The sequence below is a fragment of the Amphiprion ocellaris genome, chromosome 20, assembly GCF_022539595.1.
Source record: "Amphiprion ocellaris isolate individual 3 ecotype Okinawa chromosome 20, ASM2253959v1, whole genome shotgun sequence".
Lineage (NCBI taxonomy): Eukaryota > Metazoa > Chordata > Actinopteri > Pomacentridae > Amphiprion > Amphiprion ocellaris.
In genome coordinates, this window is record NC_072785.1 from 3,966,618 (window position 1) to 4,038,706 (window position 72,089).

The 72,089-nt window shown below is 40.2% G+C and overlaps 3 protein-coding genes and 1 pseudogene across 7 annotated transcripts in view; 3 read left to right on the forward strand and 1 right to left on the reverse strand.

The window, feature by feature from the left end:
• Positions 1–928, forward strand: part of kcnk5a (potassium channel, subfamily K, member 5a) — a 12,092-nt gene extending 11,164 nt beyond the window's left edge. The window contains exon 5 of the mRNA XM_023282921.3: positions 1–928. This exon is cut by the window's left edge and continues 2,202 nt beyond it. The gene's annotated coding sequence lies outside the window, so the exon portion shown is untranslated.
• A 14,039-nt stretch (positions 929–14,967) lies between these two features.
• rab3gap2 (RAB3 GTPase activating protein subunit 2 (non-catalytic)) lies at positions 14,968–37,649 on the forward strand. Of its 4 annotated transcripts, none has more exons than XM_035954083.2 (35): positions 14,968–15,351; positions 18,707–18,822; positions 19,100–19,217; positions 19,293–19,374; positions 20,638–20,685; positions 20,773–20,848; positions 21,003–21,104; positions 21,328–21,427; positions 21,994–22,092; positions 22,333–22,481; positions 22,712–22,791; positions 23,262–23,354; positions 23,461–23,600; positions 23,890–24,085; positions 24,234–24,377; positions 25,208–25,290; positions 26,442–26,506; positions 26,601–26,691; positions 27,346–27,467; positions 27,607–27,820; positions 28,428–28,525; positions 28,723–28,831; positions 29,826–29,986; positions 30,107–30,281; positions 30,546–30,716; positions 31,920–32,026; positions 32,630–32,696; positions 32,902–32,972; positions 33,054–33,089; positions 33,197–33,325; positions 33,883–34,098; positions 35,161–35,250; positions 35,339–35,557; positions 35,737–35,901; positions 36,929–37,649. In XM_035954083.2, exons 1-35 carry the CDS (start codon positions 15,243–15,245, stop codon positions 37,079–37,081), a joined length of 4,194 nt encoding a protein of 1,397 aa, XP_035809976.2. In that variant the 5' UTR covers positions 14,968–15,242; the 3' UTR covers positions 37,082–37,649. The 4 variants fall into 4 exon arrangements, with proteins under 4 accessions (XP_035809976.2, XP_035809978.2, XP_035809977.2 ...); XM_035954085.2 differs by having other exon boundaries at positions 33,197–33,271; XM_035954084.2 differs by having other exon boundaries at positions 27,610–27,820.
• A 54-nt stretch (positions 37,650–37,703) lies between these two features.
• Positions 37,704–56,680, reverse strand: iars2 (isoleucyl-tRNA synthetase 2, mitochondrial). Of its 2 annotated transcripts, XM_023282906.3 has the most exons (24): positions 56,276–56,680; positions 55,835–55,957; positions 55,132–55,285; positions 54,906–55,054; positions 54,657–54,706; positions 54,458–54,567; positions 54,264–54,351; positions 53,405–53,520; positions 53,103–53,272; positions 52,217–52,307; positions 51,962–52,113; positions 51,701–51,861; positions 49,966–50,068; positions 48,079–48,172; positions 45,755–45,835; positions 44,908–45,016; positions 44,657–44,759; positions 43,290–43,412; positions 43,066–43,197; positions 42,022–42,128; positions 40,643–40,788; positions 40,314–40,504; positions 39,295–39,439; positions 37,704–38,411 (listed from the first exon to the last, which is right to left on the reverse strand). In XM_023282906.3, the coding sequence occupies exons 1-24, from the start codon at positions 56,540–56,542 to the stop codon at positions 38,266–38,268; spliced, it is 3,111 nt and encodes a 1,036-aa protein (XP_023138674.2). In that variant the 5' UTR covers positions 56,543–56,680; the 3' UTR covers positions 37,704–38,265. The 2 variants fall into 2 exon arrangements, with proteins under 2 accessions (XP_023138674.2, XP_023138675.2); XM_023282907.3 differs by lacking the exon at positions 45,755–45,835.
• On the forward strand, positions 41,239–42,213 carry LOC111576931 (activated RNA polymerase II transcriptional coactivator p15-like; annotated as a pseudogene).
• Positions 56,681–72,089: the final 15,409 nt, after the last annotated feature.

Below are 72,089 nucleotides of genomic sequence, written 5' to 3' on the forward strand. Positions count from 1 at the left end.
TGCACCAGGCTTGAATGACTGAAGTACCGCTTATGACAGGCAGCCGAGGTTAACTGGTAACAAATCAATTCTCTCTTGACGTATGTTTCGGTCATGAGACCCAATCGGCAGTTTTGTGTAGTTTCCCTTTTTGCTCCATGTCCAACCAGAACCTCATTGTCCAGTGCTTTTCAATCCCACCTTTTAAAGGGCCTTCAATTACATTGCTAACCCACTGCCTTTTGCACGTTAACTTGCACACAAAAACTTGAAACTGTGTTACTTTGAGTAGTAAAATGACAGTGATGCAGCGTCATCAAGGGCTGCTTGGAATTTAAAACCAGTCTTTTTGATAAAGCCAAATTCTTAAACAGTTTGTTGTAAATAGTCCGATACTTGCAGGGTTGTTTGTGAACAGACAAATCTTACAAGCATGTTCCTTTTTCTGCCTTACAGATGACAGCTATTAAGTAATAGGCTTAAGAAGACAAAGACAATACAGTGTAACATCTACTGTGATTGAAAAGCTGTAATCCTTCACACTGGGTGGTATTTTTTCTTCTCCTTCCTCCTTTTATTTCCTGTCCTTTTCTTACGTCGTCACAGAATTGTTAACAGACACTGTTGTGTCTGTTAACAATTCTCTCACTGTCACTGGTTTTCTTGGATGTATTGGTGCATTGTTATGCAGCCATGGTACTTGACTGAATTTCAAGCACGTCTCTAGATAATTAACTAAGAACAGGTTAGACAGGTTTAAGCCATAGTCTGAAGTTTCCTACTGGTGTTGCTCCATTGTTTAAAAAAACAAAACAAAACTCCAGCATAGTTCTCTGAATAGTTTTAGTTGTCTTTTTTATGAATAAATTATTCATGTTTGTAAAGGTTTGTTTATGAATTCCAAACAAAACTGTATATTTCCTGTAAAATAAAAATTTAATAAAACATTGCTTCTGGTGATCATTGTATTAAATGCATACGCCCATGATGTGATTTTACACATCAAGTTTTCGTACCAATTCTGTGATTTCTTCTGTGGTTCTGAATCTCTCTGCAGAGATACAAACGGGATGCAAAAATGAAGGAATTGTATTCACCAAACATGAATGCTCCCTTCATTGTGTTTTTACAGCTTTAACGACTAGAATGCATTGCATTTCCTGTTGCATGTGGACTGCTAATGTAACACTAAATATGGACAGATCAAGTGTTAGAATGTGACTGATAAGATAAGGAATAATATACTTTAGGTGTTTAAAAGCATAGCACACACTGGAGAACATTTAGTATCTATCTATCTATCTATCTATCTATCTATCTATCTATTTGTCTATCTGTCTATCTGTCTATCTATCTATCTATCTGTCTATCTATCTATCTGTCTATCTGTCTATCTGTGTGTCAATATACAATTGAGGGACTTTTGAAGTCCATGGGATGTATTTCGCATATATTTTCATTAAAAATGTTATGTTTTATTTATTTATGTTTTATGTTCATTATGATCATGTCTTTACAAATTCCATAATTATTTTTTATGGAAATAATCACTTATTAATAAAAAATGATTGACTATCACTAAAATGTCAACGAAATAACCGTCCCCATTTAATAACAACCACCTTCTTATTAGCTAAGCAATAATAAAATGAGCTGAATCAGAAATAGTTTTGATTGTTCTTTTTATTAAGTTGAGATAATCATGACAGATATTTCTTTTTTGGCAATATATCAACATTTATATGGAAAATAACAAATTGTATCCGTGTCGGAGAAATCACTTTCCACTAAGTTACCCATTAACTTTAATTAAGAAACACATGATGTCATTTCCTCCTGAAGAAAAGACTGGCCAGACTCCAAGACTTTCCGAGTTATTTAATATAAAGTAGTCAACAGGTTTACTACAATATCTTTAGAAATAACTTTCAATTTCAATTTTGCACAGTTATATATATAGTATTTAGAAGAATCTTTCTCTAAAATGCCATGTGGTGTTTGGTTATAGGCGGCCATGTTGATTTTAGGCCTGAAAACAGCAAAAATGTCAACTAGGATACCTGTTAACTATGTTAGAAAAAGTCCCACAGTTATATTTTGACCCACATGCTTAATCCTCACTAGGGTTGTGGGGAGCTGGAGTCTATCCCAGCTGACTGAGGGTGAAGGAAGGGGACACCTGGACAGGTAACAGTCTATCACAGGGCTACACATACAAACAAACAACAAACAGTTTAGAGTAAGCAATTAACTCGTTTTTGGACTGTGGGAGGAAGCCAGAGTTTCTGGAGAAAACCCACAACTGCACAGAGAGAACATGCAAACTCCATGCAGAAGGATCCAGGAAGGCCGGGACGTGAAATGGGGATCTTCTAGCTGCAAGGTGAAAGTGCTAACCTCCAAGTCACTGTGCAGCCCGCATATAAAACATGCTATATAACCTAGACAAATGAGATAAAAACATTACATATAACCCTTTACTCACTGAGGAAAATGATCTAGTATTAAACATCTGTGAGTTGCAAAAGTATGAAACTCTCTGGGATTAGCAGCTAAACTGAAGGTGAAATCTGAGTTGAGTTCATCAACAGGATGACAATAGTGTGAGTGTTTGCCCTGGTTTACTTAAACAACAGGCATCTGTCAAAGTCTGTTTTTGACAACATATTTGTGGAAGTAAACCATGGCATAAACAGCAGAGATATCTGAGTACTTCAGAAAAAGAGTTATTGACGCTCACTCTGCTGGAAAATGTCACAAAATCATCTGTAAGGAGTTTGGACATCATTAGTCCACAGTTAGACTGTAGAAATGGAGGGAACTCAATGCTACTGCTACTCTCTCCAGGAGTAGTTGACCAACAAAGATCTCTCTCAGAACAATATGAATAGGCTGCAGTGTCACAGAGAAGCCCAGGGTAACTTTCAAGCAGCTGAAGGCCCCTCTCAGATTGACTAATATTCATTAGTTCACCCTCAGGACAGCAACAGTGGTGTGCACGGCTGGGCTGCTCTCCTGAAGAGAATATTGCTGCCTTTCTGCAGTTTACCAAAGACCACACGGAAGGTTACTAGAAAATGTTTTGTAGATGGATGAGACCAAAATAGAACGTTGTGATTTCTATGAGAAGCATTTTGTTTGAAGGAGGAAAACACACACTCCTTTGTAAGAATGGTGGTAGCAGTATGTGTGATGGGACAGTCTAATAAACTTAGCAAACTCTAAAGAACATCTGTCCATGACTCGAATCTTAAGAGAAAATGGGTCATGTAGTAAGACGCACACAAGTGGTTCTCCCAAAGAAGAATAATGTGAATGTTTAGAATTGGCCAAGTCAAAATCCTGACTTTTACCCTGAAGTGAGCTGTTCATATATAAAAACACATCAGAAGTTATTGCTGCACAAGGATGTCGCATTAGGAACTGAAAGGTTCACACACTTTTGCCACTCACAGATATTTAATGTTGGATAATTTTCTTTAGCAAATAAGTATGATTTTTTTTATCTCACTTTTTTAATTGGGTTCTGTTTATCTACTTCTAGGACGAGGAAAATCAGATGATGTTTTAGGTTATATTAATGCAGAAATATAGAAAATTCTAAAGAGCTCACCGCTAGTTGGTAGCTAGTATTACAGAAGTAAACAAGAAAAGCCCTCAGAGGGCGCAGCACTCCACCTAGGCTGCTCAGCTGTATCACTTCCGACACATGAAATCTTGAAAAAATTTGAGGCAGAAATCACAGCGCTATAGCGCTGAGCACAGGCGTGTTATGACGTGTACGTTATGTACGGATACCAAATTGTGTGACCTACGTATGGTAAATTACTCTTATAAAGGTCTGTTGATCAGTTCATCACTTTTTGCAAGGCTTTGTTTTGCTAATGTTAAAATAACCGTTCCCTCCATGCTTTTATTTTGAAGGCATTTTTTTTATGTTACAGGCTTTTATTTTTGGCACCATTCCAGCAACACAGGAAGTATTTATCGAAGAAATGGTTTCTTGACATGAGGAAGACTGCTGAAAAGTCCAAAAATTCACCTAAGGATGGAAGGAAAACGGCTAGACTCAGAAACACCCCCACAATTTAATCAGTTGTTCCTTGTATCATTTCTGACGGATAAGTCCTGATAAGTCCTCAGCAGTGGATTTGTAGTAGGATCACAATCATGTGATCGTCAGCAGGCAGCTGACGTAGTGTTCGCTTGTTGTCATGGTTACAGTTACAGCTTGTTGATATCTTGCTATGATATAGAAATCCTTAACAAATCCGTGGATCCAGACTATAAGCTGCATAACTGCCAAAATCTAATCACTTGGTCCTTGTGTCATTTCTGACCTTCCCTGGAAATTTCATCCAAATATGAATATTATAAAAGGCTGTTCCCACAGCAGCTCCTTTAACTGTCTCACCGGATCAGCTGGCCAAGCAGTAAACAGATTCTGTAGCACCATGGTGATGTTGCTGTCTGGAAAAAAATAACTTCTGTGTAGGTTACACCTGTGAATTCTCTTTCTGAGACGCACATGTCCTCATTCCTCATCTCTGAGAAAATGTGGAATGAAATGTTTCATTCATACAAAGAACTAAATGCCAGAATATTTTAGCATCTGCTGACTGGTTTTACAAAAGCAGGGAGAAATGCAAAAATGCTAAAAAAAAAAAAAATGCAATAAAAATTATAACAGTTCAAGACTTATGAACACAATAAAGAAAAGTCGTTTTAAAAAGTTATTCCTCTCCCACATTGAATCATTCTTGGAGGCCATCATAGTTTTGTGGTATTTCTTCATTCAGTCCAACATTTGAAAGTTCAAGGAGTTAAGAAATAACCTCCCATTTATTAAAAACTGAAAGTGCAAAAAGCAATGTGTTCTTAGATCTTGTTGCACAAGCAAACCTGTAGTACTGAATTTTATTTCCAAGGACATTCAAACTCCCAGTTGAATTAAGGATGCAAGATTACAAAAGTAAACCCTTTTCCACATTGATGTAAATGAACCCGTAGAAGCCTGCTGTTTTCCTGCAGATCTTCTAAAGAGACTCCAGTAGTCACTCAGTGTCAGCAAGTTCATGTGTAAAATCTGCATGGTGTGTTACCCAGTCATAGTGTCACCTGGCTCTGCTGCTTATGCACACAAAATTCAAGGTCACGCTGTCAAACGAATGAAGCACACTTCAAAAGGAGCAAAAAGCAAATATGAAATTGCCATAATAATATGACACTCAGACCCCAGTGAGAGAGAGAGAGAACACGAAGTCGGTGAGTTTGAAAGTTCTGACTGCCCTTTATTATCGACTATCAAGAAAAAACTGGAACACAAACAAATTTTTAATAAGTCACCGGTGCCAAGCTGCTGATCTGCCAAAAGATGTGAACTCAGCGTCTGCATAAAAGTCAGTCATTGTTAGCACAAGCTAAAAAATGAACCCCACTGCCTGAAGGGATTCAGTTGAACATCATGCTCTCATTCCACCCTGAGTGAACAATTCACCTCAGAGATCTGTCACTGTTAGATTTATAGAAAGGTGGAGCTGCTGATAAAAACACAGATATAATTATTAACTCTAAAACAGCTATGTGATGGTGCTGCTTCTTAGTTTGTAGATATGTTAAGAAGATTGACAATTTAAACATTTATCTTTGGATTTCTGCCATCAATGTTTGACTATGGGCGGTGCTGGAGAACCTTCACCCCTATAAATGTTAACTCCTGATGACTGCTTCTGACGGTTACTGAACCAGACTAAAGACAGGACACAGTGAGAAAATGTGCTGAGGCTGGTGGAAAGCAGAATGTCTCCTGTTGCTGTGGGATTCCAGGCACAACGTAAATCAGCCAAGTTCCTCACTCCAGCGTGCCACCCAGTAGATGCAGAGAAATGACTGTGGGCACCGAAAGCATTGTCGTTTAAAGGTCATTTTGTGCTTTTTATTACAGTAGACAGTAGAGAGATGACCATAAATGAAGGAGAGAAATGCTGCAAAGGTTCTTGCCACAGTTCCAGCCAGCTGCTCCAATTTAGTGCAGCTGTATTCAGATTATGCACATATTTAAAAGAATTCATTGCTTTATATTTCTATTTTTGTAATAACAGTGTATCCAATGACAGCGTGAATACAATGAGGCAATGTGAAACGGATCGCTCATCGTGATGAGCCTCCGGAGAATTACAACTCCCCTCAGCATAATGGAGGTCTGTAGTGAGTGTTAGGTCATGAATTATTTGTCCTGCTACAACTTTCCTGTTTTGGTTGGGGGTTTTGGTGGAAAGCAGGCTGCATGGAGGCTTGGTGGTTAGTGCTTTCGCCTTGCAGCTAGAAGATCCTGGCTTTCCTGGGCTCTTTATGCATGGAGTTTGTAGAATGCTGCAAAGGTTCTTGCCACAATTCCAACCGGTTACTGCAATTCCAGCACATCTATATTCAAATTACGCACATTTTTAAAAGAATTCACTGCTTTGTTTCTATTTTTATAATAACAGAGTATCAAATGACAGCGTGAATACAAAGCAGCAGTGTGAAACGGATCGCTCATTGTGATGAACCTCCAGAGAATTACTAGAGGAATATGCAGCTCAGCATAAAGGAGCTTTATGTTAGGAGTGAGTGTTAGGTCGTGAGTTATGTGATGATCGTTGGTTTGTCTGTCTGTCTGTTTGCTTGTCTGTTAGCAGCATTACTTTCAGTGATAATATTTGCAACCCTGAGCATAAAAAAATGCCTGTGGTGCCGTGATTTCTGATCATCAGTTACTAATAAATAAATTCTGCATTTCTGACTATGCCATTCGGGGGAATGAACAGCCTTGGAGGAGTGCTGTGCTCTCTGGGTGCTTTTCTAGTGTGTCCTGCTACAACTTTACTGTTTTGTTTGGGGATTTTGGTGAAAAGCTCTAAAAGCCCTCAGTACACTACCTGCACAACACCAAACAGTAGTCAGACAGAGATAAGGCCTAGTAAGTGAACATTTAGCAAAACCAGAACTAAGACATGAATTAATATTGAGCTTACACTCATCATGTAGATAAATATAACAGAATGACAACTTTACTCCTTCGCAACTTGTTTCACCAAACAATTCAGTTATTCCCAACAAAACAAGCAGCGGGCCAAGTTAAAATATACTCCCTGGGACTAATCATTGATATATGAGCGGTTTGATCTGATTAGACTAACAGTAGCCTGGCAGCACAAGCAAAGAACTCGCCATCACGTTCTCATTTAATTAATCCTGATGCGATTTCAGCTTTTCCAACAAAAGCCTGTGCTTCAAACCAGTAAGAAGAGCACAGACAAAAGCCTACTGCTAAACGTCTGCCACCGCTGCTTTCATGGCAGCTCATAGACACAGGCTGACACAAACAGCAACATTTCCTGAACCTCGTTGGGATTTTATAGCAGCTTTAATAACTTCACCATTATACTCCTATAAAGCTTGAATGCTCTGAAAAATGTGTCTGAAATAAAATTTAGTCTAGCTGTGCAGCCACAAAACCGTGATCAAATTAAATGTCATATTAGAACACACTGAACTTTGAAAACATCTTAGCGAGCCAGCTAGCTAAGAAACATTTTAATATATGCTCATATCATGCTTATTAGTTCAATAAGAGAAGGTGCTAGTCATGCAGCTGGTCAGATTGCAAATGTAGGCAAGGGGGCATGTACATACCCTCTTCATCATCAAAATAACTACAATTTAGAAGATGCCTCGAGACAGGAAAGTTGGCATTTGTTCTTAGACTGGTCTGTGGTGGGACTGAAAGAGACAATTCAGAGTCACTGCAGTCTTCTGGTCAGCTCATAAAGGGAGCTACAGTATACATACTTGTTTTGTGGCTTTTTTATGCCCTCATGCTCATTTTGCAGTAACCACAGGTAAAGAAGGATCAGAGAGTCTCGTGCCTTTAGTTTCACAGCATTTATTCTTCGCACATTTCACCACGTCAGCAGTGATGATGGTGCACAGTCGGGGGATTTTTAGGACCAAGATAAGATCAGGATCAGAAATCAGAAGACATTTGTTTTTCAGAGATAATATGCTTCCTTCTAGTTTGTTGACTTCTATCCCACTGATAGCATCTGGAAATGTGCAGCAAGTCCACACTAAATACAATCAATTCAACTGTATAATTTAGCAGAAACTGACTGTGTCTATAAAAAGCATTCACCCTTTTGGAAGTTTTTCTCTTTAACTCTTTTCAGCATTGAATCCAGGTCAACATAATTTGACTATATTGACCTGGATTTACAAAAAAATATTCTTTTGTGTCAAAGTGAAGACTGATTTTAACAAAATAATGTCATTAATTAACATTTAACATGTAGAATAAGTAATTTCAGAAGTATTCACCCACTTCAAGTATTTATTTAGTAGAAGCACCTTTGGCTACTCTCATAGCATTGAGCCTGTGTGGATCTGGTCTACATTTTTAACCAATAATTCTTCATTAAACTACTATATGAAGAGTCCCTTTCAAGTCCAAATAAATACTTTTTACAGGCACTGTAAATAGGTTGGCTATTGTCATTTAATGCAAGAAAACTTCCATTGCAGAGGTCAGAGAACAGATAGTTTTTATCATAAAAGAGTACAGTTTGACCTTTGGAACTGTATTACTGTTGTCACTGCATCTGTCCCTGAGATCAGTAGAACAACACATGGATATCAAACGTTCACATATAAAGAAAAATAAAAATAACATCTTTGAGACATGTTCATGCAGTGTTTTCACTTTCAAAACGTTGTAATGTTCAGTTAGAAGAAGTTTACACTGGACCTAAATATACACAACCGTTCAAAAGTTTGGGGTCACCCAGACAATTTCCCACTTTTATCCATGTGCTAACATAACTGCACAAGGGTTTTCTAATCATCAATGAGTCTTTCAACACCATTAGCTAACACAATGTAGCATTAGAACACAGGAGTGATGGTTGCTGGAAATGTTCCTCTGTACCTCTATGGAGATATTCCATTAAAAATCAGCTGTTTCCAGCTACAATAGTCATTTACCACATTTCATTTCATTTCTTTATTTATTAGGACGGGACAGTGCATATTAATGAACAAACAATCTCATAAGTTTACACAAGGTTGCAGTAAATAAGCTGGATTAAGCACAAGGCTAATTTCCATCTGTTGTATCAAACATAAAAGAAAAACATACAGGGATACAGATGTACAAAAAAAATACAGTAAAACAAAGACAATGATGAATTAATTCTGACTGGGTTAAACCTACCATAAAGTACTATTATTTTAGTGAAATGCTTGCTAGGCAGAGCCTGTCATAAAGTGCTTACAGTTAAAGTGCCTGATTCTCTCACTGCTCACAAGTTTGATTGCTAATCAACCATGCCTTATACTGTCTCTGAAAACTGACAAAGGTGGATCTTTCTCTGATAGCTGTAGGTGAAATTTTCCATTGTGTACAACCTTTAATAGAGAAGACATTCTGTGCAAAGAAGGACTTTCTAAATTTCACTTCACAGCCACCTCTTGTATTGGTAATACCATTTCTCTTTTTGATAAAATCCCCCAGCGGCTCTAGGCCATCCCATTCATAGGCTTATACATTAAACAAGCACTTGTAAATGATTTGAAATTCTCAAGGCTTAGGAATCGATATTTCTTTTGCACAATGATGGAATGGCTTTGGCTTTTTGTCAAACACCTTGATGGCTTGTTATAAAGCTGTTCAATAGCTTTTAGAGCAGTGATACTAGCAAACGACCAGGTTATGAAGCAGTATTGGATGTGAGAAAGGATCATGCAGTGGAGGTTAGGTTTAGGTTATGTAGATTTAGCGACTTCTGTCTAGACGGCATTTCTGATTATTTTAATGGCATCTTCATTTAAAAAAAACTGTTTTTCTTTCGAAAATGAGGACATTTCTAAGGGACTCCAAACTTTTGAACGGTAGTTGTGCAGTTATGGACATATAATATATCCTTCTCCACAGAACTAAGAAAGTACTCACTTTTTATGTAACAGCAATGTTTACATGTAATAATGTTAAAGGGCTTTGGTGTCCACTAGATGTAAAACACATTGTGGAAAATTAGCTCCTTGGTGTGATGAGCTGCTGAAATTTTACACTGAAGTGTTGAATGACTGGATACAGCCAGCACCCAAGAACCACAGCCAACACATTATCTGGCTATTTTATGTGAGAACTTTTTGCTTGTATGATTTTAATTACATCAAACTTTTTATCGTTTTTTTTCTCTTCCAGTATGCATAAGAAATAAGTCCTAATATTGCACTCCCAGTGGTCTGCAGAGTTTTCAGGCTGCTGCTATTCATTTGGAGAGTTGGATTATGCAAGGAGTCCTCCAACCAGCCACATGACAACCTTCATCTTTCACACTGAGCTACTTCCTTCAGAGTTTGTGTTTCCTGGACATAGTGTGTGCTTGTGAAGAAATTACAGCAGGGCAGCATTCAAGACCGGCTGGCAAACCTACAGTCAGAATATACAGTCATCAAATATTAGTAATGCAACTTATCACTGTGTTTTACATGGTAAAATAAATGTTTCTTCTTAATTTGTGTTGTTTTACCTCCACAATCCTTGTCTTAAAACCTTCAAAGCAAAGCCCGATGTCTTCTAAAGGTGACTAACTCTCAGTGTGTGTGGAATAGTCAATGCCGTCTGTCTTTGTATATCAACAACCATCTCATCCTGAGACAGAATGATGCCAGCTCACTTTCTTGTCAACAAAGGAAGAGTGGGAACCAGATGGAGGGTTGTTTCTGTTGCCTGCACTATAGCTAAGGCAACAACAGTTCAAAAAGCACCGGTCCAGGATGGAGAAATGTGACGAGCCCAAGGACCTCTCTGACATTCAATTGTTTCCTGAGTTTCTGTGTCCAGCCTTCCGGACCGGAAACTTTTGGGCACCCCCCAGAGGTGAGTTTGTGTTTGTTTGTTTATGTGTACTTGTGGGATTGTTAATGGAAAAGTCCACTGGCAGGTTGCCCAGTGCTTTTTAAAGAATACATTGAAAAGGATGGGAAAAAAGACACTGAGCAGCGTTCAACAATGCCGCTTAACAGCTGCTCACGTTGACGACGAGAATCTGGTTCTCAGGAAGGAAAGTAGTAACTGTGACCTTTGGCCTAACGAGACCCACCAACACAACGGCCTGAGTCACTTTGAAAGAGCTGATTGTGCTGACATTCACAAAAAAAACATTTTAAAGTAAAACACTCTACTGGTTCACCAATGTAAGGCAACAGGACAGTTTCAGACACACCTGTTGAATGTACCAGCAGGTAGAATCACATTTTTCCTTCATCTTCACAGTTAAGTCCCTTAAAAACACTTTAAATGACCATAAAACAAAGCAATGACAACTCAAAGCACTTAGATTAATAAAATCTAGGAGAAAAAAACAAAAATCAATGCATGGATGTGGACTGATGAGAAGAAAGTGTTACTCCTTGGCATTTCACATTTATTGTTCTTATTATTATGCTATGCTACATTAAAAATAGAATCACAAATAGAAGTGAAAAGACAATATAGTTATTGATAGTTCAGGCAACAATAATTTCACAGGTACTCTTAAAAATACCCCAAAATGAGCAAATGCAACCTTTGTACGCAGCATTTATGGATGAAATGTTATCAGGTCTCGAGTTGATTTGGTTTATCATCTGAGATAATAAAAAAACTTCACAAGGCAGAATTCTGACGTAAGCAGGGAACGACTTCAGGTCTTACTGAGCGTGTCAACGTAACTGAAAGTAACAGTTGAACAATGCTATGTCGTCAGCTATGTGTGTCATCTCATCTGTTGCAGGAAGAATGTTGTATACTTCAGCTAATCAGACAACAGCTACAGTCTTTAGGGGTGATGAACTTTCATTGAACTCCAGTGTGCAACGATGTATGTAAAGTTTTGGACATATTTTGTGTAAACCTCTACATGGAAGTCCGAGCAGCGCTGGCTTTTATAGAGAAATTTCTTCATAAATTCAGTTGCTCTGTTTTTAAAGAAAGAACTTGATTTCTTTCCACTGCAGTAAGTCTGTACTTCCAAGCAATATATCTTGAGTACAGTAGAACAGTATATAAAAAAGATATTTAATCAAGATATGACAACAGAATACTGTCACTTTTTTTCCCAAAAATCTTAACCAGAACTGTTGTATCAATGTAGGATGTGTAGCTTAACCTGCCAGCATAGACAAGCTGTCTGTATATAGTCCTTCTGAAAACCTCAGTAGACAAAAAAATAAATCATGATGTTCTGATGTGATGACACTAGACTTGGATTGAGCATAATAAAGAAGTCAGCCTGGACTGGAAAAAAAAAAAAGCACAAGAACTGCAAAATATCTAAACAAAAAAAAAATAGTCCTCTACTGCCCTCTGGTGGAAAAAACACCCTAATGTACTTTTTAAAACAAATTGTGTAGAATAAAATAGAACAGGATAGAAGAGAAAAGAAGAGAAGAGAAGAGAATAGCCACTTTATTGTCAAACAGAACAATAAAGTGGTCCATTTGTGTCTCTTTGTGGTCGCTGTGCATCTTTTGTGATCGTTATGTGTCTGCTTCTTTTGTAGTCGTTTTGTGTCTCTTGTGGTCATCTCTTGTCTTTGTTACACACACACACGCACACACGCACGCACACACATACACACACACACACACACACACACACACACACACACACACATATATATATATATATATACTGTATATATATGCACGGGAAACACTGAATCAGTTATATTTCATGGGTGCCCATGCCCCGTGCAGTGGCACCCATGGGTACCATGGGTGCCACTGCACAGAAGGATTATTGGGAATTAAAGAGTCTGATGGCTTGGAGGATGAAACTGTTGCAGAACCTCCACCAGAGGGGAGCAGGGAGAGCAGTCCATGGTCGGGGTGTGTGGAGTCTTTGATAATGTTCGGCTCCACTGAGACAGCAATTGTGTGCAACATCCTGGATTGATGATCTTCTCTGTGTAGGTTCAAATGTTAATGAACATACTCTAATAATCTATCCACTCCAAATCCATTTTCTTCTACAGTGCAGCTGCTGTTACACCCCTGTGTACCTCCACGAGTTTTCGTGAGGTATATAGACTTATATCTTCTTAATTTTCCACTGCTGGGAAGGTGTGAATAAAAGGCCTGGAATAGTACATCCTGATCACACTCTTCTGCTGGAACTCACCACCCTCAGGGCTGTCTGTGTGTTTGTCCTTTATGCCCTAGATGTTCACTTAAGGTGTTTATTTCTTGAAATAAAACTATAATTTTAATAAACTCTGGAGGTAGTCATCACTTTATGTTGCAGCCCACAAACTGGGGTCACTGAGCGCATCAACCACTTAAGTGTTCGGTGCTTCAAAATAGCATGGGTTGTCTTCCTGGTGCTATTGTGGTGACCTGAATTTTCAGAAAATGCAACTTGGATCCTTTCTTATTAGCTGCTTCCTCTATTATGGTCAACTATTCATTGGAGGAGTACATTTGAGGGAATATTTTGGAGAGCCATGAACAGAAATTCACAATTTACAATAATTAAATATGCTTTATGCTTTACTGACACGCACATCAGGTTAGCAACTAAAAAAAGAAAAACAAAACAAACAAAACACAACAAGAACAGAATAAGAGAATAGCTAAAATAATGGCAATTAGTATCTCTCTCTCTCTGTCTCTCTCTTCATTTTTTCTTTTTCTTTCTTTCTTTTGTTTTTTGTACGGACATAACTAAAAAACACAAATGAATGTCATCATAATACAAATTTTGGGGGATTGGGCTGTTTTTCTGAGCAGTAAATATTAAAATGTCTCACAAAATCCACAATTTAAATCGAGCTGTTATTATATATTACTAACAGCTTGTGGGCTTGTCAAAACTCGCTGAAATTAGATAAGATAAGATAAGATAAGATAGTGTTTTATTACTCTCCACGTCAGGGGAAATTTCCAGTGTTACAGCAGCAAAATCTTTCAGAGCAGCACTAACTATATGTACAGTAAAGATAATAATTATAATAACAATAATATATACAATATATACAAGAATGAAGGATGAGAAATGAATAAATACAGTATTACTAACTATAAATAATGCAGCAGTGCAAGGAATTGTTGTGCAGATTTTACCATGATTTAAGATGATATGATGTAAGTCCAGTTTATGTTAACATCAGCCAGTGATGCTGATGTTGTTCAGTCTTACAACAGATGGAATGAAGGACCTGTGATCGCGTTCCTTCTTGCAGGGTGGATGTCTCAGTCTGCTGCTGAAGGAGCTGCTTAAAGACACCACAGTATCATGCAGTGGGTGAGAGGGATGGTCCATGATGGATGTGAGCTTTGCCAACATCCTCCTCTCACCCACCTCCTCTATGGAGTCCAGGGAACAGTCCAGGACAGAACCTCCTCCTGACCTTCTGCTTAGTCTCTTTCTGTCCCTTTCAGTGCTCCCTGCTCCCCAGCAGACCACTGCATAGAAGATAGCAGACGCTACCACAGAGTCATAGAATGTCTGGAGCAGAGTCCTGCACACTCCAAAGGACCTCAGTCTCCTCAGCAGGTGGAGACCACTTCTTGTACAGGACGTCTGTGTATTAAATAAAGTTAAAGAATGGTTTATTGTTCTGTTGTATCATTTGTATGGAAAGCAAAACAATCACACCAAATTTTGAAATTTAAAATGTGTAACATGAATTGTTTTTAACTAAAATTGTTAAAATTGTGCACTTAGAGGTTTTTTTGTCTCTGGCTTCACCTGATTACAATTTCAGCAAGTAATTTTTAACTTTTATTTTTCATATTTAGAGTTATTTCGTTACCGTTTGTAAATAAATAAATAAATAAATAAATAAATAAATAAATAAATAAATAAATAAATAAATAAAATAAAAATAAAAATGACCGCTTACTCTGCCTTTATTTTGAAATGCTGGCGGAAGCTCGACCCCGGAAGCACAGCGGTGTTATTATGCTAACGATGTGTCATGAACACATCAGGATCTGGGTGGGAGCTGCACACTTTGAGGAGAAAAGAAGAGTAGCAGATAGTTGTTGTTGTTTATTTCGGGGACCTTTTAAGACGAATAACAAACACTGTCTCCGTGGGTAGGCTGTCATAAAGTTCTCACGATAGCAGGACTGAGAAACAGACTTTAACTGCTAAGCTGCGCTGATCTTCTACTGCTAGCAGGAGGGCTAACTGGCTGATTCCGCGTCTTGTTGGGTCCTGACTGGACGGCAGAGAGATGTCCTGCAGCTTGTTGGAGTTTTGTTGGCTCCAGGAGCTCAAAACGGTCCGGGACTTCTTGTACCAGAGCAAGAAAACCGAGCCAGCTGAGGATAAGAATCAAACAGGTACCGTTAGTAGTGTGTAGCATGAATATAACTGGTAACTAGTCAGCTACCTCTCGAACGAGCTGCTCAAAGCACTGAGGAAAACAAAGCAGCTGCTGACTGAAAGCTGCAGACTATAGGAAAGTTATTTTTGCTCTTAATTTTATTTATATTTTAGGTTATACTTAGACTGATTTTAGTAATCCCGAGGGAAATTCAGTTGTTCCAGCAGCATGGATATTAAAGTAGTCAACAATAAGACAACACAGAATGTTAGAGTAGGGTATAAAGTGAAGGTAAAACAAGATTTTTAAAAAAATAGAAAATATGATATAGAAAAAAAAAATCACCAGAATATACAAGAGTCATACAGAAATCTGCAAATAAGAATGTGCTTAGATGTGCAAATAACGTAAGTAGGTGCAGGTGAGTTTACAGATATAATGAATGACGTTAGGATGTGGCAGTATTTCATCAGCAGGCAAAGTGAAAAAGTCTTTTTGTGATCTGCCAGACACAGGATAGACAGATGCTTGATTAACCCCCAGGGAAGTTTAAGAATGACCTCCTGCACTGTTCCTTGGAGCAGCGGGGTTGCATCAGTCTGTTGCTGAAGCTGCTTCTCAGATCATCCACAGTTTTATGGTGGGGTTATCAATTGAGAAAAGCAAATGTTGTCAGATACAGTAAATCAGCAGCCTCTTAATGCACAGCGTACACCATCCATCCATTATTTATACACTGCTTAATCCTCATTAGGGTCATGGGGGGCTGGAGTCTATCCCAGCTGACTTAGGGTGAAGACAGGGGACACCTGGACAGGTAACAGTTTATCACAGGGATACACATAGAGACAAACAATCACGCATGCATTCACAGACTACAGACAATTTAGAATCACCAATTAACCTCCGCATGTTTGTGGACTGTGGGAGGAAGCCGGAGAACCTTGAGAAAACCCACACATGTACAGGAAGAACATGGAAACTCCATGCAGAAAGATCCCAGGAAGGCTGGGACTCAAACCAGGATCTTCTAGCCGCAAGGCGACAGTGCTAACCACTAAGTCACTGTGCAGCCCACAGCGTACACCCCTGTGCTAAACTATTTTAATATAAATTATTTCAAATTGCTCCAATTCTTAATAATTGCATTTCTAGCTTTAGCAGTGGAATATTTCCTCTTGTGAACAATCAAAAACAAAGTCCTTCCAAAGACTATACTGAAAATACAAACCACAAAGTAGAAACTCAGTAGAACAAACGTGATTCCATCTATGACGGCCGACAACACAAATTAGAAAACTTTAAATGCATTGAAACTAAAGTGTGTTCAGCCTAACTCCATGATGATGGTTATAAAATGAACACCAGAACTTTCTCCATTGTGAACCTTTGGGAGTGCTCTATTAGAACTTTAACAATAAACATTCGATTGTGACACTTTTCAAGGATGAAAGGGGATACAGGAACTTCAGTGACCAACTGAAAATCAGTCAAAGCACAGTTGCAGCAGTAATCAGGAAGTATAGGATGACACATATTACTACTAATCAGAGTGACAGTGGCCATAGACGGTATGCTAGTTTCACTCTACCTATGAAAAACAACCAGGCAATAAATACTAATTGTAATATATTGTATTTGTAACGCACGTTTCACTCGTCTGAGTCTCAAAGGGCTAAAAGCTAAAAACAAAGACAATTTAAACTAGGCTAAAAGCTACAAATTCAGCTGTTAAAAGTCTTTTTAAATGGGTAGGTTTTTAGTCCTGCTTTAAAAGTTTCCAGGCTCTCTGCTGCCCTCAGCTGGATGAGGAGGCTGTTCCACAGGCAGCTGAGCAGGAAGCTCTGTCCCCGATGGTGGGGAGTCTGGTGGTGGGGGTGTGGAGAAGCAGTTTGTCTGTTGTCCTGAGTGTACTGAAAGGAGGATTGGGGGCTCATCATTTCTTGGAGATAGAGAGCTGCGTGGCCGGTGATGTATTTATGGGTCAGTAGCAGGATTTTGAAGTGGATCCGGGATGAGAGGGAGCCAGTGTAGGGAGTGGAGAATGGGGGTTGTGTGGGCATATTTACAGGCTTTCATCAGGATCCAGACAGCACAGCTCTGGATGAACTAAAGCTTCAGGATGTTTTTCCCAGGAATCCCGATGAAGAGCCCATTGCAGTAGTCCAACCTTGAGGAGATAAAGGCACGGACCAGTTTCTCTGCATCTGAGAGAGTTAGGGTTGGACAGATTTTGGAGGTGTTTCTCAGATGATGGAATGAGGTCTTGCACAGTTGGGTTTTGTGATTTGGGAAGGTCAGGCGAGGATCAAACCCGACCCACAGTGGCTGAGGAGGAGAAGGGGATGGTCTGGTCATCCATGCTGAGGTGGGATACGAGAGCTAACAGTGTTTCTCTGTCTGTAAAGGATGGCGTACACCATAAACCCTTAACAGATGACATCCAAGACAAAAATAACCTTGCTTGCTCTTGGTCACAGAATTGAAAGATTGTACTCGGCCAGAACAAAAAGAATCAGTGTAACCAGGGGTGTTCTCATTTCTTTTGGATACTTTATATCAGTGTTTTGCTTCTATTAGTAATTACTTTAGTGTTAGTTTTTATTAGTTTTAGCAGCTAGCCTTTGTAAAGTGCCTGATGAATAGAGATGATCTGTGCTCTGCAACACTAACAGCACAGAGAGAGGGGGAGGAAGAGGAGGAGGAGGAGGAGCAGTCTGTCTGCCCTTTTTGCTATGAGTCATCCCACATGAGACACCTGAACGTCTCACTGCAGAACACCAAACAGGAGAGAAGAATTACACGTGCAGAAATAAATAAAAATAGCGCCTGCACTTGTTGCACTCTGGCTTCACACACTGAACTCCTTATTTCATATTGATACATGCAGACAGAGAATATGTTATCACTTCATTTTTTAGCACAGTGACATTGACTGCCCTCTCACTGCACCAAGGCACGATGCATTATAAATGTCCATGGCAGCGGGATTTCATCCTGGATTTGATACTGGCTCCATCACTCTGTCTCCCACAGACTCTTGAATATTTTTAGGTTATTTCCCCATAGAACAACCTTCTTCAGTTATTTCCCTCTTGTCTTCTCTCATTTAGTGTTTGTGGTTTGCCAGGATGACATTTGCATTTCTGTGTTAATCAGCTGGATGTAGTCCTTCCATTTATCAAACTGATTACAACATTCATCCTATAATTTATCAATTATTTACTTAATGTAGTGATATGATCTGCAGGAACCCAAGACTTAAGCAAAGAGAAATGAAGAGAAATAGTTTGCTTAGTTCCATCCACTGACTTTACTGACTGAAAGCATGTTTACTGGATTTTTGTGCATGGTTTTCTCTTCCCTGATAGATAATGAGCTGTCTTGGGACACTTCTGACTGGGAGTCGGCATGGGATGGTGGTGATAACAAAGAGGGGGAATCCACGGACAACAACAAAACGGGGCAATCCACTTCTGCCACAACGGTCTGTCATTTTTACTATTTAATCTATATAGTAGTGTAGTATAGTCATATTCTTATGTTTCTTCTAGTATATTAAGCAACAGATGTGTTTGGTGTTGAAAATCCAGGGTTAGTCGAAACACAGAATAATAAGATATTTCAAATTTGAAACAAAAAAGAAAAAATATATAGAAAGCCTCAAGCAACTTTCCCAACTGTCTGATATTGACATGAAATTGTGTGACTATTGCTGACATCATTTGCAGATCTATAGATGTCCTTCCTCTTCCTCCTCTTAGGTGGAGGAGGAGACGGCTGGGCAGAAAGACCCCTGGCTGCAGGACTGTGTTGTGTCGCTGTCGCCCTGCTCCGACCTGCTAGTTGTGGCCCGTGAACACAGGGCCGCCTTTCTCTCAGGTGTGATATTCAGACACACTTGTCTATGTGTCAGAGGAGTTGTGTGTTTCTGTTAATGTTTATTGGTTCTTACAGCTAAATGGCGTACAGATGACAGTGGCAGAGAGGAGATGACTCTGGCTGTGTCCTGGTCTGGAACCCTCAGCTCTGAAGAAGGGTGAGAAAATTATGCTAACACGAGAAGAAATGAAAATGATTTTTAAAAAAAAAAAAAAAAAATAGCAGAGTTGATGATGGGGATCATTTTTTTATTGTGTTAACTTTATATCAAGTGCACAGAGCAGAAAAAGCTTAAATCAAATCAAAATTTGGTGTGACCTTTGCTTTCAAAATGGCACCAGTTCAGCCAGATACTGTACAGTTGAGCTAAGTTTGTGAAGGAAACTTTAAAGATGGGTTGTTCTGACCAATATCAGTGTTGTCCATCTTCTCCTGTAATCCCAGAATGATTTCATGGTGTTCATGGAGATGTTGTCTCTTGCAACACACCTTGTTCATATTAAATACAGTGGTCCCTCGTCTGTCTCAGGGGTTACGTTCTAGACCCCCCTGCGATAGACGAAAATCCGCCAAGTAACGACCATATTTATTTTATTATTTATATATATTTTAAGGCTTTATAAACCCTCCCAACACTCTTATAAACACTTCCTATGCTTTTAAACCTACGTAATTTTAACAACATATAAAATTCTATATGGGTACTCACCAGTGAATATACTACAATTTAAATGATGAAGATGATGATGAAGTAGCTCAGCACAGTGAGAATGGACAAGATGCTGAATGCTGCTGTACAGAGACAGAGGAGACTGATGCTGCGGTCGCTGAGCCAATCAGAGCCCAGCGCTGTACGCTACGCATTTTATTTCCATTTAATATTCTTTTTATGTGTTTTAATTATTCTTTTAAATATTGTTTTAGGTTGTTTTAAATTTTTTAACATAGAAACTGCTTAGTTTACTGCAAAAATAATTAAAATAAGAAATATAAATACCTATAATACCACAATCCCGCAATATAGCGAAAAGTCCGCAATTCCAAATACAATGTAAAAATCCATGATACAGCGAGACCACGAAAAGTGAACCATAATATGGTGAGGGACGACTTTACTGGTACTTGATGAGTGCCGATAGCTCTTTATGACTGTGGCTATATTGTTGGTGTTGTTTTCATGCTTCAGAAAGAATTTGGGACTTGTCAGATGCCTTTTTAATACTACTGTGTGATAAATACGAATGTAAACATGTTTTTTGCAGTACTGCGTTTCAAATTCACTTCAAATATGAATTTAAGGGTGACCAAAACTTTGTAGGACAAATAAAGGTCTAGTGAATGCTGTGGAGAAATAAAATGTGACATGACTACTTGAAATTACAGACATTGCGTTCTGCTTTGTGTCTGTTTTTTTTTCCAGAGAGTGTGTGAGCAGCGCCATCTGCATCCCCCTAGCAAGCCAAAAGAGGTAAGAGTTCCGTACGTGTGAAATAAACAAGGAAGAGCAAATTGCGTATGTGTACATGTTACAATATTTTCATTTTTCTGTGTGTAGGAGCTCCACAGGGCGACCTGATTGGACATGTGTAGTAGTGGGATTCACATCTGGCTATGTCCGTTTCTACACAGAGGTATTTCCATATCCTGTATTATCCCTACTTGGTGTGTGCTGTAGTCTTCTGCAACAGATTACTTCTTCACCTCGTCATCAGAAGCTAAAGCATTCAGTACAGTCTGTGAGTAGGCGTGACATTATTTGATGTTATATTTATTTTGTCCCATCAGAGCGGGGTTCTGCTCCTGGCCCAGCTGCTGCATGAAGACCCTGTGTTGAGGCTCAAGTGTCGGACATATGAGATCCCACGTCATCCTGGAGTGACTGAGCAGGTAATGCACACGTGTCAAGACTGCCTATCAGAATTACTGTAATAGTAATAGTTTGCATAAAAACAACACACGTAATGGCTTTCTTGTTCCGAATAAATGTATTATTTGCCAATGAACCAAACAGTTCCTTTGACTGTGTGGTGATTGTTGAAGCTAAACCTGCAGAACACACATCTGTGGAGCAAACAGCAAACATATAATTATTGATTTCCTCTTGCTGCAGCATGAGGAGCTGAGCATCCTCTACCCTGGTGCTATGGTCACTATAGATGGCTTCAGTCTCTTTCAGTCTCTGCGGGCCTGCAGGAACCAGGTGGCCAGAGGTACTGCTCTTCAGCACATGTTTGTGTGTGTTTGCAGTAACCAGCATGAAATCATATCGGTGTGTGTTTGTCGCAGGATGAGCACTGCAGTAATATTTTCTGGTCTTAAATGTTCAAGTGTTGTTGTTTTTCATTTGCTGGCTGTTGGGATAGTGTTTGCCACAAAGCATTCAGGTACTAAGAATATATGATGCACGCACTTATTCTGTACTACAACCACACACACACACACACACACACACACACACACACACACACACACACACACGCACGCACAGACGTTCTGTACTTGGCCTTTAGAGGTTAGTAGCTGAGCTTCAGCAGCATTTGAACATCTAGTAGTGCTCTGTGATTTTGACTGCTCCTGCTGTGCCTATGAATATGCTGTGTGCCCTAAGACAGTCCTTGTTACTATTAAGGTCAGGTACTACAGTTTTAAATGGAGCTACATGCAAGGCTTGTCTACCATGCTAGAGACAAGCAACCAACAGATAATTATCATACATAGTCTGTTACCTTGAAGTGTCTTATCTTACGTTCCATCATCAGCTTCTCTTTCCATTCAGCTGCAGCAGCAGGCAGTGATGTGATCCAGCCTCCTCCCCTGGCCTATAAGAAGTGGGGCTTACAGGACATGGACACCATTGTGGACCACAGCAGCGTAGGTAAGAGGCAGTTTCAGGTTTAATAACTGATTAGGATGGATTGACTGAGGGTTGTGACTTGCCTACCTTTTGACCTTCATTACAGGTGGAACTGACTGACAGTATTTTAGCAGCAAACTCTGCAAACAATCTGATGTAATATAACTTTGTATGAATTGTAATGAAAAAAAGCCCTTCTGACATTTAGCATTTCTATTAGTGAAAGGCTGACTTCATCCCACGTATCTCCCCTGCTGTTAGGCATTATGACACTGTGTGTGTTTGACCAAATGAAGAACGCGTCTATCCTGGGGGGATTCAGTGCTTCAGTCAAGGGCAGCCCCCCTGCCATGAGCCAGTATGTGACTGTGGGAGCTGGGCCATACATGGGCTTTTACTATGCTGTAGAGGTGAGTGTGGACAAGAGAGATGGAGCAAGTCAGGCTGTTTATCTCCTACTTTGAATAACTGTAACACTAGCATGTTAGTGCATTAGAGGATGAATTGGTGTATAGAAAATGGATGGATTACCTACACGAATGACCTACAGGGAATAAGGTAGAGATTGTGTATGAGTTTGCAATAGAATGCCTTTTTCACAGTAAATTCAGCTTTTCATGATGTCTTTGTCTGTCTTCAGGGAAGCTCCCAGCCTCTTCTGTCACATGTGGCTCTGGCTGTGGCCAGCAAACTCACTTCAGCCCTCTTCAGTGCTGCCAGGTGTGTTGTGGTTTGTGTGTGTGCATCTGTATAACCACACCATGTAAAGGCAATAATGAAGCAATTAAGGCAAACCGTGTTGAAAGAAACAAGGTTGGGGAATGAGTAATTGTAGCCATGGAATGTGGCAAAGCTATCCATCATAGCTTAATTTGTGTAGAGCGTTGTTTAAAAGACAGATGGGGCTGTCCACACTGTGCCCACATACACACTAAATGCCTTTTCAGACCGACACACTTGAGGAATGCTCTGTTGACAATCCTCTACTGCTGTAACAGCACAAAGCAGCACAATCAATACTCTAAATGACAGTTTGTTGTTTGTTCAATGACAAGTTTATCCATACTGGGAGACAGTCTGTTTCATCCATCCTTAAGGTGCATTTCACTGTCTTTGAAATGTATCTTTTCTCTTTTCCTTGCTCACTTATTCTCTTTTTTTCCTTGTGTCTGTCCATGTTTTCCTCTCAGTGGGTGGTTAGGATGGAACAAGAACAAGACTGAAGAAGAGGCTGTCCAGAAACAGAAGCCCAAGGTGGAGCCTGCTACTCCTTTAGGGATCAGGTACCAGTCGTGATCTCTCAGCCCCTGACTGTACCCTACTGATACCGGCAACCTAAAACTTGGTTCTGTCCTTCCCTCGTCCTCAAACCTGACCGCTGTCTTCCAGATTCGGTCTCCCAGACTCCCGGCGCCATGGCGAGTCTATATGTCTGTCCCCATGCAACACACTGGCTGGAGTAACGGATGACTTTGGTCGAGTTACACTGCTGGACTTGGCCAGGGGCATTGCCATCCGTATGTGGAAAGGTGGGGGAAAGGACAGAGAGAGGAACTAAGGAATGAATGATGCATAGATACTGTAAAAATAAATCTTTGTCAGGAATTAAATAGATTCCACAGAGCTGTTCTGAAAATGTACAGATCCATTGCTGTGTTCTTCTGTCTCAAAATTTATCTCAAATTTAATTGAAAATTGAAAAATCTCAGAAATATTCATAAGGCCTGAGGGCACAGACCATTGAGCTATCACATGCTAATATTTTGTGAATATATGAAGGCATATAATCTCTATGTCATCAACTTACCTTGACTCCAGGTTACAGGGACGCCCAGCTGGGATGGCTGCAGATTCCAGAAGAGCGTGGGGATCGGGAGTTCTCCCCCTCTGCTTCCCTGCCCAGACGCCATGCTCTGTTCTTAGTCATCTATGCCCCCCGGAGGGGAATCCTGGAGGTGTGGGCGATGCAGCAGGGGCCTCGAGTTGGTGCTTTCACTGTGGGAAAGCACTGCAGGTACACACAAGAAAGCCTGTAACTGTTTCTTGCTGTAACTTGATATCAAAACAGGACATGCAGTCAGTTATGAGAAGGCTGGAAAATAGTATACAAAAATGATATGTAACATAGGAGTTTGTGTGTGCATGTGTGCTTGCTCTTCCAGGTTATTGTATGCTGGCTACCGTCTGATGGGGGTCAACAGTGTGACCAGTCAGGGCTGGCAGCTCCACACCCAGCAGGTTTGTCTCATGGATCCGTCCACAGGAGTGCTGAGGACAGTGAACGTCCCCTTCCACCTGGCCCTCAGGTTGGTGCACAAGCACAAAGACACTGTAGATCTGCTGTCATTTAGGTATTTGTTTTGTACAAATGCCCTTAACGCTTCAGTTCAGGTTTCTTTTAGAGACATGCACTTCATAATCTGATGGCATCTGAACGTGTCGGCTTCATGTCTGAATGAGCATTTGGTCACCTTTCAGTTAAAGTCCCGACAGAAGTCTTATTACTGTTGACCGAGTATCATTCTTGTGTTTTCTTTAACACAGCACAAATCTGACTGATTGAGTTGCATTAACAGATAGGAACAAGATTAGGATACACTTCGATGTGTGTGCAGCGACTTGGGAAAGGCTTTTTCCACATTTCAAAACAAAAACATCACACAAAGCTCAAAAGAGAGTTGGTGTGCCAAAATTGCAAAACTCTTCATATAAGTTGAGTTTTGTTTCCTTCTATTACAAACTGAATTGTCCATAAGAATAAACTTTTGTGATGAAGATGGTCTGTACCATGTCAGAATAAAAGGATTTGGAGCTGTTTATAGAAGTCTAATAAATCATTGCAGCGTTAGACAGCAACAGAATCCATTCATGAGGTCATGCTAATACATGCTAGCAGAAAGAAATATATGGCACCCGAAACTTTTGTTGTTTACTTTAACAGGAAAGGTTCTCAACCCCAACTTCAAAAATCTTCATATTATTATTATATTTCTAAAAATGATTTTAAGCACAAATGTCAGGCTGCAATACTTTATCGATATCATCCTGCATTACAGCATGCAGTTATAACATTACAGCATTATAGCAAAAAGACTGTTAGAAATCCACTTTAACTGCATTTTTCTGTTTATTTCAGTGACAAGAAGAGCGAACAAGCCAAAGATATGCACCTGGTGAAGAGACTGACTACTCTACTAAAGAGCAGAGATGTGGAGCCTGGTAAGGGACACAACAGTAAAAGCTGACTGAACATGTAGAACAGGGGTGACAAACATGCGGCCCGCGGGTCAAAACCGGCCCTGCAGAGGGTCTGATCCGGCCTGTGGGACGACTTTGTAAAGTGTTAAAAATTTCCGAGAAGACATTACCTGCAAACTATAAATTTTAAATAATTTCTAGACTTTGACAAGTTGTTTTGATCATAAAATAAAATACTAGATTGTTCATTTATCATGTTCTTTTGTCGTTTTGTGCCTCATTTTGTAATATTTTGTCTTGTTTTTGTCGTTTTTTGTCTTTTTTTGTTTGATTTTTGTAGTTTGTCTCATGTTTTGTCATTTTGTGTTTCCTTTTTTTCTCACTTCTATTTTGTGTCTTATTTTTGTCATTTTATGTTTCGCTTTATTCATTGTTTTGTGTATTGTTTTTGTTGTTTTGTGTTTTTTTGTCTCGCTTGTGTCGTCACCTTTTTTTGTCATTTTTCTCACTTTTGTCATTTTTTGTGTCTTTTTGTTGTTTGTTAATTTTTTTGGTACTTTGTAACAGTTTTTAACATTTTTTTGTATCTTTTTTGTTTTGTTTTGTGTCTGTCTAATTTTTTGTTGTTTTGTGTCTCGTTTTTGTCATTTTGCATGTCATTTTTGTAATATTTTGTCCTGTTTTTGTTGTTCTTTTGTCTGACTTTTGTCATTTTCATCATAAAGTAAAATACTATATCATACAGTTCCAGATAGCTGTGACTAAATGTTGTGTTCCTCTGTAGACATTCTGTGATCCGAAAGTTGTAATGTAGAAATGATAAACTGAGGCTGAATGTGGCTGAAATTTAATTTATTTTTCTTAACAAATTTTAGGTTGTTAATGATGTTTTGTAAAAAGATTCCTTAAACGTGAACATTTTCAGAATGGACTTTTTTTGCACTATAACACGGGAGAAATTTGGAGTTGTTGTTATTTATAGGTTATTGTGTTACGATTTTACTGGTTCGGCCCACTGGAGATCAAATTGGACTGAATGTGGAACCTGAAGTAAGATGAGTTTGACACCCCTGATGTAGAAGCATGTGGACAAGATGAGTGAGGTTTTCAATCTATGTTCATTTCTTTCTTTACTCATTGTTTTTTTTTTTTTTTTTTTTTTTTTTTTTTAGATATTTTTGAGAGCGAAGCCAGAAGTATTCTGCTGGATATCAAACACCCTGCTATCAAGAAGCAGGTATGACCAAAGATCCGTACAGACACCCCCTCCACATGTGTGCAGTGTGTTATGTAGTCAAGGTTTAAACTCCAGTGTCTGTATTTCCTTTCAGGCTTTGGAGTCTCTGCTATCAAATAAGAATGCTCCTGTCTCTTGTCTTACAAACATCACATGTGCCTTACATGACACTTTAAAGCAAAAAGGTAAAGTATAAGTCTGTTGGTGAGAAGAAACTAATTCTTGAGATTTTTTTTTTTAATATACTGGGGGTCCTCGACTTACACCAGAGTTCCGTTCCTACAGCCCGACGTAATTTGATTTTCGCCATAAGTCAGAACTCCAGCAAAAATGTAAACAAAGCTGTTCCGTACATCACAATATCGATCAGTTCTTTGGAAAAATCATGAATACCAACGACTTTCATGCATGTATGAATCATTTTACAAGAAGATAGCAGAATATGTTACACTGTTTTTACAACTTCATCTACTTTATCACGCTTGGGAGCCATAATGAAGGGCAAAAAGTTTGTGAATGTAGCACAATCCATGGTGGCGTACAACCGGAGAATGGAAACAAAGCCGTCTGATAGCGCCGCATGACGACGTATTCATCCGCTCAGCTCGTCAGCTAGTTCCACATAACCTGTCCCGACTAAACGCCATAGGTCAAGGACGTCGTAAACCGAGGACCCCCTGTTTTGCTAAAACTACAGTGAGCAATTATTTGCTCAATATGAAATGCTTAGAATTAGGTGAATTTAAACTTTGGTTGTAGAGAGAGTTCTTAGTTATCTATCATAAATTCATCAGCAGTTTTTCTCTCCTTATTTCTCTGGGGTTTTTTCTGCCTCACAGACCCTGAGGAGGTGGACATCGCATTACTCCAGCTCTGCTCCTCACAGCTGAAGTTGCTTCAGCTGTACACTGACATCCATCAGCTGCACTCTGCAGCAGATGTTGAGGCCTCCACTGAAAACGTAAGAGAACAGACACACACAAAAATACACTAATACAGACTTTCCTCATATGTGGTCTTTTAAACCTTAACTGTCATTCTTCATGATTTTGCCACATAAAACTACAGTTGTGCTCCAGCTTGTGTTTCTCTCCACCCAGCAGGACTCCCTCGAAGGCATAGAAGATGAATTATCCCGTATTGGGCCAACGTTGCAACACTATGCTCAGCACGTCTCAAGACCCAGCGTTTCCTTTGCCCAGGACTCACCTGACTCCCCCCCACCTGCCCAGACTTTCCTCTCTCAGATGGAGTGCACAGATGATGGGGAGTTAAAGGTGATTCGTGGGTCTGAAGCTGAATGGAACCAGCTAGGTATGAGAACACATTTATCAACATTTCTGCCTTGACTTTCAACTTTTATTCCAACTTTGCCATGACAATCTAAAGTGTATTTCCCCACCAAGGAACGCGGCGGAGTTATGTAACGATCGGCGTCTGTTTGTCTGTCCATCTGTCCCTCTGTCTGCCTGTTCGCAACATTGCTCTAAAACGGACTAACGAATTTGGATAAAATTTTCAGGGCAGATCAGAAATGACACAAGGACAAAGTGATTAGATTTTGGTAGTGATGCGGCTTATAGTCTGGATCCATGGATATGCTTAAGATTTCTGTGTCATTGTGAGATAGCGTCACAGCGTCACTGTAACCATGACAACAAGTGAACACTACATCAGCTGCTTGCTGACGATCACATGATTGCAATCCTACCAGACACATGGTGTAAATGTATTAAACTAAAGGACGGATGTTAAAATAACACAGAAAGTATTTTTGCAAGCCTCTAGGGCAGTTATTTAGGATTAAATAAACACAAATGAACCCTTCATATACAGAAATATCAATGACACTAGACAGAGAGTGGAGTGAGAGCAGGGCACGAATCCAGACTGAGGACTTGCTCTTGTTTGTCCTTTGCAGGAAACTTTTTGTTCTGGGGTTGTCTGTGTGGAAAAAGCCCACGCCATAAAGTCTGTGACACACTCCAACAGGCTGGCATCAGTCCACAGCAGCTACTGGTAAGATGCAGGAAAATACTGGCTGATTGAGTTGAAATTAGGATGATTTTTAGATGCCGGTTGCTGTTAATGGCTGAAAAAATTAGACATCAATGAACTGTGTCCAATTTTTAAAAAAAAAATAAGAAATGATGACATGCAGTTTTTAGAAAAGTGTAAGAATTTCATAATTGTTTTGTGTTTTCTCTTTCTGTCAGTCTTTGTTGCTGAGCGTGTGGCTGCAAAGGGAGAAGGAGGTTCTACAGAAACCAGTGGAGAGTGTTAGAAACCTCCACACACTACTGGTTGCTCTCAGTAACATGAAAGGTATGTAATCTGGTGTAGTGTGTGCTAACCTTTCTGTGTGTGTTTTTAATGATTGTACATCACATTATAGTGTGGTTTGGGTACAAATAATAATATGTTTTATTTTTATACTCAAAAACACTTTACAGTATAAAATCAGCAAACATTGGAACAGAGGAACATCATAAAACAAGTCATAAAACACGTCCTAAAAATAAGTTAGTATTATGTGTTAAAAGCAGTTCTGAACAGGTGGGTCTTGAGGACTGATTTGAAAGTGTTCAGGTCGATGCAGTCTTGGATATGTTGGGGTAGGTAGTTCCAGAGTGTGGGGGCAGATATGGAGAAGGCCCCAGGGTCGGTGAGAAGGTTTGCATCGGAGGAACGGAGGCTGTGGGAGGGAGTGTGGCAGTGGAGCAGGTCTCTGAGGTATGGGGAGCTTATTTATGGAGGGCTTTGTGGGTCAGAAGGAGGACTTTGAACTTCATGCATTGTGGGACAGGGAGCCAGGGGAGGTTTTGGAGGACAGGGGTGATGTGTTCATGGAAGTGATGTGTTCTTTATGTGAGGAGGTGGGCAGCAGAGCTCTGGATATTGAAGTTGAACAATAGAGAATGCTGTTAACGTTGTATAAAACCATTTCAATCAAGGAAAGTTGGTGAAAGACAAACCTTCCTGCCCTCCTCTCTCCTCCCACGACCTGGAATTGGTTCTCACTCCAATATTATGGAGGATCTTCCTAGTACTTAAATACACTTTGAGGAGACATGAGGAGGAGCTTAGGGCAAAGAAACACAGGTGCATCTAATGCTGAAGGCTTTAGTGATGTGGCTGGATATGTAAATGCTGCAACTTTGTGGTCTGACCAGTGATAATGCTGCACATCCTGAACCACTGGTGCTATTTAACACTGACTCTGTAGACCAAAGGAAGAGCTGAGGTGTGAGTGAAGGAAACAGGGGAATATGTTGATGTAAAACCTCCAAGAGCGACCACTGTTTCTTCCTCTGTTCAGGTGCAGTTGAGGAGTCCTGGGACCCCCAGTCTATCTCCCCCTGGTGGCAGCAGGTTCGCTGTACATGTATCCAGTCTCACAATGCAGCCGCTGCTCTGCTAGCTGCCCTAGTCGCTCACCGTGCTGCTAAGGCTAGCATCACAAGTCGGGCTGACAGCAAGGTGAGAAGATTCGTATTCGTAAGTGAGCACAAGTTCTGCCATGAGGAGGAAATAATAGAACCCCCATTTTAATGTCACTCAACCATGATAAACACTTGATCTGCTCTGTGTGTGTGTTAGCTGCAGTCAGAGTGGGAGGCGGTGTCGCTGGAGCTGGAGCAGTGGGTGGTGTGTGTCCGCCAGCTGGAGGATGTTCTGGTGCTGCAGACTCTGCTGTTGGTGCCTCCTCTTCAGGGGGCAGCAGGGGGCGCTACAGTCCAGTGCTCCATCAAAACACTGCTGGAGGGAGGCACAGGTAGGCAGCAAATAAGAGAATGCTCAGGTAGATTTCATGCCGTCTGACTTTGTCTTACTCTCTTGGTTTTTTAAATTTTTTATTTATTTTGTTGTGAATGATTTGTGCGTCTCCACTACCTTCCTGTGTTGCCTTTCTTCTATTTTTCCTTCTTGTTTTATTCCTAAACATCTGTCTGTCTTCCCTAAGGTCACTCCAGGCTACAACCCTACAGCTTCTGTCAGTCTCATATTTTTGTTTTCCTTTCTACGTCTGTCTCTTAAGGTGGAATTGCAGATAGTGTCTCCAAGTGGGTGTTCAGGCAAAGCATGGCCCCTGAGCGGCTGAAGGAAATCCTGCAGAAGAGAGAAAACACAGATGGAGATTACAAACAGCATAAAGAAGAGGAAGAAGGAAATGAGGAGAAGGACCAAAAAGACCCAGACAGGACAGCAGGTGATATATATATATATACACACAACACCCCGTACTATACTATATATATATATACACAACACCCTGTACTATACCATATATATATACACACAACACCCCTGTACTATACTATACTATATATATATATATATATATATATATATATATATATATATATATATATATATATATATATATATATATATATATATATATATATATATATATATATATATATATATATATATATATATATATATATATGGGCTGCACAGTGGTGTAGTGGTTAGCACTTTCGCCTTGCAGCGAGAAGATCCCTGGTTCGCGTCCCGGCTTTCCCGGGATCTTTCTGCATGGAGTTTGCATGTTCTCCCTGTGCATGCGTGGGTTTTCTCCGGGTACTCCGGCTTCCTCCCACAGTCCAAAAATATGCTAAGGTTAATTGATTATTCTAAATTGCCCGTAGGTGTGAATGTGTGAGTGATTGTTTGTCTATATATGTAGCCCTGCGACAGACTGGTGACCTGTCTAGGGTGTCCCCTGCCTTCACCTGAGTCAGCTGGGATAGACTCCAGCCCCCCCATGACCCTAGTGAGGATTAAGCGGTGTATAGATAATGGATGGATGGATATATATATATATATATATATATATATATATATATATATATATATATATATATATATATATATATATATATATATATATATATATATATATATTTATATATATATATACACAACACCCCTGTACTATACTATACTATATATATATATATATATATATATATATATATATATACACACACACAACACCCCTGTACTATACTATATATGTACAGTACGGTGCAGATATCGGCCCGTGTTACTTCAAAACGGTTCTTTCTGTTCCACAGCGCGCTCACTTCCACTTTTGATGCTGTAACACACATGCCAAGCGCAGAATCTGAATACTCGATTAATGGCCAGAATAATCGATAGAATACTCAATTACTAAAATAATCAGTAGCTGCAGCCCTACATTAGGCATTAAGTTTGATTTAACAGATTTACAAATTGACTGTCACAGTAAAGAACTCCACCTGCCAGTCTTGTTAAAACCTTTGTAGATGTTTACAGCATTCGTTGAGCAGTTAAACTTCCGCAGCAGTACTCGTTATTTCACTGAACCTGTTCATACCTTGATGTCCAGACTACATCATTCACTGTCCTCTGTGTTTTCCAGAGCTGTTGGTGGCAGTGTGCCAGCGGTTCCCACACTCCCTCTCACCGGACTTGCTCTTTGCCCACTGCTGCTGGGAATATGTGGTGCAGTGGAACAAAGACCCAGAGGTGCACGGACACACAAGCACACACACATGTATACATAACACTGACACACAGACACACACACATATATATAATACTGACACACAGATATACACTACGGTTCAAAAGTTTGAAGTCACTTAGAAATGTCACTGGCAGTTTTTTCATTGAAGATAACATTAAATGAATGATAAATCCAGTGTAGACATTGTTAATGTGGTAAATGACTATTGTAGCTGGAAACAGCTGATTTTTAATGGAATATCTCCATAGGGGTACAGAGGAACATTTCCAGCAACCATCACTCCTGTGTTCTAATGCTACATTGTGTTAGCTAATGGTGTTGAAAGGCTAGTTGATGATTAGAAAACCCTTGTGCAGTTATGTTAGTACATGAATAAAAGTGGGAGTTTTCATGGAAAACATGGAATTGCCTGGATGACCTCAAACTTTTGGACCATTGTGTAGGTACAAAGTGAAACGGATTTTCTCTCTGGTCATTTCTGTATTTCTCTATGTGTTTTGCTAAAGAGTTAAGGGAAGTTTCATAAGTTCAAGGAACGTGGATGACATAGAACCCAACACTTTTGTTCTTACATCTGAAGTCTCACCTGTTTCTCTTGGTAGGAGGGTCGATACCTGTGCTGGGCTGTGGAACATCTGAAGCTGATCTCCAGTCCTCATATTCAGCTCGGTCAGTGGTTCAAAACCTTCTACATCCTTATATATGTTTAATCTAATCAATGAGAAGTTTCTATAATGTGAAGGAAGTGGTGTAGTTTTCTTCACTAGCTGATGCCCTCTTACCAGTTCTCATGTCAGCGTCTCCATGTTGTAAATCAGTGCCTCCTTACAGTGACAGTTCTAAGAGTGTCATTGGAGTTTCTGAATTGTTCCAGGTATTTCTACAATGATGTGGAGCACATTTATTGTGAAGCGTTTCTCAGCAGCAGCCTTCCTGATGGAGAAGGTAAATCATGCCCACACAGAGTCTCTGGACTTTTTTGAGCCTGTGAGGAATTATATCACATTTTTACAATTAATTCTGTAGGTCGGAAAAGCACCCAAAGATCGCTTATGTCGACGGGTAAGTTTATGTTATACTACTTGTTTGTTATTGTATGGATCTATACAGATACTTCAGATTTAAAGTGTTGGCATGAAAATGTTGAGCTGCATATACTTTGTGTGCAGGATGTCGGGATAGGAGATAAAGCCATGACGTCTTTCCTGGGCTGCTGTGTTCAGTTGCTGCAAGTCCTCATGGAGGTGACTGGAGAGTTGGTTAAGAATCAGTGCCCTTTGTCTTTTATTAGTTACTATGTAAGTAAAGAGACTACAGATGTAAGCATGGAGAATGACCAGTGGCTCGCATAAATCCAGCACAAAGCATGGACAGGGAAACGCAGAGGACATAAACAGGAATAGGTTATTAATAAGCACACTGCAATGAGGTTTTAGGCTTTTTTTTTTTTTTTTTTAAGAATGCATTGAGAAGTGTGTTGGCTTTATTGCCTGCTATAAGGGGAAGTTGTGTAGTAAGGTGATTCTGTATTAGTTTGCTTTGAGAACTGCTGCTAATACTCCGCTATTGTCACTAATATGCTACTAATTAATGTCATACACTACTGTTCAACAAATGGACTCTAACAATGTTTCCACTGGATTTATCATTCATTTAATGTTGTCTTCACTGAAAAAAAATGCTTTTCTTTCAAAAACAAAGACATTTCTAAGTGAACCCAAACTTTTGAACGGTAGTGCATGTGTTGAGAATAATCATAACCTACTGCTACCAATACTAAAACACACCATTACTCGATAAGCATATGGAACACTCAGCTCGTCCTCCTCACCGTCTCCGTTCCTTTGTCTTGCAGGCCGACTCTGCTGTGGAGGAGGTTTCTGCTCCAGAACTGTCTGTGGAGGAGGCCTGGTGTGGAGCTGAGGGTCCTGCCTCCATAGCTGAACTGGCCCTGGATCAGAGAGGCGTCCACTTTCCTCTGGTCCAACACCACTGCCTGCTCGCCTCCCTGCTTCACGCTGCGATGACCTTCAGCCTCAGGGTGAAACCGCTGAGCCTGTTTGACAGCAAGGTCAGTAGACAGACTGCTAACAGACACATGTTGACTGAATGTACAACCTCATATATCCACCAATGCTTAGAAGAAAAGTGCAGATGACTTAACACGCTCTGCCACTAACTTTAAACGCTCTGAACCCTGAGCTGCTTCTGGGTGTATGTTTCTTCCTGGCCTCATTTTTCACTCTGCTGTAGAGTCCTGCACCGTTCTGGAACCAGAACAACCACAGCTGGAAGTACGGCAAACTCAAGAATGTGTTCTTTACAGCATCACACTAGTCTAATCATTATTACATTTTTTTAGATTATTTATTTTTACAACACGGAAAAAAAAAAGTCTCCAAGCACCCACCTGTGTTGCAAATACTGGGAAAGAATGTGACTCCACATATCATGGATATTTCACTATGCACTTTTTTCATTTGTTTCCATGTCTGAGATTTTTACTTTATAATATTCCATTTAAACTGACCAGCAGATTTTAGGGCACACACAATAAATTATATGGAAATGTCAGTCAATAATGTTCTACATTTTCTGCTTAATGTTACTCCAAAACTGCCGTTATGATTTATTTGTGTGTCTCTGTGTGTGTGTCTGTGTGTGTCTGTGTGTGTATCTGTGTCTCTCTCTCTCTGTGTGTGTGTCTGTGTGTGTGTGTGTGTGTGTGTGTGTGTGTGTGTGTGTGTGTGTGTGTGTGTGTGTGTGTGTGTGTGTGTGTGTGTGCGTGTCTCTGTGTGTATGTGTGTCTGTGTGTGTGTCTCTGTGTGTGCGTGTGTGTGTCTGTGTCTGTGTGTGTGTCTCTGTGTCTGTGTGTGTGTGTGTGTGTGTGTGTGTGTGTGTGTGTGTGTGTCTCTGTGTGTCTCTGTGTGTCTCTGTGTGTGTGTGTGTGTGTGTGTGTGTGTGTGTCTCTATGTCTCTGTGTGTGTGTGTGTGTGTGTGTGTGTGTGTGTGTGTGTGTGTCTCTGTGTGTGTGTGTGTGTGTGTGTGTCTCTGTGTGTGTGTGTGTGTGTGTGTGTGTGTGTGTGTGTGTGTGTGTGTGTGTGTGTGTGTGTCTCTGTGTGTGTGTGTGCAGGGTAAGAATGCGTTCTTCAGAGATCTGACCACCATCCAGCTGATGCCCAGTGGAGACATGGACCCCGGCTTGGTGTCGCTGCGGCAGGAGGTGAGAGATAAATGAGGAGCAGAGGACAGAAAGAAGATGTTGAGGTTTCATACCTGCCGTCTCATCTCTTTCTCTGTTTCTGTCTCAGTTCCTCCTTCGGGTGCTGACCGGCTGGGTGGAGGCTATAGATGATTTTTCCAGCTCCGCCTCCGGGTCCCCCACTCTGCCTTCTACTGGACCCAGGGCCGACTGGTGGCCCTCCATGTGTCTGGAGCTGGGCTCCCTGCTGCAGGTCAACCCAGACATACTGCGACGGCATCTCGTCTGTGAGCTCTACAACCAAGGCCTGGACCTCCGAGCTGAGGAGGTAAAGGGATGACGGTGCAGTGTGATGTCACCAACAGCATTGTCTTGTTTCATTTAGCACCAGATTCTAAAGACTCATTTGGTCTCTTCATGTCAAGTTAAAATTTGGATGCTAAGACTTTTGTTAAACCTTCTTTGATCACTTCTCCTTCATGTGGTGCCATCCTCCCCCACCCACAGGTGATGTTAGAAGTGGAAGATAAGGACGTGCTGGGCTCCCAGCTCCTGGTGCTGACTGGTCAAAGGCTGAGCTACTCTCTTCTCCACAGTCAGAGCCAGACCCAGGCTGCCATGGAGCTGCTGGCCCGCCTGCCCCCCACCCTCTGCACATGGCTCAAAGCTATGGTGAGAACTCCAGCTCTGCACTGAGCTCTGCTGTCTGATACCTTTAGTTAGAACAGCTGATGGAGCATTCAGTCTGTTCTCTGTGTAGGATTCTACATGTAACTCTTAAAGACAGAAACAAGAGGGGAGGAAGATACAAGTAGAAGTCTGTGGAAAACATGACCCAAACCTGACTAGATGTAATCTGTTGGAGACCACTGAGTCATCCCCAATCCAGAATCATGAAAATGTTCAAACAAGTTTAATATCTGTCAATCAATTCCAAAAAAATAACCGTTTTTACACAACTGATTTCAATGTAACATAATTAGAGATGGGTTGAGTATAACCAGACCCACTCTGATTGGCTGAGTGCTTCGAGTAAATATGGATTTCCAAAACCAGACCTACCTCCATGGTGCTGAGTACCATATGGCACTTTTCCACTAGCACCTACTCAGCTCTACTCGGTTTGTGAGGTTTTCCAGGTACTGTTTTAGTACCTACTTGGCCAGGGTTCTAAGCGAGCTGAGTTGAGCTGATAATGTGACGTCTACAGAATGCAGGTCACTGATTGGACAGGGAGTGACGACACACGAGAGCGACTCCTTCATGAAAACCAAACCTGCCATTTTTACAAAAAAACTGGCAACAGCGACGGTGTGCATTGCTCTTCTTCTACTTTGAATCTGACAAAAATCCACAGACCGAGCAGCAGGCGTTCCATCGCCTCCATTGTTGTGTTGCATTTGCGTCGCACACAAATGATGTTAAGGGACTTCCAGGCTGCTGTGCTATGACTCCACCCACAATGAGGTGGTACTCAATGTAATGGAAAACCACCTAAACTGAGTCAAGTCGAGCTGAGATGAGCAGAGTAGGTGTTAGTGGAACAGCGCCTATCTTGACATACAGACACCTGGCAGGAACATGGAGACCACAAGTGACCCAGTAGACTGAATAGAATCAGGATTTCTACCAACGTGGTGCTTTGTTGGAAATGAAGCCTGTAGAACAGTACGGAACATGGTTTGTTTGTGTATTGCAGGACCCCAGTGAGCTGAGGTGTCCCCTGGTCCCTCTGCCCCAGACCAGCCGGCTGGTCGGCCGTCTGATTGAGATGCTGCCAGAAAAACACGCCCAGTACAGTCTGGCTCTACACCTGCTGGAAGCCATAGAGGCCCTGACCACTGAGGACTGACCTGCTGCTGCAGACCCATGGAGAAGGCAGGAACATGATGATGATGATGATAGAGAGAGAGAGAGGGGTGATAACAGCCTCCTTACCCCACATTCATTCTGTCATTCAGGAGGTTTTGTTTGTTAACTCATGTTAATACTGATCAGTTCATCCTCAAAGATTTATTGTAGAAGGCGGTGTTAAATAGAGTGGAGATCACAAGCTTTTAACCTTTTTTAATTCATATTTTTGTGCATGTATCATGACTATATTGAATATTTGTGTTGTTGAGGAGTATTGTGAAGGGGGGAGTTATTAAGGAATGGGGCAAATCGTTTCTTTGTCACTTCATCCTCATTTCACTCAGTTTGACTTCAACATGTCCTCTGTGCCATATCAGACTTTAGACACTTCTACTTTTTCCCCCACAGACAACAGATGTATGATAAAGAAATCTGGAGCTTATTTTTATTTATATTTGCAGACTGTACTAGCTGTGCCTGTACACCTACTGTCCTCTAGTTCTATGTCCAGCTGCTCCCACTGGCCTCCAAAGCGGAATAAAGACATTTCTCAAATGAAAAGCTTCCTCTAGATGTTTTTGCTGAAACGATGCTCTGGGTTACTCATTCTCAAACACACCTGAAGAGATAAAGCTCCATTTATTTATAATGCAAAGTCAGTTCTTACAGATACCCTCAATTTTATGGCAAATTTACAGAAGGAACAGAAGTTATTATACAAAGATACAACTTTAGAACTCCTCCACTGTTGTCACACAGTGACACTCTGTAGTGAATTCCTTTTAACACATTAAAATAACATAAGCCCCCTGAATGACGTCCCTTCTAGATTGAAAATCACAACAGCTTCAATTTCCAGCTCTATATTTACAGTAAACAATCTTCATGTATTTGATAACTAATTTGGACATTTTGGTTTTACAGTTTACCCCTGCTGTTAGAGAAAAGTGAATCTTTCTGTGCATATAGAAACCATATGCTCTGTTATCCGTCATTAAGCCCTTCTGCTGTGGATTCATTCTGCATGCAGCGTCTGCTTCACTGAGAGGAGCTACAGCTGGTCTGGAGTCAGTTTTACATCTCAGCTGATGGTGACCGTTTCCAATTCACCCAAAGCAAGGGAACAAAGCAACCAGTGTTTGATGTTGATGGTGTTTGGTGGTCGTCATGGTGACAGGCCTGTCAGTGAGCTTGTGAAACCACAGTCTGGCAGCGTGGGCACAAGCAGTCTGCAGACTCAGAGGTGTAGCGACGACACCGAGGGCATCGGACTCCAGAGGTGGGCACCACCGCGATATCATAGGGGCTGTCCTCACGGATCACACCACCTGACAGAAAACAAACAAACAAACAAACAAACAAACAAAAACACACACACACACACACACACACACACACACACACACACACACACACACACACACACACACACACACACACACACACACACACACACACACACACACACACACACACACACACACACACACACACACACACACACACACACACACACACACACACACACACACACACACACACACACACACACACACACACACACACACACACACACACACACACACACACACACACACACACACACACACACACTGCTGTCAACTAGAAGGTGTCTTGTGTACACTCCCGTTCAAAAATTTGGGGTCACTTAGAAATGTCCTTATTTGTGAAAGAAAAGCAGGTTTTTTTCAATGAAGATCACATTAAATGAATGATAAATCCAGTGTAGACATTGTTAATGTGGTAAATGACTATTCTAGCTGGAAACAGCTGATTTTTAATGGAATATCTCCATAGAGGTACAGAGGAACATTTCCAGCAACCATCACTCCTGTGTTCTAATGCTACATTGTGTTAGCTAATGGTGCTGAAAGGCTCATTGATGATTAGAAAACCCTTGTGCAGTTATGTTAGCACATGGATAAAAGTGGGAGTTTTCATGGAAAACATGAAATTGTCCCAAACTTTTCAACGGTAGTGTACACAAACGTAAAGTCCAACAAATCAAAAGTAACTCATAAAAACTGTTTAAGTATCAATTTAACCAACAATCTTAATCAAAATATTATGTATAGTCCCTTTAAGAGAAGTCTCCTAATGATATCACACAACTGCTAGCGACTTATCGTATCCAGGATGATCAACATTGTAATAAATACATCCCAGTAGTTTAGTGCTGATGTTTCTCACCCTCCAGGTTGATGAGGAAGGTGCCGTGGCCCAGCAGGGCGTCTGGGTGCAGGTCACGGGGCAGCTCACTGGTTAGGGTGACCCGTGCTGCCATCATCAGTTCAGCCAGCTGGGAAGAGGTGGAGGTGGGCTCCTCCTGGAGAGACTGGAAGTCAAGCAGGAAAGGAGTTACTGTATGTATATGATCCCATGTGATCATTTGTGATGTGTACGAGGGACTGTTATTTCCATTTATAGTAAAACATTTAAGATAATCATATCAAAAGGTAATGAAACCTTATGCAAACCAATTTAGTAGTATAGAAAAATTTAGATTTTTAATTTAATTAAAGAGAACTAAATGTATATTTACACTTGATCAACCTCCATTGCTGCAGAGCAGCTTTAGGTTGTTAACCCCTTCCTTGTTCCCTTTTTGTATAATTCTGAAATGTACACTATTTTTCAGTTTTGGGTAATCTTACCTTTTTTAATCTCTGGCAGTTCACCACTTACCTATGGACCATTTCAAGCCATTCATTGGACTTGAACTATTTGAATTTCAATAAAAACTGGAAAAATTGGGGCATTCTAAAACTTTTGACCGGTAGTGTCTCTATGTATATTATTATCTGTATTATCAGTGTTTCACAAAGTATATAAAGCATTCCCCAGTTCAACAAATACATAAATAACGAATTTGACAAAATGCTGGTACATTAGCAATGCAAAATATGTTAAAACCCACATGAAGCTTGTATTCCATTACATGCAGGTCCTTTCAAAAAAACAACACTTGAACTTGGAAGCCCTTTTCACACATTTATATCTATGTGTCTGTTTTACTAGACATGGTAGAAAATTACACAACTCAGGAACTAATCATGCAAGATGTGCCAAAATCAGTTTCCAAAAGGAGTTCCTAAAGCTGAATTCTACTGCTTCAGCACCTATATGTTTCTTTTTCTTACATTTTGTATTCACGTCTGTGTTCCCTTATATCAAATATACTGTGTAGAAAAGTTTCAGACTCAACTTACCTCCATGAGTTCAAACAGAAGACCAGGTTCAATGGCGATAGTCAGGTCGTACTGGGCAGCATTTTTTCCAGGTATAGAAGACAGAAAGGAGTCCCTGATGGCACAAGCCCCTTCCACTGCCTCTTCTAATCCTGGCCGCCGCCACACAGAACTGCTTTTGATCCAGCCACTTTTGAACAGCGTCTCCTCTTCTGTATGAACAATTTCCAAACACAAATACTCTTGTTAGTTTGCAAATATAAAATCTATACATCGACCGTGTGGCTGAAAGCACATACAGTTGACAAGCAACTTGAACAGTGTCACAAAACGAACCAACGGACACGTACTGTCATGTCCTGGTGCATGTAGATAGACTTCCTCAGCTAGATGTGGCAGGATGGGAGCCATGGATCTGGTCACACCATCCAGGATTTCTTCCAAAACAGTCTGACATGATCTCCGGCCCAGTGAGTCCTCTGGATCACAGTACAGCCTGATGGAAGGAGGCAACAATGGAGGATTTTACAATTTATCAGACGCTTTTATCCAAAGCGACTTGCATCTGAAAGTAGATTCAACACCAGCAAGGATCTAGTCAGGAGACAACAGCCTGGATGAGATTCATGAAACAAGTTCAGGTGTGATAATAGGACCGTGGTGTCTACAGGAAGTGCAGACGGAATAGTTTTTTTTTTTTTGTTTTGTTTTTTTTTTTGCAGTCTGTCCGGTGTAAAGGTGTTCAGTGAAGAGCTGGTTTTTAGTCTTTTCTTAAAGACTTAGAGAGACTCTGCAGATGGAACAGAGTTTGGTAACTGGTTCCACAACAGAGGAGAAGAGTCCAGCTCTGGACCAGCCCTGTGGTCGTGGTTGGATCATGTAATTCTCATAGGCTATCAGCTTTCCGCTTCCAGTCCAGAGACTCGCTGTGCTGCATCATATCATAATGCCAAAATCAAGAGAAGTGTCATTTTCCACATCTGGAAGTGACTCGGACGGTGAAATAGAGACCAAGGCAAAGAGAAAGAAGCCCAGAGAAGCTGGTCAAGAAACCAAACAGTGGAGAGAGTTCCAAGCCAGGAGGCTCATCCAAGAGCAGCAATACTGGTGATGACAACATGTTCCAGATTGGAAAGATGAGATCTGTCAGTGGTCAGAGACTTTAAGGGTAAAGTCCTGATTGACATCAGAGAGGACTGGATGAACCAAGATGAGGGGATGAAGTCGGGGAAAAAGGTGTATCTCTCTGAGTCCTGAGCAATGGATCCAACTGAAGGACCAGATTTCAGAAACTGACGATGCCATTAAGTGAGTATAAGCAATCCTTTCAGTGTTATCTGTTGAACTAATTGGGCCTTTTGTTGGCCGAGCGTAGTGAGCAGGAAGGAGTGTAGACCTGGATGAGAGAGTTCAGGTAGGAGGAGATGTTTCCATTCTAGTTCTGAATGCAAGAGTCAGAGTTTTGGATTTTATTCAGGCAGCAGCTGGAAGCCAGTGCAGCGATCTGAACAGCAGGGTGACATGAGCTGTTTCTGGTTGACAACCAGACGTTCTGCTGCATTCTGGATCATCTGCAGAGGTTTGACCTCCATGAAAGGAGGCCTCCAGTAAGGAGCTGCAGTAGTGGATGGTGATATTAGAGATCTGGACCAGCAGGATGAAGGTTCACACAAAAAGATGTAAGAGGCTAATATAGTATCTGTGGTTTTTAATGTTGTTATGTCTTCACCTGTCTTTGATGATGCTGAAGTAAAAGCTGGAGAGGTCTCTGGTGATGAAGGCTTGGAGGACACGGATAGCCCTGCCTGCATCAAACTCACTGTAGGCGTCTGTAACCTGCAAACACACAAACATGAGCAGTCTGCTTTCAGTCAGCAGCTAAGATAAGTTTTGCATTTAGATATACACTCGTCCCTTGACATACCGCGATCACTTTTCACTGGCTCACTGTATCGCGGACTTTTAAATTGTATATATCTGATTTTATATCACAGATTTTGCGGTATATATACCACCAGTCAAAAGTTTTGACACACCTTGTCATTCAATGGCTTTTATCCAATTATTTTATACATTGTAGATTAATACTGAAGACATCAAAACTATAAAAGAACACATATGGAGTGTTAATTTTCAGTATTAATCTACAATGTAGAAAATAATACAAATAAATAAAAAGCATTGAATGAGAAGATGTATCCAAACTTTTGACTGGTAGTGTAGGTATTTTTAAATACTTATTGTTTAAATTACTTTTGCTGTAAAATAAGCATTTTTTGCCCAAAAAATTGAAAACAATACAAAAAATAACAAAAATAATGAAAACATATTAAAAGAATATTAAATCAAACTAAAATGCGTAGCGTCCAGCGCTGGGCTCTGATTGGTTCAGTGACTATAGCATCAGTCTCCTCTGTCTCCTGTCTATAGCAACGTTCAGCATCTCATCTTGTCCATTTCACATCGACGTCTGATCGCTGCTCATAGTGTTGCTCTGCGGTGTTGTGTTTATGTGAAATTTTCGTAAAAAATGTAATTTATTTCAAGCCCTGTGATGTGGATCAAACATTCTGCGCCTTCTAAGGCTTCTGGAACCGAACCCAAGCACCAGAGGAAGATTCTGACCATTGCAGAAACGGTGGAACTCCTTAAAATATATAAACAATGAAATAAATATAAGGTCGCTACTTTGTGAATTTTCGTCTATCGCTGGAAGTTCTGGAACCTAACCCCCACGATAGACGAAGGACCACTAATTCCACCATGAACACACCTTGATGCTGTACTCGCGCAGCAGGTGCAGCATGTACTGGTCAATGTAGTGCATCTGTTTGGGGTCCACAGCTTGTAGACGGGGGTCGAAGCCCTGCAGGTTGCCCAGGAGGAACTTCAGAGTGTTCCTCAACTGGAAGGTAAATAAAAGACAGAGCTATCAGAAGGTCGTACCAGGAAAAAAAAAAAAGAGCGTTATTTGTTATTTCTTCTCAGCACCGGTACCTTGCTGATGCTGTCTCTGGCAGAGTTCAGCGCAGTGGGTCCGATTTGGACTTCAGAGAAGACATTTGATTCGGCCACCCACCAACGAAGCACATCTGCCCCGTAGGCTGGAACACCAGGGTCCTGAAAAAACATCAAGGTAGGGATGTTTGTGTGTGAGTTCTGATTCAGTCAGTGTTTGAGGTGGCAATACTTGAAGCTTTCAAGAGCTCACGGCGTGTGCACTCTCAAAAATTTACATTTTAGCTTCTCATTTAAAAAAAACATTTTCTCATCCTGTTGGCAGTGTTTCAGAGTCTTGAATGCAAAGATGAACACAATTAACTTCACAAGTGAACAGTTGAAATCTATAACAAAGATCCATTTTAGGATAAATTCAACATTCGTTATCCCAAACATAAAGTCATGAGTCATTTGTCCTTTTAAATTAGAAATGTTTTTTATAGAAGCAAGTATTTCCATTTGCCCAAATTTCAAATATACAAACTTTTCACATGAGGCTCAAACTTTACACAGTAGGATGCTCCATAAATGGCCAACAAACTAAAATCTGGAAAATGCTGTATCTATTGAATGACTGCAATTATTACTCCGCCAAGGAAAGCGGCGGAGTTATGTGACAATCGGCATACGTTTGTCTGTCCGTCTGTTATTATGTCTGTTCGTTACATTACTCAAAAATGGACTGACGGATTTGAATGAAATTTCCAGGGAAGGTCAGAAATGACACAAGGACCACCTCATTAGATTTTTCTAAGTGATGAGGCTTATATTCTGGATCCACAGAGTTGTTAAAGATTTCTGTATCATTGCCAGATAGCGGCATGGCGTCACTGTAACCATGACAACAAGTGAACACTACATCAGCTGCCTGCTGATGATCACATGATTGTGATCCTACTACAAATCCACCACTGAGGACTTATCAGGACTTATCCATCAGAAATGATCCAAGGAACAACTGATTAAATTGTGGGGGTGTTTCTGAGTCCCATCGATTCCCGCCACCCGCTACATATTTAGGTCATGTGATTTGGTATCTGTACATAACATACACATGCAGAACACACACCTGTGCTCAGTGCAAGGTCATTTTGTTTGTGGGTACATATATATTAAATTGACACATTCTACGTTGCCTTGAGTTCTGATCATCAATAACTAATAAACAAATGCTGCATTTCCACAAAAAAATGCTGCATTTCTGACAATGCCATATGGAGGAATGAGCAGCCTTGGAGGAGTACTGCTCTCTCTGAGTGCTTTTCTTGTTACAACATATTTCAAGAACAAAACCAAAACTGGTTCAACTTTCTCAGAAGCCTTGTTTCCCCATTCTCCTTTCACCATCTCTCCCATCATCTTACCTTCCCTCCATTAATCACTTCATCAGGATCCACAACATTCCCCAGAGACTTCGACATCTTTTCTCCCTTCTCGCTGACTGCAAAGCCGTGAACCACCAGAGACCTACAATACACAACAACACATGAAGTTCATTTGACGCTTTGTCCACAGCAAATTAAAGTAAGAGCATCTGAGTCATGCAGCAAATAGAGCTAGTCATCATTCACAGTTAACATCATCACACACCACTGGAAGTGAATGAGACTCTTACTTGTAAGGTGCCTTGTTCCTGACAGCTACACTGGTGAGCAGTGAGGACTGAAACCAGCCTCCAATCTGGTCCTTTCCTTCCACATATGCATCTGCCCTGGAGTCGGACTCTGGAGGACAAAGAGTTAAGATCAGACGTCTGTACACTCAGTGCTGTGAGAAATGAACAGCACAACAGGTTAGTGTATGTCTAAGACAGAAATGTCTGGGAAAAGACAAGAGAGACCAGCCACTGTTAGTGTAGAATCAATCACTCCATCACGTGTGGAACGATCACTGACGGTGTCCATACAAAAGAACGTTTATGTGTTGCAACTCAGGAAGGTTAGAAACTGCACAGCCAGCCAACGGCATCACAAACAGCTTTGAGTCCATTTCCACCCTGAATCTACGCAGCAAAGTTTGGGCCAGTCCTGGAAAAAGAAACAAACTGCCCCAGTGTTTTCCAAAGGTCTGTCTAAAGCTCTGTCTACAACCTGCATGCAAAGATGAAAAAGAAAGAGTGGAGAGCAATAAAAGGCAGGAAGAGATTCCTGCTGTACTGAGGAGTTACTCTGAACCTCCTGCTTCCATGTTTGGTGTTCTAAATTCTCCTCAAAGCTCCTTCAAATGCTGCTGGTTTGTCGTTTTTCTGTAATGAGGCCCTCTGATGAAGAGGAGCTGCGTTATGTATGGTTTACAAAATTTAATTACAACACATCCAAGAGCATTTGAAGCCACAAACAGGAGGTACAAGCAGACACAAGACACAGCAGCAGTAAAGCCTGAGTAACAAAGGCAGAGAGGACTGAAGACGTATTAAAGGACAGACTGCTGTGTTGGTCCCTGGAGGAGAACGATCAGACAACCTGAGACCAGAGGTTTGCGTAGCGGAGCAGGGAGCCAGCTGAGACGAGACTCAGACTCCTCAGACTCGCCCTCCATCTCCTCTGGAAACGACAACACAACCAAACACAGAAAACAGTCAAACTTCTCACCATTTACCCTTCAGTGTCGATTAGACAGCGCTGTGGGAGGGATGCTGCCTGTAGAGGCTGCATCAAAATAATACATTTTAAATACATTTATTTTTGTCAGAAATCAGTTATAAAAACCTATCCCTACTTATTATATTCACTGTGGTAGTTCAGGTTGTTGATGGAAATGTCCCTTAGTTTTGCAGCTCATAAACCAAAATATTTGACGTGTTTTTTCACCCAAAATCTCAAATGTAAAGACCTCCTGCTGGCACGGTTTCTCTACATTAGTAATGACTGCAGTTGCGTAAGAATATATGAACACATTACATACAATATTTTGCAGTGACAAGAAGTAAATTCCATCCCTGCCGCAACGAGAAAGAAACAGTCAGCCTTTATCCAAATGTTATAGTAGCTTCACTTTAAATTTCATAAACTCAAAAAACAAAAGCAAATCAAAATGTATTTGATTTACTTCTACTTTGACTAATTGACTGATAAGGATGGAACTAATAAAATTTTTGGACTCATTAGACCTTATGGTGACCCTCAACAGTCATGGTCTCCACTAAGCAGCTGACTAAGAATCCAAACATGAAGCTAACTGCAGGGAAGCAGCAACGGCTGTAAAAAAGTCAAAGCACTTCCAGATTACAATTTCAGTGACTTTAAGAATGGTCAGTTAAATACAACTATGGAACTCAAAACAAATTTTGGAAGATGAAGACAGCTGAAATCTTTCTGATAAAATTACACATCTGCAGCCTTGATAAACATACATGGTCAGAAGGAAACCGTCACATCACAAAGTATACAATACAAGATCTGAATAAGCCAGAGTTACTTTAAAAACTAGGGTTTCTAAAATATGAAATTTAAATTCTGAGGGTCACTAAAATCATGTCAGGGGTCAGTCTGCTAAACGTCCTGTCTAACACTCCAGTAGCTGCTGATAGATCACCCTGAACCAAAGGGATGAGTCAACCTTGGCATCCCGACTGGTGCCTTTAGAAATGAGCCCTTGTTCCTAGAAAACACGTCTACTTTACATCTCATTATAAGACAAACTGAGTTGTTAACAGAAACTGTTACCGCTCTACATCTGCTCTGGACACATGTAATGATCCCCACTAGACGTACTGCTGGATTAGGTTAAGGTGATAACTCTGGCAGTCTATCTACAGTAGAAAAGAGTTGACTGTCTATAAAGAGTGAGCTGAAAACACCTCGTTCCTTCTTTGCTGAGACTGCAGGTCTTGCTCATCCAGGATTGTTGCTGCTGCTTTTGCTAATCATACTTTGCAAAGCAGCTTAATTAGTATTGTCTACATGAGGTAGCTTTAAGTAGCTTTCTCTACAATAAGACTATTTACAGGAGACTTGATTAAAGGGATTTGGAAAGCTTGCAGTCATTGAAGCGAGCTGGAGCTGCTGCTCTGAGAACAACCCTGGTTTGCGTCAGTGGAGAGAACGAAGTGTACAGGAGCAGCATTATCACAAGAATATACAACATCAATGAGCAATCACAGTATTCACTTTCTCATAGATACTGAAAACTGGGTGAGAAATCAAGTTTGGATGACCCACGGGTAAAGGAATTCGCAGTAGCGAGGGCAGTTATTAGTGTTGGTCACGTTTCTCATTATCATACGAAGGTTCACTACCATTCAAAAGTTTGGGGTCACTTAGAAATGTCCTTATACTCCAAACTTTGGAACAGTCGTGTACATCAAAAAATTCTCAGTCTCTCCCAGAAACAAGGTGTACAGTTCCCATTTTGGGGCAAAACTGTGCATTCTAAAGCCTTATTTCACCGTCCTTAAAAAGGCGAACATTTAAAGAAATCACAGAAAAAAAGTAGAGGACAGTACAATGTGTTCTTCCACACAGGTGGCAGAAACAGTCAAATGTGGCTCTGAACTGTCGCCAACCTGGACTGTGTGCTTTTTAAACCCACTTGCATGGTCTCAGTCTTAGAGTGATGATTGAAGAATCCAGAGGCTGAAGGGGGATATCGAAGCTTGAAAACTGGTTGACTAAGAGCACTGAAGTAAAAATACAACACAAGTGCAGTCTATCTCCTATGATATTTTCTGGTCTGGTTGAGAACTTTTTGAAGTACTTTCGAACATTCAGGTTATCCCAAAACCAACTAAAGTTATTTGTACTTGGTATAATCTGTATAACAGGACAGACTGAAGATTCAGATCTACCTTCAAGCACCGCAGCCCATGATGCTCCACTGTCAAACCAGATGTCCAGGACGTCTTCTCCACGAACATAGTCACTCACTGGACCACCTTTACTCTGACAGAACAAAAACATTGACAGGACACTGGTGGGAAATCTGACTCCTTAAAGCTACACTCACTCATTTTTTACTGCTAGCAGGTTCACGAACTCTACATGTAAGTCCTTCATGAACCTGTTTTAATCAACTGTTACTGAAGTCTGGTCACAGCAGCGTTTCAAATGGAACCATTTTGCTGGGAAGTAATTTCATTACATTCACACCAGTCAGTAGACATCCTAACATGAGGGAAGAAGATTTTTTTGTTTTGTTTTTGTCTGCTGTCAACCATGAGCAAGACCTACTGAAAGCTCTGATCTTTGAGTGAACAGAGCCAAAACGCACAACATGTGATATCTACTGTAGCATTATCAGCTGTGTTGCTCCACCCACTTTTAATCTGACCCCCTCTGACTATAAACTGTTCACAAAACAGGACTGATCTAAGACAGTTATTAGACAGAATTTACAGCTAGTAAGCTTGTTTTGAGAGCTCTTTCTTCCAAGAAACAACCACCTTGGAAATGCACACATAACTCCGCTGCATTTCTTGGCGGAGAAATAAGTGCATTTCCATGCTGGTTATTACAGTCATTCAGCAGCTAGCCCTCTGAATCGTCACTACAAGTTTATAGGACCAAATATTTTGTGATGATTTCATTGTTCCACTTCATGGACTGAGGAGACCCTGGGACTTCGCTGCTCTCAGCTCTAATGAGTTTGCATACATGCATACGATGCCAGTCAAAGGTTTGGACACAGATATTCAAGATGAGTTTCTTGAGTCCCCTGATCCACGCCTTCATCACCTCCAGACTTGACTACTGCAGTAACCTCTTCTATGGTCTACCCTCCAAACTCCTCATTAAACTCATCCAGAACTCTGCTGCTCGTCTCCTCACCCACATCTACTCTCTCTCCCACTACAATGGAACTTTGAGACAACCACATATTCAGATCCCTCATAAAAACTCACCTTTTTAAGATCGCCTTTAATGTAACTGTTTTATGCTTTATTACCTGCTCTCTTTTATTTGACTGCTTTTGCTTTTATTACATGCCTGTAAAGTGTCTTTGAGTATCCAGAAAACCTTGATACAAATAAAATGTATTATTATTATTATTATTATTATTATTATTATTATTATTAGCTTGTTTTCTAAATTCTACATTGCAGTCTCAACAAATAATTGTGTGGAGGTCTTGGAGAACCTTGTTAGTTACAGTTGGAAAAAACAATGAGAAATTGAGCCCGACCTCCTTTCCCTCTGCTGGGAGGAGTATAAGAGAGATAACTACCATAAGGTGACCTTATATCTTTATATGACGTCCTCATGAGGCTGGTTGAGAGAATGCTACCAGTGTGTAAAGCTGATCAATGAAACGGTTCTCTACTTTTAAGTATCTCATATTTATTACAGATTTTTCTTAGTTTTCACTCTTTTTCTTCTCTTCAGTTTTGTTCTACGGTACGGAAACTAATAAGAATAATGAAAAACCTTTGAGGGAGTTGTTGTGGTCAAACTTCTGACTCTTATTGTACCTATATGACTCAACATTAGTTGTTTCTAAAGGACAGAACAGATATGATTCTTCTGAAGCCTGCATGCCAATTTTTAAAAAAATATTTTATTCTACCTAACTACTGTCTAACAGCTTTAAAATATCTTTATAAGTGTTAAAATTTGGATATTTATCAGATTTGAGAAAAATTTAACTGTTGATATCACTAATATTCTTCCAGCATTGCCTGATGTTCCACTGAGACTGCTTCAAACACACTTTATACACACTGACACACTTTACTCACCTTCTGCAGCGCCTCCGATGGCAGCAAAGTCTCGATAGGAAGCTCCCACCAGCAGTCACTGCCCTTTTCTTTGAAGAGCTTCGCTATGTGGGACACTGTGTGTCTGCAGAGGCCAGAGACATGGTGACAGATTACACACTGAATGTGTGACTGCGTTTGAGTGTTTGAGTATAACAGATTCTGTGTTTGTCTGAACTCTCAACAAAAGTTAATGTGAGAACATTTGTGTGTCCAGATACACTACCAGTCCAAAATTTGGACACACCTTCTCATTTAATGTTTTTTCTTTATTTTCATGGCTATTTTCATTGTAGATTCTCAGTGAAGGCATCAAAACTATGAATGAACACATATGGAATTATGTAGTAAACAAAAAAGTGTGAAATAAGTTAAAACATGTTTCATATTTTAGATTCTTCAAAATAAGAAACCATTACTAAGGAAAAGCAACAGGCAGCAGAGATTAGTTTGGACCCAGAAACACCAGGAATGGACATTAGACCAGTGGAGATCTGGGCTTTGGTCAGATGAGTCCAGATTTGAGATCTTTGGTTCCACCTGCCATGTCTTTGTGAGACCAGAGAAGGTGAACGGATGGTCTCTACATGCATGGTTCCCACCATGAAGCATGGAGGAGGAGGTGTGATGGTGTGGAGGTGCTTTGCTGGTGACAATGTTGGGGATTTATTCCAAACTGAAGGAACTCTGAACCAGCATGGCTACCACAGCATCCTGCAGCGACATGACATCCCATCTGGTTTGGTTTAGTTGGACCATCATTTATTCTCCAACAGGACAATGACCCCAAACACACCTCCAGGCTGTGGAAGGACTATCTGACCAAGAAGGAGATGATGGAGATGACCTGGCCTCCACAGTCACCTGACCTGAACCCAATCCAGATGGTTTGGGATGAGATGGACGCAGAGTGAAGACAAAAGGACCAACAAGAGCTGAGCATCTCTGGAACTCCTTCAAGACTGTTGGAGAACCATTTCAGGTTCTACCTCATGAAGCTCATCCAGAGAATAACGAGTGTTCATAGCAGGAATCAAAGCAAAGGGTGGCTGTTTTGAAGAATCTAACGGAATGGACAGATTTTGAGTCATTATTGGTAATTTTTAATTCAAATTGAATCATATTGAACAAACTTTGAGTTTCTTGGGACTTGTTCAGGGTTATCTGGGACTTCTTTTGAGTCGTTTGGGACAAGATTTAACACATTATGGACCATTTTTAAGATGTTTTGAGAAGTTTTGAGTAGTTTTGAACAGGTTTCAAGTCATTGTGGACAAATATTTACTCACAATGGATAAAGTTTAAGATGATTTTTGAGTCATTTAGGACACATTTCTAGTCACTGAACACAACTTTCAATTCATTATAGAAACATTTCAAGTAATTTACTACAATTAAAGTAGTTTTGGACAAATTTCAACTTGTTTTACAAGTTATTTTGGACAGATTGAGTCATTATTGGCAATTTTTAATTCAAATTGAATCATTAGATGAATCTAAAACATAAAACATGTTTTGACTTATTTCACAGTTTTTTGTTTACTACATAATTCCATATGTGTTCATTCATAGTTTGATGCTTTCAGAGAGAATCTACAATGGAAATAGTTATGAAAATAAAGGGAAACCATTAAACGAGAAGCTGTGTCCAAATTTCTGACTGGTAGTGTGTGTGTATAAGCCAGTTTGTCTGAATGTGGAGTGTGTATCAGCTTACTTGTTGATGAGAGGGTCTCCAGTCTCCTTGTGGTAGAAGACGGGGATTGGGACGCCCCAGCTCCTCTGTCTGGAGATGCACCAGTAGGTCCGTCTGTCCAGCATGGCAAGCAGGCTGCTCCTCGCCGACTCTGGCAAAATACGTACCTTCTGCAGAGATTCCTGAATGACAAACACACAGCAGGTATTTTTACTTGCACATAAACTGAAAATGTGAAACATGTCCTGTCTGTGTGAAACATGAACCACATGTGAAGTTTACCTTTGCTTTGTCTTTGAGTGATGCTGTGTTGATGAACCACTGTTTACTGGGCCTAATGACCACAGGCTGCTTTGTCCTCCAGTCGTAGGGGTAACTATGGACGCAGCGCTCCTCCATCAGCAGAGCGCCGCTCTCCTTCAGCATGGAGATCACTAACACAAGTAGGCAAGCACATTTCATAAACAGAGAGATATAAACAGCAGCACAACCACTTCCTGTTCTCACATCCATACAGGCTAATGTTACGTCCTGTACCTTTATCAGTTCCCTCTGTCATCACAGACAGGTTCTGCAGCTCAGGTCCAGCCAGCTCAGTGAACTTTCCATCTTCATCCACCATGCACTCCTTTGGTCAAGTTACATAAAGAAAGACATAATATTCAACCATATGTAAACCACATCATTCGACCAAAAGACAATCTGTCAAAGATGATCTGCCTTATATTGACTATCAATTATAGAGCTGTAAGAATTCATTTATTAATCACTTAAATGTACACTATTAAATTAATTATCTAATATTTTGATAAGTGATGAATCAGATCAAGTAATTTTTCAGGCAAAAACAAGTTTGAATGATGTCATTCCAGCTTTCTAAATGCATTTACTTCTTGGTTTCTTTCCTCCTCTATGACAGTGACCTGAATGTCTTTGAGCTGACATCTAATATTGAGAAACACTGATCAACACTTTTCACCATTTCCTGACATTTTAGAGATCAAACTGATTGATCAAGAAAAAAAATCTACAGAATAACTGACAACGAAAATAATCATTAGTTGCACGCTTCACTGCTTAACACAAATTAAACATCCCAATCAAACTTCATATTAGATGTGTTTAATGTATGGCCTGTAACACTCTCTCTTCTATCAGAGTCATTTTAGGGTTTCATCCTGGGATTTCTGGATTGCAAACACCTCAGCTTTGAGACGCTGGAAGAGAATTTTCTTAATTTCTCTTTCTATAAATAACACATAAATAATTGATTATCAAAACAATTTCTTACATGACTGTATGTATGTTGACCTATTTGCTTGGAGTGCATTGTTAACATAAAAGAACCACACAGATATGAGTGCTGCACACAGATTGTTCTTCTTGGCTGCTGACAGGATGAGTTTTTAAAGACAGAACGTACCACAGACAGCTTAAACTGTGAAGCCACGCTGTAATCCTCCATGCCGTGGGCCGGCGCCGTGTGGACCAATCCTGTCCCTTTTGCCATGGTCACATGATTGGCCGGTAATAGAGGCACTTGCTTGTCAGGAACTGTGGGATGTTTGCAGATCCCACCTTCAAGCTGGGAGCCTTGGAGGAGAAAGATGAGGAACGTGAGCAGGGCTGATACAAGCGAGAGACAGGTGTGTGTGTGTGTGTGTGTGTGTGTGTGTGTGTGTGTGTGTGTGTGTGTGTGTGTGTGTGTGTGTGTGTGTGTGTTACCAGTGAAGGTGTCCATGCTCTGCAGCTCTGTGCCCAGCAGCGCCTCCATGCTTGCTGTTCGCTCAGTTGCTACCAACAGCAGCTCAGAGTTGTCTGCTCTTTTCACCACAGAGTATCTGCAAACCACACACAAATGATTTACTTCTAAAAACAACACATTCAATACATTGTACAACATTATTCATAGCACACACACTACTGTTCAAAGGTCTGGGCTCACTTACAAATGTTCTTATTTTTGAAAGAAAAGCTTTTTTTCAATGAAGATACTATGAAATGAATGATAAATCCAGTGTATACATTGTTAATGTGGTAAATGACTATTGTAGCTGGAAACAGCTGATTTTTAATGGAATATCTCCATAGAGGTACAGAGGAACATTTCCAGCAACCATCACTCCTGTGTTCTAATGCTACATTGTGTTAGCTAATGGTGTTGAAAGGTTCATTGATGATTAGAAAACCCTGTGCAGTTATGTTAGCACATGGATAAAAGTGGGAGTTTTCATGGAAAACATGGAATTGTCTGGGTGAACCCAAACTTTTGAACACTCTAAACATTTGAAGATTAACTGCAGAGGGCATTTTTTTCATTGTTTGTTTAGCTATACATTAAACTACAGGCGAAATTGTCAAGAAAATATTTATCATAATGAAAATAAATGTTAGGTGCACTTCCACAAAAGGGAAGATGAGTCTGATAGGTACAGCTCACTGATACAGGGAGCCTATGACAGCTGTAGCAGGTGAATGTGTAGATAATGCTGATAAATTACAGTTCACTGAGCTGTATCTGACAGCAGAAAAGTTCACCAACTAACTGGCCTTATTACATCCGTCTTGTGGGGCAGGTTCTTACTGGGCATTGGGCATGTAGCAGACTGCCTGGTTGGTGGGAATGGTCCAAGGCTGGGTGGTCCACACCAACACAGAGACACTCTCCAGACCTGGTGAAGCACACATCCACCCACGTATTCATGAGACTTCCCAACAGCTCAGAAACACAGTATTTCAAAAAGTTGTGAAGTACCTGTATGTCAGTATTTGTACTACCTTTTCCTGTGGCGATCTTAGGGGGCAGAGTGACCAGAGGGAACGTGGCATAGATGGCCCTGCTCACATGTTCAGGGTTGTACTCCAGCTCCGCCTCTGCCAAGGCCGTCCTGTAACGACACAGAGGCAACACTGAGCTTTACAAGAGTAGATTAAAAACATGAGGCTATCTCTGCAAAGAGTGTGTTTAAAATGGTACCTTGAAGAAGGAGACCAGAAGACTGGCTTGTAGTCCTGGTATATGAAACCCTGAAAATCAACACAGAGTGATGACCACATCAGACTGAGGAGTTAAACCCAATAATATCTAATTTTACCTCAAAAGTCAGGTAGAAGTCCACGTTGTTCTTTTTACAGCATCCCTTGTTGGTTTCAACAACAAATGCTAATATCCCTATTTAGAATAATTGTTCTAAAGCTTAAATTTGAAGAACACATCAGTGCCCACCTTGCTGTGCATCTCCTGGAAGACTTTCAGCTGAGCAGCCTCATAGGCCCCATCAAACGTGTAGTAGCACTGGTCCCAGTCAGCCATCACCCCCCAGCGCTGGAAAGCAGCTTTCTGACGAGCTATAGCCCCTTCTGCAAACTCCCGCGCTGGAAGAGATCACAACGAAACATCAGCGGCTGCAAATCTAACAGCAATCACCAGGCAGCTAAGTGTCCGCTCTCACCTTTCTGTCTAATCTGTAGCGGACTGAGACCGCTGCTGCCCAGGTCTCCCAGAGCCTTCAGCTCGATGGGCAGCCCGTGGCAGTCCCAGCCTGGGATGTAGTGGACCTGCCGTCCTCTGAGCATCTCAAAACGGTTACGGATGTCTTTCAGGATCTGGATTGAAGAAGACAATATGAAAAAGTATCTACTTTGTTTGAACCTCCAAAAGTGAATAACTGTTAACAGAAGCATCATCACAGAGAAACAGCATTTAAACTACCGTTCAAATGTTTGGGGTCACTTAGAAATGTCCTTAGCAGTTTTTTTTCAATGAAGATAACATTAAATGAATGATAAATCCAGTGTAGACATTGTTAATTTCTAGCTGGAAACGGCTGATTTTTAATGGAATATCTCCATAGGGGTACAGAGGAACATTTCCAGCAACCATCACTCCTGTGTTCTAATGCTACATTGTGTTAGCTAATGGTGTTGAAAGGCTCATTGATGATTAGAAAACCCTTGTGCAGTTATGTTAGCACATGGATCAAAGTGTGAGTTTTCATGGAAAGCATGGAATTGTCTGGGTGACCCCAAACTTTTAAACAGTCGTGTAAATCCAAGTGAAAGCGTCTATAGTCAAATATATCAATAATTATTACTGTAGACGATGCACCATCAAAGAAGGAAGCAGCTGAGACATGAGGACACTCTACCGGTCACCTTATTGAGTGCGTGTCCAACGTGAGGGTCTCCGTTGGCATATGGGGGTCCATCATGAAGGCAGAACTCTTTTTTGGCCTTCCTCTCTCTCTGCCATGAGTACAACTCTGCAAAACCACATTCCTACAAAAGCAGATAAAAGAGTATTTATTTTTTTTTATAAAACATACCTTTTAATGGAATAGGCTCTCTGATTGAGTCACGATTTGCTGTGTTCACATGTAATATGAACAGAAACACACAGACACCAGGAGAGTGAGATAGGAGCTTTGGTTGTAATAAAATCTAACCCAGTCCACGGTTATGGTCCTGTTCTCTGAGGGAAGTTAACAAATAGCGGTATGTGTACACATTAATGTCCTGAACTAAACCATGAGCTAAAACTAGCTATCCATCAGCTCAATAAAACCCACTGGACATTTTTTGAGAGAAGCTTCCTACTTGCTGTATCTGGACTTCTCGGTCCAGAAGCTTCTGTCCGCTCAGCTTCATTGGGAACTCAGTCCGGGGAAGGAGCACCGTGTCCCGGTACAGCGTCCCGGTGGAGGCTGCCGCTGCGGGCTGAGTGCTGCCCTCCCCTGAACCGACACCGTGACAGCGGCCGGAGCTGAAGGAGAGAGCCCGGTGAAAGAGGCCTCCTCCCCGCTGTGACCTCCGGCCCCATCTCGCTAGCGCCTGGCTAACTGTCGACACCCGGCACAGCAGCATGGAAAGGCGGAGGAGCTCAGTGGCCAGAAGAAACCACTAAAACTGGGAGCTGTGCCCTTTTCTGAGCCGGTACAGTGCGCAGGAATCGGGTTGTTTAATTCCGCCCCTCAAGTTGCTCTGTTTCTTCCGGAAGAAATAGCAGAGAGGACAACTACGGAAACTCAATAGGGTCATTCCGAACGCATTTGAATGTTCGCTTGTTGCGCGGATAGCCTCTGGAGGGCGCTGTTTACCCACCATGGACCAAACACTGCGTCAAGACAGGAGCCCGAACACTGAGGGTATCCGTAGGGTCAATATACAATTGAGGGACTTTTGAAGTCCATATGATATATCTTGCATACATTTTTATTAAAACTAAAAAAAATATGTGTTTTTTTATGCTCATTGTGATCATGTCTTTACAAATTCAATAATTATTTATCATGGAAACAATTACTTATTAATTAAAAAATGACTGGATATCACTAAAATGTCAACTGTGTCACAAAAAGTCCCACAATTATATATTGACCTGTCCAGAATGACTTGGAAATAATCCATAATTATTGACTTGAAAATTAGTCCAGAATGACATGAAACGATCCAAGCTGACATAAAATAAGTTGAAAATGACAAGAAAATTGTCCAAAATGACAAGAAAATTGTCCAAAATGACAAGAAAATTATCCACAATTACAGAAAAATTAGTCCAGAATGACATGAAATTTGTCCTAAATGACTCAAAAATTATCCCAGAGACACAAAAATGATCCAAAATGATGAGGAACAATCCAAGCTGAATAAAATTAGTTGAAAATGACAAGAAAATTGTCGAAAAGGACTCAAAAATTATCCGGGTCAATATATAATTGAGGGACTTTTAAAGTCCATGGGATATATCTGCATCCATTTTAATTAAAAGTGAAAAAAACTATTTTTTTAATATTTATTATGGTCATGTCTTTACAAATTCCATAATTATTTATTATGGAAGCAATCACTTGTTAATAAAAAAAAATGACTGGATATCACTAAAATGTCAATTAAAAAACATCCAAATTTGATAACAACCACCTTCTAATTAGCTAAACAATAATAAAATGAGCTGATTCAGAAATAGTTTGGATTGTGTTCTTTTTATTAAGTTGAGATAATCATGACAGATATTTCTTTTTTGGCAATATATCAAATTTTATATGGAAAATAACAAATTAAATCACTTTCAACTAAGTTCCCTGTTACAAAAACACCTCTCCAGGAAGTGTGTTAATTCCAGATCACATGACTTGCTCCACATGATGTCATTTCCTCCTGAAGAAAAGACTGGCCAGACTCCAAGGCTTTCTGAGTTATTTCATATAAAGTAGTCAACAGGTTTACTACAACATCTTTAGAAATAACTTTCAATTTCAACTTTACTCAGTTATATATATAATGTTTAGAAGAATCTTTCTCTAAAAATGCCATGTGGTGTTTGGTTATAGGTGGCCATGTTGATTTTAGGCCTGGAAACAGCAAAAATGTCAACTATGATACAAAAAGTCCTGCAATTACATATTGACCCTGTAATTGAACTGACATGTAGGGATATATGGATTAAAATGATATTAATATAAACGTATCATCATCATCATCATCTATATATAATTCAATGACACCTCACTGATATAAGTATGTAAAAGCAAACAAAACAAACACTAAAAACAGTTATTTTTTTGAAGCAAAAGGAAACGTAAATTGAACGTATAGAAGATCATATTTTCAGTCTTCTTGACAAATGAGTAGTTGAAGCAAATTCAAGATTCTGGCTCTAGTTGGTCAGAAATGATCTGATACATTTTTGGATCAAATCTTGAAAATGGGTTATTCAAAAGAAAAATGAAAAGGATCCTGTAATCCAGCCTTCAGCATGTGCTTTTTTTATTAGGACTGGGATACTTGTGATTCAAAATACATCAGGATTACCCTGATCTAAGCAGGAGACTGAATGCAGGAGCAAAATGGAATAAAACTTAAAATTGGTCAAATAATTCAACATTTGTATCATGTAAAATATATCCACATATCTACAATTAGCTCTGGCTTTGTTTAGCTGTTATGTAGCTAAATTAAGCACATAACAGCCTCTCCATTTAACCTTTTAGTAAAGTTTTTTAACAGTGTAATTGTGGCTCATTTATATTTGTTTGTATTTATTTATTGTGAGTCAGATGAAGGTTCTCACCCTTTAAAAGAAAGTGAAAGTGGAAGGGAAGTTAGTGTTGTTTTATTGTGCTCTGTTCCATCTATTCAAGTTAAAAGCACCCCATTCTTTCTGTTCTACCGCTAGTTCTTCATAATGTCCTACACTGCAGGACAGTTCCATTTAAAGCACTTGTAATCCAGAGTTGAGTTGGACTCTACTCTAACCACCACAAGAGTAAAATGGATCACCTGATCATAGGGAGCTATGTTAATATTATTATTAAAGATATTGTAGTTGAAAGGTGTCTAGACAGTATAAAAATCTGTTTTGTTTGGTTTTTATGTGTGAATAAAGAGTATGTTTCTACATGGTTTTATTAGGGTTCATGTCCTGAGCAGAACAAGGACGTTGTTGGCATCAGTGTCTTACATGTACTTCTGTAATTTCATCTGTAGTTATCCTTAGAACTTTATCAACAATTTAAAAAAGCAGAACTTTAGCTGGGTTTTATCAAGTGAGGGTTACATTAAAAAAAGCTTGTTATGCTGTAAATGAGTTCTCATGTACTTCCACATGGCAGACAAGCAAAATGATGTATGAAAGAAGAAAAAGAGACAGGAATGATTCAGTTCAATTCAATATATTTTATTGCCCCACTTGGAGAATTTTATCTTGGACTCAAAAGCTGTGCCATCATTGCCATCTCAACAACTACAAAACAGTGTTGCACATACGCCAAACATTACACATAACACATACATACACCCTAGTAAAAACACTATAAAAAATGATTGCATAATCTTCAGCCTAAGCAGCATTGTTCAGGAGTTTGATGGAGGTTGGAACAAATGAATTCTTAAAATGGTTGAGTCTGCAGTTGGGGACTCTATATCGTCTGCCCGAGGGTAGGAGCTTGTATTCCAAGTGAGGATATGTGACAGTTCAGTCACTGTCCTCTGGGCTTGCCTACGAATAGTTCCTTCATAAATGGACTGCAAGGATTGGTAGTCATTTTTTTCCATCACCTTCATGGCTGTGATTTGCTGGGAGAAAAAAATAAACAAATAAATTATGATACATTATGCCAGTCCAATATGAGTAATGGTCCCAGCCTGTACATCCACCATCTACATACCACTTAATCCTCACTGGGGTCACAGGAGTCTATCCCAGCTGACTGAGGGTGAAGGTTCACCTGGACAGGTAACAGTCTATCACAGGTTCACCTGGACAGGTAACAGTCTATCACAGGTTCACCTGGACAGGTAACAGTCTATCACAGGTTCACCTGGACAGGTAACAGTCTATCACAGGTTCACCTGGACAGGTAACAGTCTATCACAGGTTCACCTGGACAGGTAACAGTCTATCACAGGTTCACCTGGACAGGTAACAGTCTATCACAGGTTCACCTGGACAGGTAACAGTCGATCACAGGTTCACCTGGACAGGTAACAGTCTGTCACAGGTTCACCTGGACAGGTAACAGTCGATCACAGGTTCACCTGGACAGGTAACGGTCTATCACAGGTTCACCTGGACAGGTAACAGTCTATCACAGGTTCACCTGGACAGGTAACGGTCTATCACAGGTTCACCTGGACAGGTAAAAGTCTATCACAGGGCTACACATAGAGACAAACAATCACACTCACATTCACACCTACAGACAATTTAGAATCACCAGTTAACCTCAGTATGTTTGTGGACTGTGGGAGGAAGCTGGAGAACCTGGAAAAATCCCACACATGTACAGGAGAACATGGAGACTCCATGCAGAAAGATCCCAGGAAGACTGGGATGTGAACCAGGGATCTTCTAACTGCAAGGTGACAGTGCTAACCACTGAGTCTCTGACATATTTAACAATATTTTTTGTAATATGATGGCTAGATTCACCCATGAAAAACTTCCTTACTACTGTAACTAGCAGTGATGATATATACCTACTTAAAAATCAGTCAAATTCCCCTCTGGTGTTTTGTTTTTTTATTATTTGTTAACAAATTCATGCAGTGTTTTATATGTATACACCGCAGACATATCATAGGCAAAATATGCAAACACTATGACTGAGAATTTTCATAATGAAACAGACCAATGAGTTTCAAAACTGCAAGGCGGCAGCGCTAACCACCGAGCCACTGTACAACCTCAGCCTCTTACCAAACTGACTCCACCACTAGTGTAGAGCAATGACAGCCTTTTAGGAAATAAACCACAGCAATGACCAGAGTTCTCATGAAGCTCGTGATGGCATCATGCGGGGTGCATTCACGTGTTAGTAAAAGCTGGCAATTAGGCAACTAGAAAAAGAAGCCAATAGTCATAATATTAATAATAAGCTACATTTCTATAGCACCTTTCAAAGCCTTAAAGTACATTAAAGCATTAGTTAAAACAATAAAAGAAATCAAATGTCAGTAAAAACATTGCAACACTGAAAAGACCAACAACCAAGCAGGAATAAAGCTATAAAAATGCAGATGTGTTTTTAACAGCTGTTTAAACTGTGGAGCAGACTGAGCTGTTCTTAAGCTTTCAGTTAAGATTAGGTGTGTGCAGACACTGACTAACCCAACGTCTGTCATCATGATATCATCACATTGGTTGTCGTTTTGTCATTTAACACAAACATCCAGATTCAAAGTGAAAGAAGAATAACTGTAGCTCTTTTTTTCTTATTTTCTTTTTGTTTTTTACATTTTCAGGGCCTGGGTACTGCTGAGTATTTCCCAGCTCTCTGACACACAAGCTCCGCACAGAATAGTAAAAAGATGAATTGCATACATCTACACAGGCTACAGATGAACTTCAGGTCCCACTGTCAATATGTAGAATATTCCAAGTAATCTAAAGACTTCTTTTCTTTAACCTTTAGATGCATCAGCGGGTCAAAAATAACCCAGTGAGGTTGTTTTCTGGCAAAATCTTTTTATGGAAAGTTTTTATCAGTTCATTTTCCAGCTATTCTTCAAAAAACATGCTTTTGATATCATTCCAGTTACATCTTTGAGTTACCTTTTATACTTTTAAAGAAATTTTAATATTTGTGTCACTAACCCAAGCTCTTTATGACTGATAATATCACCCAGAGGTGATGGAGAGACGGAGAGCAGCAACAGCTGGAGGAAAATAATATGGATGCTGACATTCTTCCACTGCTGTTCTGTGTAATATTCTTATTTTTCAATTATCAAAATGTTCAAAAATCTGTTATAAAGTGAAAAATAAACATATTTCAAACAGTAAACCATTCTTATGTTGAAAAAAATATGATACAAACAGTTATACAAATGATTATTCAAAACCAAAATGACAAAAATGGGATAAAAACATACTAATTCTTATAGTGGTCATTGTTGACCCACTTCTGGAAGAGTGTAGGTTCCAATCACTGGAGCATCCAAGGGTTAAAAAAAATTTCAATAAAAAATCTGTTTGCGATTTTCAACCATAAAGTCTGATCTAACAAGGTTGTACTTGAATGAACATGCATCGGATGGTAACTATTGTCACTTATATTCACTTAATGTGATGATTTCAGTTCAGTTGTATACTTTAGCTTTTAGATGTTTGTTTTTTTTAATCTTTTGTTTTCTTCAGCTATTAAGTTGGTCAGTTTTAATTATTCTAATTATTCTTCTTTATAGTTTGCATTAATGAACACCTCTCCTGCTCTCTGTCGACCTATAGATTGCTTTTTGGTTTTTGAATGACAGAAAGCAAAGGGACGATTACTTTGGAATATCAGTTATTTTTATAATATATTTCTTTACAAAAGTTCATGTTTTAGTTTTGCATTTTGTTCAAACTATCAATAGTAACATTAATATGCAACTGAAATTGAAGGAAAACATCTTTAATATGTTACGTATCCTTCAACACAGCCATCTTACTAGCTCCCAGTCAACACATTTTATTTCGTCTAATTTGCTTCCTAGATTTGAGCACTTATTAGTCCCTTAAAGAATCCAATAATACCCAACCGTCTCCCTTGTCATGATTTCCAGATATTTCACAGCACATACATGACCAGAACCACTATCTCTGCTTCAAAACTGAACAAAATGAGGGGGAAACAAGTACAGGAAACAGCTCGTTTAATCTTCATTCAGCTTGTATAAGCTGTTTTTGATCAATATAAATAAATTTATCTTATGTTAATCTCCTGTGTTTTTGTATTTTCCAAGGTTACATGCTTTACTAAAGCACTTGTGTGTATGGGAAGCTGTTATATAATGAACTTGCTTGCTCCACGTGCAACTCTCAGACACAAACCATAGATTCCCAAGGTCCGTGAACGCAGCAGGACCGCAGCTGCTGCTGATGATGTCATGAGGGGTATAAAAGGAACGGCTGCATCTCCCGTTTCATTCACCTGTTCACTAATCTGAGCCAGGCAGTGATCCAGCAGACGGAACCATGAAGAAGATGTGCATCGCGTACCTCGGAGTTCTCCTGCTGGCTCTGCATCTCTCCTCACAGGTTTGCTTCCTCCTCGCATCACTTCATTTTAACAGGATGGTGACATTTGAAAAAGGAGCAAAGCTGTGAAATTGCGCTTATCTGAGTTACTCTTTAGGCCGAACAAGGTGTGGAGTCACAGATATTGGTAATTTCAATTAAAGAGCTGAGAAAAGTACATTTTAAAAAAATAACACTACAGAGCTGCGCAGGAGGCTGGAGATGCTTCTGGACCCATATTTTAAAACAACTCCTGTTTCCTCTAAACAGCAGCTTCACTTACCTGTAACTTAATAACCTCTTTCGAGTTGGGTGGTGGTTTTGAAGTCATGTAATCTGCAGCAGGGACCTTGGGGTGCAAAAGAGAGCCTCGCCCAACCCTCATTGTTCACTTTGTACTTCAGGAGACGTTTAGGGAAGTGACTCAAGCCTGCACCGGGGATTTTTTTTTTTTTTTTTTGTTCCTCAGAATCAGGCAAACCAAATTCTGAGCTACATGATCATTTTACAGCCCACTGGGTCACCTGGAAGATCAAACTAAACGTGCACGTAATGAGATGATGGTGCTTCTTGTTTGACTCTAGATGGTCTAACAAGCTGCTCCTCTGGTATCTAAAGTCAAGCCCGAAATTATTTAGCAATTTTAAACTTAAAGTTACTTTCAAATGTAAATAAAAGCTGAGAAATTATTTCCACAGCGATGCCTCTTGTACATCATGTTATCTTTTGGGAAACACTTGTATCATTTCCAATCTTAAAAAAAAAAAAACCAAACAAACAAAAAAACTTGTTTGTTGAATGAAAGTAACTCAAAGTCAGAATTTGTTAGGGGTATGAATAATTTCGGGCTTGACTGTAGTTTTCGTCCTTGAATTGTGTTCCAGAGAAATGCTCCTCTAGGCCATGGTAAAGAATGAGCTGATGGGGTCTTATGTGTTGCAGGTGGTTCGGGCGCAGACCGATGCCGTGACGACCGCGGACGCGACTGTGTCAAGCAGCACGATGTCCGTGAACTCCACCAACGCAACCTCGGTGTCACCGGACAACGGCTCCGGCAGCACCGCGTCCTGCACGCTGCTGCTCCCGCTGGCTCTGGCGGCTTCTCTGCTCCACGACTGGTCCTAACGAGCGGACGGCTCTAACCGGACACATAACGGCCAACACGGGTGGACTGGGGCCGCAGCGGTAGCCTATTCCAAGAGCAGTCCTTTAAAATGATCCCTTCTAATCAAACGCGTTTGGATTTCACCAAAGATTATTATTATTTTTTTTTTTTTTTCTGTCCTCGGTGGGGGAAATTGTAACAGGAGCGCGCACCGAGTGCAGTCTCCATTACGCACCAGCCTGGGACGCGCCCTGCTGCTTTACGTCGTTCTGTCCCGTTCTTTGCAAGCGCCCTTCGTGGACTGAAAATTCCCATTGTTCTGGGAAACACCGGTCTCTTGGCTGAGGCAGCTGGCTTCTATGGGGGTGGGAGGAAAGACGGGTAACTTGTGCCCACTGTGCGCTCTAAAAACGATACTTGATACCGGATTCGTTAGGCCTAAAGGTGATTGTAAGCGAACTTAGAAAAAATTTGTACCAAAAAATGATGGCAATGTGAAATGTACTTTTAGACCTTGGATTTTGTAAGTTCAATAAAGCTTTAAGCTGTTGGTGACCTGATGACTTTGCCAGTTTTTCTGAGTTGCAGTGGATTTCTTGGTAAAATCTTTGAAGTTGAAATAACTGTGGATCCCCTGACTCAACAGCCTCTATTTGTGGGTGAGATGAAGGTGTCCTGAGCCATTAAACCTCTAAACTGTACAGGGGTGTATATAAAGAAGGTAGGTCAGCTCTGAACAGAAAATCAGATCGAGTGTCTTGTTGCACCAGGGATTATGCAGATCTGCTTCAAGGCTCTTAATCTGGCAGAAACTCAGGTGAAGGCAAGAAATCTATCCAGTGCTGAGAAATGAGACCATTTTAAAGCCTGCATTTCTTTGACAGAACACGTCTCAGTTATGCAGCTGTCAAATTACCTGGCTACCTATGAGACTTTACTTCATTTGTATCCCTAAAAACTTTCTGATGTACTACTGCTCTGAAGTCTGGAGTCACTTAAATGTCCTTATTTTTGGAAGAGAAGCTTTTTTGTTTTCAATGAAAACCTTGAATGATAAATCCAATGTAGACATTGTTAATGTGGTAAATGACTATTGTAGCTGGAAACAGCTGATTTTTAATGGAATATCTCCATAGGGGTACAGAGGAACATTTCCAGCAACCATCAATCCTGTGTTCTAATGCTACAATGTGTTAGCTAATGGTGTTGAAAGGCTCATTGATGATTAGAAAACCCTTGTGCAGTTATGTTAGCACATGGATAAAAGTGGGAGTTTTCATGGAAAACATGAAATTGTCGGGGTGACCCCAAACTTTTGAATGGTAGTGTTAAAGTGTGGTCTAAAATGCTGTCCCAAATTAGCTTAACTATTGCATAAAACTTGTATTGCCATGTTTATATGGAGTAAACCTCACGTTTCTTGTAAAAGTTACAGCAGCAAAAGGCAATTCGAAAAGTAACAGCTTTTCTCAAGAGAAATAATAGTTGTTTGAGGCAAGAACCTGTCCACTCATTTCACTAATGGCCTAAATTTATGTCTCAATGACTGCAAAATGAGAAATAATGCTTCAAACTGTGCTCTAAAGTTACAAGTATTTTGACTGGTTGGCTTGACATGTTGGTAATTAAGTTAACGTGTAATTTAAATGTGTAATTTTAAACTCAATCTATTTTGCTTGATAAATTTTCACTTTGAGTGTTTCAAGTGCTTTATCCCATCTTAACATGTCAGGTCAGTTTGTGATCAAGACTGGTGATTAATATTACTTATGTAGAGAAAATGGTTATTCACCTCATTCAGGATAGTTTGAACATAATCATAACTCAAAAACACTGATGCAAACTTATTGGTTTTTTTGGTAGTTGAGGCCAAGCATTTTTTGTGGGTATGGATGTCTCCTCTCCTGAAGGTGGAAAGATTCTCTTCCTTCCTGTAAAATCTGAGTGTAAAATATGTACATATATATACAGGAAGTATTCTGTGACATCGCACCTCTCTTGGAGGCCAATCACAGTCCAGTTCTCAGTGTTACTGTGATGTGGAAACTTTAAACCTCTGGTTCACAAAAACTAAAAAGGAATTCTATGTATGTGACCACAAGTTCCTGTTTTTTAGTAATGGAAAAGGAGCGGGTGTAATATGAGAATTTTTAAAGATATATAGAGAACATCTATATATCTTAAAACATGCTGAGAAGAGAAGTCATTCTTCACATCAGCCCCTGATGTGAAGCTGTAGTGTCCCATAAACCACATCAAGCCCCGTCTGGCAACACATATCAAACAGTAACCACTGTTTTGTCACTGCACAAAGGAAGGATGTGAGTACAGGACAAATTAAGAAGAACCCCCTTCAATAATTGACCGAGAGTGAGTGAATAATTGAAAGACTGGAGAGCCCTTCCTCCTCCTTCACCTGGTGCAGGGGCTTTGCCATCAAAGGATCTCTGTATCTGTGGACTGCTGGAATTCACCTGTTCTCGTTCCCACCTCCCACTACCCACTCTTGATCTGTGTGGGATTTGCATCCCACTCTGATCACATGACAAAGACTGTATTGTCCAGCTCATCTTATCTGCTAGATTCAGATCAGGCCCTTTGCTCGGTCATCCCAGCGCTCCTCCTCTCCCTATCCCCACTCCTTCATCAGATACCACAGCTTCTACCTCATGAAAATGTTTTTGGAAGATGTGAGTCCATCTTTTCTCTCTCAGTCTCTTCTCCCGCTGCCTTTACTTCATAATCCACAGCTAAAGAGGGCTGACAGAGCTCTGGCCACATTCCTGCAGTGTGGCGGTGAAACTAGAGTGCAGTCAGGTGATCGAGTGAAGAGTTCTCCTTTGATTGACCACCAGAGTGTGACCACTTAAGGCACCTCCTCCTCTCCTTCATCCACTCCAGCCATCTCCCACCATCCAGCTGGAACATAAGGAGAAACCTGAGTTCAGGTGGAGGTGTTTGTTTGCTGGTGGGGGAGGGGAGGAAAGGTGAAGGACGTTCCACAGCTTTCAGCGCTGAGCAGTGCAATCCCCTTTCACCTGATCTCACACTCATACTTTTCCAAGCAGAAATCTGCATTTTAAAACACTCCAAGCTCTGATGCTGAAGACTGAAAAGTCACCAAATGACCTCAGAGTTTTTTTTTTACATCACCTCATTCCACTGAAACACTTTCAGAACCAGTGTCCTCTCAACATTGGTTCAAGATTCATTCCACAGAGTCTAAAACAACAGCTCAGAGTTTGTTGCTCATCAATAAGTCAAAGGCTATCATGTGCTGGAGACTGATATCACTTCACTTTCACTGTGCCTTCCCAGCTCACCTCACCTGACAGCCCCGAGGGGGGTTGCTGTCTAGTTTTACATTTGCTATACCTTTTACACTTGGACTGTGGGGGAAGTAAAACAGTGAAGTCATTATTGTCACAGTGCCATTCACTGAAACATGCATTTACCGTTAAAGGAAGTGAACTACAGACATTTCCTGGTTACATCTGCACTACGTTTGACTTTATTTTGCTCCAAAGGACAATGGCAACAGAGAAGTGGTATAGTTCTACAGGGATGGCCATTTCACTCTGTGGGTAGCTGGTCCAGACTGAAATATCTCAACAACTACTGCCATGACATGTTGTACAGACTGCCAGACTACACAGAGGAAGAATCCCAGTGATTTTGATCCTTTAACCATTTATCTAGAATACGATTTTACTCAGCCTGAAAAATATCTCAGCATCTAATGATCAGATTTGCACAAAGCTCTGTACACCCTTTAGATGCACCCACCTTTATTTTCTGTGCATTCTCTATTCATGCACAAAACACTTTGAAAATACTAACGTTTCAAAAACATCTTTAATTATCCCAAAAATGTTCTTATACTTGGCTGAGATGAAAAAAAAAGTGACAAACTGACTAAACAAACAAAAGATGACAAAAAGAACATCAAATCTGTGTGGATCAATGAAAAAACTGTGACTTTCCTCAATTTGATGGAAGAAACAAACATAAATGCCTAAATTCTGACATGTTTCTGTAAAATTAGAATCACCTGCTGTTTTTATTTTGACAAATCAACTCCTTATATTTACATAGTGGTATCAAATTATAATGACAAATTTTTCACAGAATCAGAAACATCAGAAAAAATATGGCAATTCTTAGTTTCTGGAAGGTAAATCCTAATGTCTTTGATGATGCCCATGCTTTCTTTCTTCTAGGACCTACATATCATGCCAATACCAACAAGAAAAGCACTGAGAGAGAGCAGTACTCCTCCAAGGCTGCTCATTCCTCCATATGGCAATGTCAGAAATGCAGCATTTGTTTATTAGTTATTGATGATAAATCACGGCACAATAGAATATGTTCATTTAATATAGATGTACCCACAAACAGAATGACCTTGTGCTGAGCACAGACATGTGTTCTGCATGTGTACGTTATGTACGGATACCAAATCACGTGACCTAAATATGTAGTGGGCGGCGGGAATTGATGGGACTCAGAAACACAACCACAATTTAATCAGTTGTTCCTTGGATCATTTCTGATGGATAAGTCCTGATAAGTCCTCACCAGTGGATTTGTAGTAGGATCACAATCATGTGATCGTCAGCAGGCAGCTGACGTAGCGTTAATTTGGTGTCGTGGTTACAGTGACGCCGTGCCGCTATCTGGCAATGATACAGAAATCTTTAACAAATCAAAATCTAATCACTTGGTCCTTGTGTCATTTCTGATCTTCCCTGAAAATTTCATCCAAACTTGTTAGTCCGTTTTTGAGTGATGTTGGGCACAGACAGACAGACAGACAGACAGACAGACAGACGCCGATCGTCACATAACTCTGCTGTGTTCCTTGGCAGAGTAATTATCAAGCACATTCAAGCCATGACCTCAAATATACCATGTTTTATTGTCTATTTTACTCTAAATGGGACCATGATTTACCAAATGAATACCTTACTGTGTTGAAGGAGACTTGAGACGAGCAAATAAGATCATGAACTCATTAGGAAAACATTTAATGAGGAAACAGATTATGTGAGAAGTATGCTAATTTAGTTAGAAAAAATGCAGGTTTAAGGCACTTCCCCACTGGTTCATCTTTTCAAATCTACATCCATCTTTATACGTGGTCTGTGGTTTACTCAGGATGAACTGTGTAACTTTGGTGGTTCTTTAATTCATCATCTAGAACAATCATCGGGTCAAGAGTCTTTTCATTTTTACCTTCCCCCAGTTTAAGACATCCTAGCTAAATTCAAATGGTCATTTATCCTCATTATTCATTTACTTCATTAATACAAAAATGTTTATTGTTTAAATGTATCATTAATGTTGAAAAACATGCAAACCATGTGAACATGCATTGTCATGGCCTTAGACTTGGTAAAACAGTAACAGGAGCAACACCACAACAACACTTCAGTACAGGTTGTGTGTTATTATTAATATCATTCTAGTCTTTATATATATGCCTTGGTTTATTAGACGCAGTGTGCTGATATGAGTCGCTAAGTCGTGCATCATCACGTCAGGGAAGTTCACATTTGCTCTGTCACCACATCCTGTACAAAAACAGAACTTGAGAGAGGGTTCAGCGATTCTCATGAAAAAAGAATGTACGATTTTTGACTGATCTTGGCAACACTTGCTAAGAACCATCAATGCAAAAAGCCCCCTGTGGATGCGGCAGCCCACCCACTGGGGAGTTTAGTCAAATGATGTGCAGGTCAGTCCACACATCCACGTTTCCTGTTCCTGTTTTTGACACCTAAATTACAAAGTACTGTAAGATCACATTGAAAAGCTCATGTCTTAGACAGCAAATGTTAGCTTTGTCTGCCAATTAGAAATCAAACGTGTTTGTGAAGGCGGTAAATAAAAAAATAGCAGTTAATGACTGGGCAGTCTTTCAATTATCAGATCACACCATGAGAACCATATCTAAGTTCCTATGGTTATGACTTCCCACAGTGTGGCTGCCTTTGTAATACACATAACTGATGTCTGTGTGCCAGCTCTAACCTGTATACACAGTAAAATACAGGTAAATACTGGTTACAGGAACCATTTGCATGACTTCCCTGTTATATTTCACAGTGGAACAGTTTGGGTCAGCTGCTTTAATGCAGCACTAAATGTTTTCTTCTCATGCAAGAGGCCATAGCTTCACATTACTTCATCACAATTGTGACATGGAAGTGAAACTATGCAGATTCATACATGGCATGCAACAGGTACTAGGCTCCAAACAGTGAAAACACCTTCCACTTAATGACAAAACTCCAGTAAATTAACAAACAGATGAAACCAACAATCTTACATTTGTGTGAAATGGGCATAGACTTAAAATTGTTGACATTTTGGGAAATATGCTTGTTTTCCTTTTTTTCTTCATTTTAGAATACAGTCTTCAACATAGAGTGATTGAGGTTCATCCTGCAGCAGATAATGGCCCAAAACATCAGTCCAAGCTATGACAGAACCACCTCAGGAACAAAGAACCAGATGGTGAGCTTGAAAACATAGAATGACCAGCACAGTCTCCAGACTTAAAGCCCATGGAGCTGGTTTGGATGAACTGGACAGAAGAGTGAAAGCAAAGAACCTACAAGAACCACACATTTATGGAAACTTCTGCTGCAGAGTTGGAAGAACTTTCTGAAGAATGTTTGATTTCCATTGTGGACAGAATGAGTGTGTTCAGCTGTTATATCTGCCAATGGTGCTACTTTGATGAGTCAAAAGTTTAGAATACATTTTGGTTTCTAAACTGCTCTTTTTTAAAAACTTCATTTGTTTATTTGTTTTGCTTTCATTTCAGAATACAATGAGACATTAACATGCATAATTTACAAGAAAAAACTGGACAATGCAGGGAATTTTAAAACTTTTGACCAGTAGTGTATCCAATAAACAAAGATATACTATACAGTGTGCAAAGCTGTCAGGAAGGCTTACTATATAATTCCATATGTGTTACATCATGATATTGATGTCTTTACTGATGTTTTATAATGTGGAAAACATAAAAACAACCCTTTGAATGAGTAGATGTGTTTAAATGTTTGACCTTTACTGTATGTTCAATAAATTCAGTTGGATCATGTGAACGCCAATCAAGCTCTGAACACATGGATGAGCATGATGACACTTTGGGGTGCCACAGCAAAAGGCATGTTTTCAATGAAAACAGCAGCAAAGTGTGAAAACTTTTCACACGTCGCTACTGAAGGTAGGGCTGCGCAGTGGCTTGGTGGTTAGCACTTTCACCTTGCAGCTAGAAGATCCCCAACAATAACAACAAAAAAAAACTGTCTATATTAAATCTATTCATCTATCCCTCCATCCTCACAGAGAACTAGATGGTATCGACACATCCTGACTAGCAGCCCATCACAGCACTAACACACACACACACTCATGGTGATGTTTCACCTTGAAACGGATCTGATAACAGCCTTTTAAAGAATGTGGAGCTCATGTAACCGGAAGGTAATCTGTGGAAGGTGCAGCAAGTTTGAAGGAGCCGGTGTCTGTTGGGGAAATCTTCCCCTGGCACCACACAGCTGTGTCACTAATCCTCTGGTTTAAAGAGGAGCAGGCCCACACACATGCACACACATGCACACACATGCACACACATACACACACATGCTTGTTGGCCATTTGTTCCTTTCGTGTAAAGTTCATGTATAGTTTTGCATTGCAAAATCCCTGATTCAAACCAATAAAAGAGTACTGTTTATCTCTGGCGACAGCATGTGATGGGTGTTCATTATTTGATGTTACAATCAGAT

Excerpts from the sequence above, each read along its gene's own strand:
- rab3gap2 (XM_035954083.2), top strand. The coding sequence starts at position 15,243 with ATGTCCTGCAGCTTGTTGGAGTTTTGTTGGCTCCAGGAGCTCAAAACG. Across the intron at positions 26,507-26,600 it reads ACCCTGCTATCAAGAAGCAG|GCTTTGGAGTCTCTGCTATC; the intron begins GTATGACCAAAG and ends ATTTCCTTTCAG. Across the intron at positions 33,326-33,882 it reads TGTCTTTTATTAGTTACTAT|GCCGACTCTGCTGTGGAGGA; the intron begins GTAAGTAAAGAG and ends TTTGTCTTGCAG.
- iars2 (XM_023282906.3), bottom strand. The coding sequence starts at position 56,542 with ATGCTGCTGTGCCGGGTGTCGACAGTTAGCCAGGCGCTAGCGAGATGG. Across the intron at positions 55,958-56,275 it reads GAGAAGTCCAGATACAGCAA|GAATGTGGTTTTGCAGAGTT; the intron begins GTAGGAAGCTTC and ends CTGCTTTTGTAG. Across the intron at positions 38,412-39,294 it reads CTTCCTCATCAACCTGGAGG|GTGGTGTGATCCGTGAGGAC; the intron begins GTGAGAAACATC and ends GTTTTCTGTCAG.